Source organism: Aplidium turbinatum, chromosome 12 (assembly GCF_918807975.1).
Source record: "Aplidium turbinatum chromosome 12, kaAplTurb1.1, whole genome shotgun sequence".
Classification (NCBI taxonomy): domain Eukaryota; kingdom Metazoa; phylum Chordata; class Ascidiacea; order Aplousobranchia; family Polyclinidae; genus Aplidium; species Aplidium turbinatum.
The window spans coordinates 19,524,623-19,596,711 of NC_137483.1; the positions used below are offsets into that span (position 1 = coordinate 19,524,623).

The window sequence follows — 72,089 nt, forward strand, 5'->3', positions numbered from 1 at the left end:
ATCTAAACCCAAAAAGTAAAGTGACATAGGTCACGGGAGAATTTTTTGTCCAGTAAGTAGGCCTAATGAAAAAAAACAAGCGTTTTCTCTTTTATCATTAAGAACGTGTTATTCACATATGTTTGTTGATCGCCCCCTTCAAAATATTGCACATTTGCAAAACTTATAAGCCAAGTTTTACCTTAAACTTTTATCACAATTTAGAGCTAAAATATGCTCAGAATGCACCAAATCAAATGTAAGTTTCTGAAGGAGACCCCCTCCCTGTTGCAGTATTCGCCTTCGGCGGACACGCGGACTGGCAAAACCCGACCGCAGCACCCCATTTCTAGGACTCACCAGCCGCCACTGATCGCTAACGACGGGAGCTATGAAAATCACAGAACCAAAATATTTCACAAGATAATAGCCATGTGTATTGTGCGTATAGAAATTAAATTTTTACACAACAAATTTATTGAAATAAACTTAGTGTTTGAGATGAAAAAACGTCAGAAACTCGTTTTTTATTCTAATTTCCTAAAAATAGCTTCGAAATTGGAATTTTTGAATTATAACTAAACTAAACAAAACATTACTTGTGCTCATTAAGATAAGCCATTTTTGAACATTTCTACATTTCAAAGTAATTGCACTACCATTTGTGATCGCCCATAGAGGAAGTGCCTTAGTGCCTGATCCTTTCTATGACTTTAGCATCTTTTCACTATTCACTACCATTTATATTGCACTAACATTAACATATAATAATTACCATTGCACGAAAATGTCTAGTCACCTGAGACGAAATGCTTATTGTGAAGGGCAGGAAGGTAGAAAAATGACCAGTTTAGGTGTACAAAATTCGTAATAAATAAAAACTAAAAGTCAAGAAATTTCACATTTCTAGCATATTTCTTTCTGAGAAATATTTTACTAATAGAGTAGGGCGTCCTCATAAAACCCCGTGTCGCTACAGATAGGGTTAAAATGAAAAATGCATTTTTTATTTGCAAAGTTAAGGCTGGTAAATCGATGTTGTTGGCAAAGTATCGACCATCGCAACAATGTATCAACTGGTTATATGAATCAATGATTGAATGCGTCATTGAATGAAATTGTTGAATGATTTCAAAAATATGCAACAACTCTAAAAGCATTGAAATAGCGTAATACATCAAACAGCAATGTAGCAACTCACCATGCATAGGCCAATAATAATTAAACAGAACATTACAGTCAACCAATCAAGCAATTGTCTGGAGATCGCCACTGTATTTAAAATAACTTACACATCCACAAAGTTGTATAGACCAAAATGTTCATCTGAGTAATCAGAATCAATTCAGCAGCTTTTTTGCTTTGGATTGATCCAAGACATTGCCAACTTGCTAGCTTTGCGGCAATACATGTTTTTAGGACTTTGTTCTCAGTTTGCATAATTGCATTTCTTGCACAAGCTATCATGGTTTTAAAGTCAGCATTTTTTACGCTTTGTTTTCATTCACTTTCACAACACAAACTTTGTAGGCCTACTGTGTCTGAATTCGTAGAACACAAGCCTATAATCACTAAAATAAGCAATCGAAACTTCCTTGCTATGAATTTTCGAAACAAATTGCAAAACTCAAAACAATTGAGATTTTTCACCCAGCATCATAACCGAAGTTCTTCTTAGTTTGAGTCTCTCGTCAAAAGTCCCTCTTTTTGTGGCACCAGGTAGACATTAGACGATGGTTGCAGAAACTTAGCCTACCTCTATTCAGCATTATCGATTATATCTCTAACTTTAGTTGATTGGTTTTGAATCTTTACCGTCGGCAGTGGCGTAGCTAGGGGGGGGGGCGGGGGGGGCGGACCGCCCCGGGCGGCACGTCTGGGGGGCGGCACTTTCAGACAGGACGTTTTTTTTTTTGTTGATAATGCAAAAGTACAAGGAAAATAAAAGCAAACAGAATGGCAACGTTCAAAATAGTGGCGTAGCCAAGGGGGAGGAGGGGTTTGGGGGGTTACAACCCCCCCCTTTGGCACGCATGTGACGTCACGATATTGAGAATGATGCTTTCAGTCTCTATGTCTTTAAAACAAAGTTTGTCTAATTTGTCTAATTTTAAACGAAACTCCATTAAAAGAGCGAGTTTTGCCAATACCAAACATTCAAATATCTCAGCCAGGAATTAGCAACAAGAAAACATAGAGACTTAGCTTTATTAAGTTACCGAAAAATTCCCAAGAAAACATGATCTTATCCTTTTGCTATGCCACCGGACAGCACCATTTTACAGGAATATTTATACTAGGGGATTTATACCCACATTTTTGTTGAAAATGCTCTCAGAATGCACCAAATCCAAAGTAATTTTTCAAAATTTTTTGGGGGAGGCCCCCCAGACCCCCCGCCGCTGGGTGCACTTCGCTCGCCGGCCCTAAAAACCCTCCCTTTCAAAATTACTGGCTACGCTACTGGTTCAAAACATACACTAATTCCACTTTAAGTCAATTAAAAAAATTTCATTTTACATGCTTTTTCTTGAAGGGGCGGCAAAATCTGAATCCGCCCCGGGCGGCACATTCCCTAGCTACGCCACTGACCGTCGGACTAATAAAGACTTACGTTATATCAGTGACACCTTGATAGGGACAGTAGAATATCGGGACGAATCACTTCACTGATTTTTCTTACGAAATGGACAGCTGGAGGGTTACTAAGAAGTTCAAAAATTAATAGAACTGCACAACGCTTTCTTCGCTTTTAGGTAAATTCATTCTCATCAAATGAATTGCTATAATTGGTTAAAATTTTAGGTGCTAGAAAATCTGCATAACCTTACTGCAGCAGTGTGAGGCGAACTACCGTTACCGGTGTTGCGTGAAGTCTACCACTGCATTATCATGACTAGAATACTATTAAATAAACATGATATCACATATTTCTTACATTTATTTTGGCGATACACACTTTGTACACTCGTGGGCAGGTCATATAAACTGCACCCGAGTAGGCGACATATGGCAGTAGACCTCAAGCTTTAGTTGCATCAAATTTTGTCATAACATTGTGACCCTCCAGTTGTCCACCTTACTTTTGAGTGAGCAATCCCCTACTTCTACCATCCCTACACCTTGACACCGGTGTACTTTCTTCAGAACACGTCGAATCGTAGATTTTACTTTAAGCTTACTTCTTCAAACACGTTTAAACCTATAAAAACATCAAGCACTAGAGCCGCATAAAACGTTTCAAAAGAACAAAAAAGGAAAATAAGGAAAGATTGCATAATGCCTGTTGGGGTAGACAACACGCCTAATGCAAAATACTAAAACTTGCGGGGATGAGATAACAGTCAAAGCTTGATAACTCGAAGCTCTTTAACTCGAAACTCTCCCTCTCCCGAAGGAGATTGATTGGTCCCTGCAAAACACTTATCAATACATGCATGCATACGAACTACGGATAACTCGAATTATGGATAACTCCAAGCAATTTTCTCGGTCTCTTCAACTTCGAGTTATCGAGCTTTGACCACATGATAAAGAATTGTGAATATAATTGCATGTGTTTGCTGTATAGAAGTCATACTTCTTGTGACATTAAAACACGACATTGTGAAGTGACAATGAAATTTCAATTTACGTAGTTCAAACATGAGCACAGAGAAGATGTAGCCGCAGGCTCATAAGCGGTGTTTAACTGATGCTCTTTCGCGTACTGCACCCACGGCTCTCACCACCCGACTATGTAACCAACACGAACAGCCTATCTCCGATATTGATGGCTGGTGTTAAGCTTCATGAACAATGGATATAGAATAGTTGATCTTGTTTTGGCAGCAGAAGAAGATGTATACGATGATGAAAACAATGCACAACATTCAACGCAAAAGCACAAAGTCATGTTTCTCATGCGGAGGCAACCGAACATCTGACCATCGCCCAACATGGCTGCATTTTCAGCAGGAGGCAATAGTTTCAAACACTTCCTCATTGTTACGACTACACACGGTAGTTGAGGAAATACTCAAATCTTAAGCAAACCATTTAAAATTGATTAATTTTTTGGTATATCAACTTACTGTTGCAAACGATATTCAAGTGGGCAAGTTCTTGCTACCATACATATATTACTTTTTCGTTGTCTTGACATAATACAGCAATTCAATTATCCGTTTTTTTGTTTATCTGGTAAAATTTCAGAAACCATTGTTCCAACTAGACCGGACATTTGAGGAAGCTCATTTGCAGTTATAGTGCATAGTCAAATTTATCTTATAATTTTCATTTTATGTATATTGCCTGGTTAAAGTAATTCCTGATGAGGACACAAGTACATGTAGGAAACGTTTGCGTTTTTTTATTCTGTTTTATTTCTTTGTGTGGGTTGCTTAAGGCCAAAGTAGAAATAAAATTTTATATGTGCTTATTAAATTCATGGTTTTGTTTGAAGAAATTTCATAAAGCAAAAATTACGTTTGTGCGAGAGATTTCTTGTACAACGTGACAAAACTACTGTATATGCGCGTTTGTAAGTTGCTTGTACAAACGCCCATCTTTGCTACTTCAAGATTTTCAAACTCAAAGATTATAGCACTGGTTACAATGCATGACATGAAATGATGCATACTGATATTGTACATCAACATCGTTTGTCTATTTTTGATCTAATTTTCTCAGAAAATCGCGCATTAAGTTCCACTGCATTGAGAAATCAGCGTCATCATTTGTAACTTGTAGAACTTGGTGTGGATTTTTTTTCATCTTTTTTCTTATTAATCCTCCAGCCTGAACATCATTCTCAAAAGTTATCAACATATTTCGATCAATTCCTGATTCATATTCCAGATGTTCCAACACAGAAATCACATACTTCCCTTCAGAGCTATTGGAGTAATCTCCGGTAAGAATCAAAATAACTTTCCTACTGGCTTCAATTCTTTGAACAAGTTGCTTCAAAGGAGACGATCCACATTGAACTTCCCTTCCAACTACTCCAAGATTAAAGTATGGAGGTTGATCACAGATGTTTGGTATCAAGATGTTGTCAACCCAATCAGCAACATTTTGATTTGTTTGATCATAAACTACAAATCCATGATGGGCAAATTCACATTGCTTCCCGTAAAATTTTGATGTCTGCTTCTTTACTTCACGAGGACGCACAGATTGTGTAGCATATGATGCCAACCACTTTTTCCATTTTTTGCTTGAAATGATGAGCGATAAGAAAAAAAAACTAGAAGTAAATGTTGTGCAACATAGGCACAAACCCAGGGAAAAGTTATTTTGACAAGAAATATTCAATGAATAAGTAAGCAAGGATTGACCTTGTAAAGAATGAGGCGATTGGCATTGAACACATCCTCCATAATATTGATCAATTATTTGAGAACACTGAGGCATGATCCCTGGGTAAGTTCCATCATCGAACTGATATTTATAAAAAAGTGACCCAAAGTTATAATTCAATTGACAATCACAATTGATTGCATTCGATCGTAAGTCTAAAACAAGAAGTAAAAAGGAAAAATGTCAATCCAATGTTTGTTAAGTGGTTATTTTGCAACAAAAGATTGTTTAATTTACTAGAATTTGCAGAAAAAATTCCTGGTAGAATGTAATTTATTTTGTTGAATGAAAGATCCAAAAATTGTAAATTGGGTGAAAAGGTGTGTTAAGAGATGATATTTTATTGTTTGAAAGCGACAGTCTTTCCAAACGTTTCATATGCTTCAAGGTATTTATTGGCATTGTCGTCAAGAGATTGTGGCTAACATCAAGATGCAAAACATTTGGATTGTTTAAAGTCATGAAAGAATCTTTCATCAGACAGGATTGAAGAACAATGCTTCTTACAAAACCAAACTGACTTAATTTCTCCGCTACTAATTCGTATTCGTAAACAAAATTTTCAGAAAAATTAATTTCCACGATTTGTTTTGATTGGATTGGTTGAGGGTATGCGTAAGTAAGCATATCAAAAAAAAAGTTTTCCGTAAAGGCGTATTGAAAACTAAGAGGATTTTTAAAGCTTTGAGTAAATGCCATAGGGTAGTATCTCAATGACAAACTTATGCTGTTTAGTAAGAGAAATTGAAGCTTCGTTAAGCCTTGAAACGCACTTCTTTCAATTATTTCAATTGGATTAGAACGTAAATCAATTGAGCAAAGCTTTGGCATTGCTATAAAAAATCGATTTGTAAGCATTTGTATTGAGTTTGATGACAGACTCAAGTTTTGCACAAAAAAAGTGAAAGTAAAATGTATGTTTTCAAGAGAAGTAATCTTGTTATGGGATAAGTCTAAAGTTGCTCCTTGATCACATTCGTTTGAAAAGTTTTTGTCGTTTACAGTTGAATATGATGAGTTGGTTTTTAACAAAAAATCTTGTTTATTGAAAGTATCTTGATTTATCTTTTAATCTTTTAGTTGTTATAGATTGACATTTTTCATCTATTCTGTTGTGGGAAAGCGTAAGGATTGAAAGTGTTTGCAACCCTTGAAGTGAAGCCATATTAAAACTAGTGATGTTGCAGTAATCTAAGTTCAATGTTGTCAAGTCAGGAAAATCCTGTAAAGTAGATAAGCTATCGCTCGTGACGTCACCAAAATTTAACGACAAGAACTCTATTTTTTCTAAAATTTGACCATGGGTTGGTAACCCAAATGATAAATGCTTTAACTTAGTCATATGTTTGTAAACATCACCAAGCTTTAAGGAACGTTCGCTATATTTGACTACTGGAAACTGCACGTTGTGTATAGCAAAGCATGCAACATTCCAACCCAAAAAAAAGATTCGATTGAGCGAATTGGAACAAATATTGGATTGGTCACGTATTTCCACAAGCAGTTACCAAATAAGTTTAACTTTCGGAGTTTTGTATTAAACTTAAAAATATCTTTGGAAAGATAATAAATAGAGTTCATAGAAAGATGTAAGACTTCTAAATCTTTCAAAGCATTAAACGATTTTTTTTCAACGTGTAACTCATTAATTGCAATATGTCTCAAACGAAGAACTCGAAGAAGAGGGGCTTTTGTAAAGTCCAAACACCTGATTCCTGACATATTATTAGGCTATCGCTTAAGTCTAAATACAGCAGGTTAGGAGTCAATATATTTCTTGGGACTTGAGAAAAAGAAGCAAAGATCAAATCTAGGAATTGTAGTGTCTTTTTAACTAGATAAAATGGCTCCGTATTTGGAAGGATAAATGATGAACTGCATGGTTTATCTTCGGACAATAAACATACGTATTGGGCCACCAACGTGTTTAAGTTTGATAAGTTTGAAAAGTCTGACTGTTTTAAAACTTTTATAGATGTGTAAGAAGATTTCGATATGTTCAATAGAGTTTGGAAGATTAGATGGAAAACTATACAAATAATTGCCAGATAAAACCAACATCTTTAACTGGTTTAATTTCTTGAATGTCCCAGGCTCGATGTTGAGATATCCGAGAGGTCCAGGCAATCGAATATCTGTGAAATTATTTTTGTTATAACCAAGGTCTAGAAAAGTCAAATTTGTCAGCATGTCAAAATCTCGTGGTTTGAGATTTGAAATAATGTTCAAACTCAAATCTAAAAACTGAATATTTGATTGAAAAACCTTTGGAACTTCTGTAAGTCCTCTGCTCGCACAGTTGGTGTAATTTAGAGGAGCAATCATTCAAGATGGATATCCAATTTTCTCAAATAATTCTCTCTGATCATCGTTTAAAAAATAACCATAAAATCCATCTGATATTGATATTTGATCCATGACGTCACATGGGTCCTTTTCAGTGATGAAACAAGCTGGTTGCACGTACATCAAAAACATACATGTGATCAATAGTTTGTTAGCCATTTCTGAAATGTAGTAGCAATATATAAAGGTAGCCTAATGTACAATATAGCGTTGATGTTGGCTAATAAATGATAAACTGTCGGCCCCGATAGCTCAGTTGGTTAACGCGTGACTTCGTGAATAAAGAAGCTTCAAAATCAAGCGGCGCTGATTCGACTCTCGGGGTGTGCGCTTAAGCAACGGATTCTAAGGACTGTTCTCCATTCAGCGGCATCTAATGGATGGAATAATTCCCCGACAACAAGACTTCAACAATCGGAAACTTCACTCTGTCATTCTCAGTAATTGGCCCTGCGTCAAAAGCCTCTACAAGTATTCGAAACTACCAGGAATAATCTATCAAGACTTTGTTAGTCCGAGGATAAAGATTCAAAACCAACTAACCCACCAAGCTAGACAGTCTGCCATGATGCATCGCAACAACGGATCTTTAATATTTAAAATTTTATTTTAGTATTATTGGAAGATGTTGTTTACAAAATGAAAGAAAGAGAAGTAAAGTTTGAACGCAAAGAAGCGATATTTCTGAAAGCAAGGAAGGGCAGTCTCCATAAAAAGGCAATGCGCTAGCAAGCTGCATATAGCCTACTTAGAAGTAATGAATGGGCGATGTTTGCATACGCTGCGTAATTTGAGACTTCACTGTTTTGCAACAATATTGAGTTGACACGGTTAGGATAAATTTATTACACGCCGTATGCACTCACATGTTTTAAAATTTATTTTGTGCAAAGTGGACGTTGCGCAAAAAGAAAAAAAAAGTGGACATGCAAATGAACACTTTCAGGACAAATTTTCACAACGTGAAGTTATATGATATCGAACATATAAAGGAAATGTTCAAAATAAATGTATAACAAACTATTTTGAACATTGAATTTCCAGGCAATGCATCTTTTGATCTTTAATTGGGCTTCTCTCTTGCACCAGCTTGATTGGTCGTGTAGTTGATCACTAATACATTAAATTGCCTACCCCGTTTTTTGCATATAAATGAAACCAAGTACAAATCTACGTTAACCATACTGGGACATTTTTTTATGAATGTAACAGGCCTGAAAATTAATTTCCTTGATTTGATGTTACTTAAATTTTGTAAGAATAATGATTTTGTCGAAATGAGGTGACTTAAAGTTTTTCATACACTGTAGAAAAATTATATGCGACATTCGGTTAGCTTGGGACCCAATAACATTTTTTGGGGGGTTGAACGATAGTTTATACACTTATTTTTTCAACAAGCTCTTTTTTGTAAATACTTTTTTCATAAAACAGAAATCAAATTATGAATTAAGCCAATTTAGGTGAATAAAACAACAAGCAAATTTCATAATGTGTGAATGTACAGTGCCTATCATGAACTTATTCCAACAGCTTTGGCTACAAAACACAATATGGCTACAAAACAGTGAAGGCTCATATTGCGTTGCGTTAACATACGTCATCAGCAATCCATCACCTTCGAGCATACACTGCCTTTCTTGTTTACAAATTTTGGTTCTCTTAGTACCATTATGTAAATAAAGATTTCCTACTGTTTACGTTCTAATTTAGAACAAACTTTTTGAAGAATGTTTTGTTTCATTCCAGAAGAAAATTTTACAATTATGTGATTGATCTCCGTTATTATTATTATTAGCAAATCGCATTCACAATAATAATTTTCTTCTCTTTCAAAGTAAAAGTAGTGTAGTGTCTAGCATATTGTAGAGTCTAGCAAATTTGTAGTGTCTAGCATATTGACAAAAAATTAAACAATGATATTATGATACTAAGTTAATCTTTCTGGTAGTCCAGTTTAGCGTAGATTTAACAGTTTAAAGCAGCAGTTGTCAACCTGGGGGTCACGACCCACGTGGGGATCACAAGACGCGTGAAAATTCGATCTATTTTTTTAAATTCTTTTTGGGAGTTTAGAGTAAGAACTGTGTTGTTTCGCAATCAACCATTCCTCGACCTATGATCAGGCCCGGATTTAGGGGGGGCAGAGGGGGCAGGTGCCCCGGGCCCCCCGACTTTTGAAGGGCCCCCCTACGTGGAAAAAATGTGATTTTGTGTTATTTTTTCTTCCTTTCAGCCTTTGAAGTTTCTGCAAAATGCTGTGCAGTGCTGGATTGATGCTACTGTAGACGCAGAGGTGGTTTTTCGCGCCTACGGCTCGAAAAATTTTTTTGCAAGAGGGCCCCCCGATCTAAAAGTGCCCCGGGCCCTCCATCAGCTAAATCCGGCCCTGCCTATGATTACCCTATTGATCGGTTGTTTAAGCTTTCAAACGTTAGAATGACTTTAAGAATAGAAAAGCATTCGATATTTTCAACTTGTTCTTGGACGTTGCTTCGTGCAAACTAAAGTTAACCAAGCAATCACACCATGGCAAAAGAGCGAAGTTATTTTGAATACTATGCCAATTATGGATTTGTCAGTATCGTTTCCAATGGCATTGAAACACTTCAGCCTGGAAGTTTTTTCACTAAAAGTTTCACACATTAACAGTTTAAAAGATGCAGCACCGACCATCTCACTGAAACTGAGATTTCCATAAAGCCATAAAAGATTGCTACAGTTTCAACTGTTGAAAATGCGAAACTGTAGCTTTCAAATTATTCAATTTTTTCTTCTATAATGATGTAGCCTAACCAAGTTTTACAGGAAATGGAGATAATCAGAAGAAATGTACTAAATGCAGTAGTGACATTGCAAAGAAACGTTTTTGATTTCAAAAGTTTACATTTGAACAGCAAAACATGACATAAGTCGGATGTCAGCATGAATTAAGTTTGGCTAAATTGTGCAATGAACATGTGACGTATAAATCTCTTGATGTCTTTAATAAACTTCATGTCATATGTAGCAATTTCAATCCCATCAAGTTAAAGTTTACTGTCGGTAGCCTATGTTGGGTTCCCAACCATCGGGTCGGGTCCCAGCACCGGGTCGCGCGCGAGAACACTCAATCAAAATGGTAGAAAGTATGTCTTCAGCCATACAATCATTGATATAGTGACAGCAATTGCAATCATGCGCTTGGTACGTATGAATCTTATCTAACCTATTGTATGTCTATCGAAGCAGTGACTGATCCATGGTGAGGGCACTTAGTCACGTGCTTTCCAGAAACAATTAAAGAACACGTACATTTTCTACACTTTTGCAAAAATTTCTGGCTTTGCTCGCTCCACCCCGATTTTCACCTCACTACTAATGATATTGGTAACGCATGGTTTCGGAAATGGATTCAAGGATAATAGCCAACCGGTAAAGTTTTTAAGGACCCCTCAAAAACCAAGATACTGATAACTAAAAGCGTGTTTAAACCTCTGTAATAAGACTTACAAGCAGTGGCGGCTCGTCAGAAGGTGCTGCGATGCTGCAGCACCCCCTAGCGTAATTTCACTGGTTACACATATAACTTAAAACCTAACCTTTATTGAAGAACTTAATATATGTGTATTTCTTGAAAATCTTCTCAAACCTATCGTCATATCTAAAAAACAATAGCACAAATCACCGCATTAAACAAATTCTGGTACGGAAACTCTGGTACTGCAGTCCCAGTTTCGGCTAGTTTGTGCGGTATTGCGCATGCGCGAATTTCTCACAAGCGATGATTTTGGCTGGGAGAGGGACAAGGTTGCCATCTGGTATATTTATATACCAAATTTCACAAATCTGGTATATTTTTTTTATGTTTGGTAGTTGAAATTTTCGTTTGGTATATTGGTATATATTTGGTATATTTTGTAGCATTTGGTAGGTGATTTTACGAGTTTGGTACATTTTATAATATTGTGTCAATTGACTAGTATTTTTTTCAATGTACAAATTTGGAGTGTGTTAAGTTAACCAATAAAAACTTGTTTCTTCTTTAAAAAAGTTAAGTTGAAACACTAAAATGGATGTACCATTTGAGATTTAGCCTAACGACCATAAAAACCTAAAGGTTTTCTAAAGCACGAGTGTCATTGGAGTTGCTTAACTGTAATGTTTTACAACGTATTGTTATCTCAAGATGTTAAAGAATGTTAAAGCGTCTCAGTGAGCAACATTGCAAGTGCTGTTGACTTATGATTTTTACTGTGCTGTTGATGGAATGTAAATTTTGGTTTCAAAATGTTGAACAGTGTTGTTGATGTGTGACTAAAACTTTTTTATGCTTACTAATACCCTTATTGTGTTATATCGTATGTAATTATTGAATCATAATTACTTAATTCTTTATTACCCTGACGTTGATACTTTGGCAAAGTGAAAAATTTCCTAAATTTTCGGAGCACGTCTATTAGGCGCAGACAGTGGCGTAGCCAAGGGGGGGGGGGGGGGGGGTTACAACCCACCCCCCCCCCCCCTTTGGCACGCGTGTGACACCACGATATTGAGAATGATGCTTTCAATCTCTATGCCTCTAAAACAAAGTTTGCCTAATTTTAAACGAAACTGCATTAAAAGAGCAAGTTTTGCCAATACCAAACATTTAAATATCTCAGCCAGGAATTAGCAACAAGAAAACATAGAGACTTAGCTTTATACCTTCTGTCGGTCCATACCTCCTGTCGCTGGGTCGCCCGCCGGCCATCAAAACCCCTCCTTTCAAAATTCCTGGCTACGCCACTGGGCGCAGACAATTAGATGCCTGCCAGATAGGTGCGCACACTGTGGCGTCGGGACATTTAGGTGTGGCACGCGGTCATTTTGGTGCTATTCGGAGTAAAGTCTATTTTGTTGGGTTCTTGATGGTTGCATGGTGGGTTTAATGCATTAGCTAAGTGGGCGTAATCTCGTCTGCATCACAGGAACCAACGCTCCAGCAACGTTTAGTTTTTTTGTTTTCTGAAACTTGATTAAATATCATGCGAAATCGCTGTGGTAATCAATTCATCTTTGGGTCATATATATTAAAATTAGCCCAAACTAAACGTTCTTTGCCCAAGTTAAAAATTAAACATTATTCAGCTAGTTGAGGTGTGCAAAACGTAATTTTTGTGTAAACTTTTGTTTTTTAGATCTTTTTGGTATAAACTTGGTATAATTTTTTAAGTTTGGTATATATTTGGTAGATTTTTTTTACTATTTGGTATATATTGCTCTGCAGAATCTGGCAACCCTGGAGAGGGACTGCGTTTTTTTGCAGTACCAGTGTTGCCATGTTGTAGTCTTGAAATTTCTCTTACGACAGAAACTGCTGGACTGTGAGCCAGTGGTATTACTATTGGCAACCCGGTCAGTCGAAGCTAGTCAGGCAGCTAAATGCAGGGTTGCCATATTGGCGTTTTTCCTGCCAAATTCCACAAATTTGGCGTTTTTTGAAAGCGTTTGGCAGGAGAAAATTACATTTGGCAGTTTGGCATTTTTTTGGCATTTTTTATTTTTGTGTCTGGTATTTTTTTGTAATTATTACGGTACCGGTACAACTCACCACTACAGTTTTTTCAAAAACTTTTATTAATGAAAGTCCATCAAAAAACTTTAATTTATAGACTGGAAACTCCGAATTCCTAATTTATTGAAATGGAAGCTCCAGACCAGAGGCCACTGGCCAGTCACACCAGTCACCATTCACCAACCAAAGTTGGAGTTGGACTGGGCAGCTGGAGGGATGCGGTTTTGACATTTATTTTCTTGCCAATAGTAAGTATTAACAGGGTATGGTTAATGATGCGCAGTCGCACCGTTTGAGTTGAAAGCATAGCTTAGGCCAGAGATCTTATAGAAATTTGAACCGGAATGTATTTGGCCTACCGGTATGCTGTACTGTGTATGAATGGCTGGCTGGGCTGAACACGTTGACATACAGGTAGGCTATAAACCTATACGGGAGGCTACTGTCTCGAAGAGCACACGGTCACTGTGCACTGTGCAGCCTACCAGGAATTTCGTTGACTTGAGCTGCTGAATTGGTACCGGAAGTTCCTCACCAGTACCGTACATGCAGTCTATTATATATGGCATGTGAAAAAGCATGTGAAAATGAAATGCGTTTTTTTATCAGATTATAATCAAAATCTAAAATTGTAGTCTGCAAGTGCCGCCCCCAGACGTGCCGCCCGGGGCGGTCCCCCCCTAGATACGCCACTGTAGATCACGTTCAGTTAAGCTTATTCAAACAGAATATTTGCGATGCAAAAGTTTCAGACAGCTGTTTGATATTATGAATGCATGTGAAAACCCATCGGATGCCAGAATAGCTCTACATCCACTTGCAAAACATGCACTACAAGCATCCACAAAAACAAAAACAAAGCATCCACAAAAACATGCACTACAAGGCCAATTGGTCTTATCACCTTCCTCTGATTGCGCTTGGTTGATGCTTGATAGCTCCAACTAGCCTATGTGGCTGCGTACAACCTTTGAAAGTTTGTTTTAATTTAGCTTGATACATGCAGTTTGTGTTTCATTATTCATACTAAGTAGTCTATCAAGTTAAATTAAGACAATATACCATCAGACACAGCTATATGTAGCACCAAATAGTATGGTGTATGACCTTTCTGATTAACAGGACAAGTAACTACTAACACTAACAGTTTGGCATTTTTTTGGCAGTTTTTTTTGAAACCCTGAAAAATTTGGCAGTTTTTTTTGAAACCCTGAAAAATTTGGCAGTTTTTTGGCGGTTTTTATGAAACATTTGGCAGGCAAAGCTATTTTGGATCTGGCAACCCTGGCTAAATGTGTGTTCTCCCTCACTAGCTTGCAGTTGCTTTTTGAGCTGTTTAGAGTTAGACTAATGTAAATTAAGTATTTTTGTAGAGTTAGACCTAGACGTCAGTGTTTTAGACAATTATGATGTTGGACCAAGAACAGATGCTTACAGCATAGGCTACATTTATTTTCTTTAACATTTCTCAGTATAGATAGACCTATGCATAGCATTAACTGGTTACCTTTTCCTGTTTATTGGCATGTTCGTATACCGTATTGATGTTAGGTCTATATTGTAGCTTTCACAACCATTTTCATTCCAGACACGTTAATGATGAAAAATAAACTGAACTACCGGTATATGCCAACAGTGAATAGGCTATAAATCTTTAAATTGCATAGCCTACTGTATGAAACATCAAATCCATAATGCCAGATCAAACCTTAATGGTATATATAAATTGCAGATTTGCGTTATTGAATTAGGTTGTAAATAAGTTAATTTGAAACTTTCCAATCTATAAAATGTGTTGTCCAACATTGATTTGTCAAACCACATATAAGTATTTTGGCAGAGACAAGTAATTTTGGATATGAAAGTGAAAGTCAAGTGGAATATGAGGTGAGAAAAAATAAATGATCACCCAATTTAAATGTTAATTTTAACAACCTTGCTTTCTGTTGCTTAACATTAAGATTACGATGTTTTACATGGTACCGTACCTGATAATAGCATAGCCTACTGTACTGTAAAGAAAACTGCTCGTATTTATGCAAACAAGTACCGCAACTTTTGTGAAAAATTTTACCTAAAAATGAAATAAGACAATAGTATATTTTAAACTCATGTAGATGCGGGAATAAAAGAAGAGAGCTGAAGAAGATATCACGGTATTTGACATAAATAGTCAGAGGAAAAGCTGTTGGGAAAGATGTCTTGATCAGAGGAAAAATGTCTTGATCAGGAGGAAGAAAAGTTGTCTCATAGTACAAGTGGCATTGCAGCGGACGCGTCAGTACGCGCGCTCATATGCAGCCGTCCGTGCTGACGGCGACATTCCTGGGCAAAACCGAGATCAGCACTGGCAAGGAATGACCAGGACACGACGGTCTTCTTCACTGTCTATTTATTAACTGGCTTGACAGCTAATACTTGACTACAAGATTGAATTCTTCAAGACTCCATTGTTTATTAACTCTTTCAGTGCCACGCTTTTTTTGATAAAATTTTCAGGATTTAGTTTGAGCAAAGGCTTTGATTTTGAACAGCTGTATTTTGAGAACCGTAACTGCTAGAAAAACAATCAAAACATGAAAGTTGTTGCATTTTCAACAGTCTTTTACAGTATGTTTACAAATTTTGTGTATTTTTTTTTTAAAATGCCTTAAATGACTAAAATTTCTGACAAACTACAAAAATTCTGTGTTTTTTTGACTTTTTTTCGCTTCCGTTTAGATATCAGAAAAAAATTTTCAAACTGCGAAAAACTTCACCGGTAGATGTCAGGCAAGTACTACGCTTGCCGCACAAAGGTTGTCACGGAGATGTTGATGCGTTATGCGAGGAAAGAACTGGATAAGCTTCACTTTGCACAAAAAATGACAGTTTTTTACAAAAAATGACAGTTTTTTGTAAATAATTGATGATTGCAGAAAAAATTTAAATACAAACCTAGTAATTTCTTTCCACTTTTAGACAATACAAGTCTTCCTCTTTCTAAAACAGTTAGATTCATGCAGTTTGGAAAACAATAAGACCAGATTTATCTATTTATCAAATGACATCAAAATTTTTGTTTTTACTACGTGATTTCACGTAGTAGGCACTGGCAGTGTTAACTCGACTTTCAAAGAATAGAAATCCAAACTTAGAGAAATAAGAACACCGAACTAAAAGAACTTCAACTTGCAGAAATCAAGTAACCAGCTTGGTTGCAAACGGAAATAATAACGAACCTTCTTGAATCGTCTCGAATAGTATAGTAAAGTAAAGGTAAAGTCTAGTACAGTCTAGTGAAAGATCATGGTTGCCGTTACTTAAGAAGCACTCTAGCTTAATTGGAAAGACGCAATCTACAGGCATTGCCATTTCTACATGCGATCAACCAACGTAACATAAAGGTGGATCCACTTATCGATGAAATACAGTGGTACTATGATTCAGGCACGGTACAAAGATTGATTACAGGATTGCACTCTGAACGTATGCGGTATTTGCTGATTGGAAACGACGGTGCTAAAATTCCATATGACGTCAGTATGTGATGTGCGTTACGTCAGAGCTCTCGGGCGCCACAGCATTTAGACACATATGTCCAATATGCGTCCAGCTAGTAAACTTTCTTTTTGCGTTGAGTAACAATAAGGCTTATAGCTCTCAATGTTTTATGACTACGCAGACAGCAAAATCCACCATTTTTACATTGATTCAACGTCTGCAGATGTTGAATCTATGTAAAAATGGCAGATTTTGCTGTCAGGGTAGTTGCTTACTGCAAATCACAACAAAATCAATGTTCAAAGGCAATTTTTACTGCTAGTCCTACATTTTTATGGTAATAATATGTTCATTTTTTAAATAAGTTATTTGATAATTTTATGCATTGCATTCACTCCGTTGCATTCACTCCTCAAATTGCTTTATACCAGGCCTGATGTCATCTGATTGTGTTTATCGTTCTGAATACTTTCAATTCTTCCAACGCTCATTGTATGTAAATTTGTAACAGTAGATAGCCTGTTTAGTGAGCTTTTAAACTGACTGCATCCAAAGTGGCTCTCTGTGACCTTTGTGCATTTGCATTTTGTGTATTATTTTGTTATTTTGCATATGGACAGCTTTGTCTGAAGCAAATAAATAATAATAAAAATATGATATTTGAAATATATCTCATCCACTGTTTGCTTTTGAGTGCCTTCAGCCTGTAAGTTAGTAGTTTGAACAGACTCTTCAAAATAATTGCTTTATATCAAAACAACCTTTTTCACAAAAAGATGCTGTAACTCAAAACAGTCAAAGAATTTTTGATGTCAACAAAACTTTTGAATGTATGTCATATAGAGGCAAACCAAACATGGTAGCCTCTAGGTGCAACAGGCCAGGTGCAACGTCGGCACGGTATCCTGGCACTTGGCCTGCAAATTTTTTCATTTTTGTTTCATTTCACATCGCCAGACGTTGAAATCATGTACAAAAGGGAACTTTGCTGACTAGGTACAGGTTTTAATTGAGAAACATTTACTAAAGCCATTGGATTTGTTCAAAGAACCCAATTAGCCTAACAGTTCGTATTTACATTGATTCAACGTCTGAATACGTTGAATCAACCAATTGGCCTATCGTTTTTCTTTGCATAGACTTCACGTCTGAACAAGTTGATTCAATGTAAAAAAAACTGATTTGCTGACTGGCGCGGCGCTTGTAAATGCAATTGTCATTTCGCCGATCAATTGCAACACCGATTTGCTCCGAAATTTCAAAGTGCGTTTCAATAGTTTGGCAACCTATTTTTTCATTACCATGGCAACAAGAGGAAGAGGAGAACTCCTCTCACTTTTTCAAAACGCTGGCAGCTAAAGTATTAATTGAATCTTGCTTGAACATTTTTAATTATTCCAGACATGTTGGATCAATGTGCTTGGCCTACGCAGTTTTTGAAGTCAAGATTCAGTTGGTCAAGCAAAAATAGTAGGTACACATTTAGCCAAACGCAGCAGCACCACTTTTCAAGATTAAACAATAGAAACCCTTTAATGATGCAGAAATCAGTAGTCTTAACAGCATCAAATTTTACGTCTTGAAGCAGTTTAACATCGCCTATCTTAATACGAGAAGTAGAATGGGGTGACTTTGGTCCAGTTATGAGACACCGCTTACTTTAATTTTACAATGGTTCTGGGAGAAAACTTTAATTAACCCATATTGATGGCTATCAAGAGCCCTTACATGTTATCAAGTTTGAAGTCATTTGGTCCATGCGTAGAGTTAAAAAAAACTATAAGTGGTTTTCACTCCAGTGTTTTAAAAAAACTATAAGCAGTAATCTTTTTTCAAGACATGCTCATTGCCAACCCCAAAAAGGGGTGTCACTGGCCCCTTTCAGAGTTTTTAAAATACTTTCAACAATCAGCACTCGTGATTACGTATCAAATATCAAATTAATCGAACGAAAATGTACCATTAATAGATGGCCTGGCACCTGGTTTCCGTTTGTATTTCCTATAGGTATGTCAATTTTTGAAATATTAATCTGCACTCCATCAAGCCAAAATTGAAGAAAATGGATCACTAACACAACTAAAATCCTGTAATAAACGACAAAAAGTGGATTAACATCATACAAAAGTGGCCAAAGTCACACCATATTTTCTACATGTCAAGGGGTGACTATAGCCACCTAGGTGAAAGAAGCAAATGCCCAGCAGCCAAATTACATAATTAATACTGAACCTAGAGCTAAGACCTACTTTCTGTCAATGCTTGGCATACCCAGTATGGTCAGACACTGGCGTGCCAGGTAAAAGTTTGCAAAGTTATTTTTTGGTGTTATTTGGCGGCCATATTGGATCCTCCAGAGTGAACAACTGAATTCACATTTTTCTTAAAAAATTCTGAAAACACACAAAAGAGGATATTTACAAACCTATGCAAATGACCAAAATATTGCAGAAATATTTTAAGTTGCTCAAGTTAACCAGTAACCTTTTTTTTGTTTGGTACAAAGTCACCCCTGATGGCCAATGTCAACCCATTTTACGGAATGATTTGTTCTTGATGAGAAACATCTGAAGTAGCATCTATCCATGATCGAAAAATGTTTGGAACTGCCTATTTCATCCAAAAATTTGTTAATTTTTTAAGTTGGTACACTATTGTTTTTGTGGCAAAAATGGGACCCCCTCAAACTTAAATAAACGAAAAACTACTCGTTTTTCCTTTACAGTGCTTTGCTAGGGGAGAAAGTTACCCGACTTCCCTCCCCCTCTCGGAGCACCTGCTCGGTACCCATGAGATTCGCTGGCCCCTAATCAAGGCACTTCTAACAAAAACGCGCTTTGTATAAATATACGACTTAGTTTCTTCAATTTCCAGGACCTCTCGGAAGGGTTGCGGGACCCTCAAATCATCTCGAGTCCGAGTCCAAAAAAATACCTTCTTGTCAATGTACTGATTATATGTCTCGGCTTTTGTTGTATTGCATCTGTGATGTGTCATTGTCTGTACAGTGGGCTATGTTGTCGCAACGCGTTCAAGACAAAAGTGTTACAGAATAAATGTCATAATGGGACAAACTGATGTTTCTCACAGCTAGAGCAAGACGCTAGCCGTTTGGTAAACTTCTTCACTTCAAAGTACACGCAACACAATTCAAGTTTAAACTCTCTCTCCTCAGAATTGTTTAGAGAGTAGCCTATAGCATACCTACCCAAACATACGAAACAATTTCTCTGTTATGGCTGTGAAAGCTTTTTCGTTTTTAAATGTAAAATTCGCACAACACGGACTACTCTTTGTATTGTTGAGTAGCCCTAAAAAGGGCTGTTTTGGTAGCCCTAAAAAGAGCTTTTGAATGGGCGCTGGGGATACTACAGCAGCGGATATGATTCGGCAATGGCTCGAACAGCTTCTGGAAAGTACTGTTCCCGTGCGAATTGGTGCCTCCACATAAATTCATCCAAATAGCCAGGAATCATATCTCTGCTGGTAACCCCCATTCTTTTCAGCTTCCTTTTGCCAGGGCCGTTGACAGGATTTCTCGGGCCCGGTACCAGTTTACTTTCGGGCCCCTTTTATCGATAATGTTATGAATATAAAGGTTGCTATTAAAATGAGGATGACACATGCCGTTCAAAGTAGAGAATTAAGAGGAATAGATCAAACCCGATAGCCTATATGCCAAAAGCATGATTGTTTAACAAATCTAGCGCAATCTTAAAATTTCTTTAACCGCAAAACTTACTATCTCTATCTAGCAGTTGCTTTTTTGAACTTTTATTTGTCACATGGCGCTAAAGTATTACTTCCCGATTCCATTGATGTTTCACTCGTCATTCTAGGCTCACCAAAAGAGAATTCACAGCAAAGTTAGTGCAGACGGTCAGAAAGCTTTCAATTTGATTTGGAAAAGGTTTTTGTGGCCTAGGTCAAACATTTGATGATTGCTGCAATATGAAAAGGGTTCTGGTCTAATTTTTAGTCCAGAAATAGGGATAGCAATCTTCTTATCTGCGCCATTTCAGTTTTTGAGTTTGAACAAGCATTAGCTTGTTTATTTTGAAATTTGTGTTTCGGTTATCTTTCCTTAAATATTCGTGGTTGGGGAAATTACTGTAGGCCTACTAGACTAAACTAAATTTTTATTTTACTGTTTGGTGGCTGAAGTAGCTATTTTACAACCAAAGAGCTGAAGTGGGCCCGGTACTTTACCATCTGACGGCTGAAGTGGCTGCATTAACTTCTGATGGCAATTCCTTTAGATCTGATTATATTAAGATCTTGATAATGTTTGAAGTCGCAGGGTATCTATTAAATTCGGGCCCCTTAAATATTCCGGGCCCGGGTCCAAAAGTACCACCTAGACCCCCCTGTCAACGGCCCTGCCTTTTGCTGTTGAACCACATGTTTTCTACGTGATTGGTATGAGCTCCTGTGGCAGACACGTATCGATAACTGTGATTAACTGTTTGGTGTACATATCCAAGATCTAAAAAATGCAATATGAAGTGCTGTATAATTAAGCTATAATGTTTTGTTTTATGAATGAAATATTAAAAATGATGTATTCAAAATGATCTATAATCCCTTTTTAAATTAAAAGATTTGCTACAAAACGTTCCATTCATCTGGCAAGTAGCATGCTAAATAATTGTTTTGACATAAATTCGTTTAGACGATTATTACCCACAATCCCGTATCACTAGGCTACGGTCATTAAAGCTTCTTGAAATTCTTTCTATCAGATACATTAAGAAACTTGTGGTTAGTCTACGTGTCGAGAACTGCAGATGATTAGACGCAGCCCCTTGTTATTTATTTACCGGGGACACTAGGCTAACACAGGCCTATTGACTTTATTGCATCTTTGCAATGAAAGTGAAAGAGAAACAAACACTCACTAGATAAATTGGAGTCAGTGGCGTAACTACCCATTGGATCTTGTGGATAAATCCAGGGGCGGCACGTTGCTAGAGGGCGGCAAAATGTGATAACGTTTTATAGTTTAAAGTAAACGAACAAAGACATTAACAGTAATTTATTCTCTGAGAAACTCAGACTCAAACGACCTAAGTTAACACTGATGTAAGTGAAGCCAAAAAATTAAACAAGTTATGCCTATAAACTAATTTGCAACTTTTTTAGATTGTGCCTCACCATGTGGTATTTGTGACGGTTTAATGATACTCATGCTGTTGAAGTAATGATAGAATGTCGGTTGTAACTTGTAAGCTATAGCATTGTTCAGTCAATTTAGCTTTGATAGTTAAGTTCAGATTAAGTTAGTTAAGTTTATTTCACTTTCGGGAGGAGACAGCAATGGACTGTGAGGTCATCGAGTCAACTGCCACCTTTACCATCTGTCTGTGGTAGACAGACGGATTCCTCCATCTTCATGTGTGAAGATGGGTTAGGGTTAGGTTTGTGAAAGGTTTAAAGTTTCAGGTCTGAAATAGATCACTTATAGCTTAACTCAGCAAATTAAAACTAAAAAGAATGAAGGAGTCATTTTGAAGTTCGTAAAAATTGCCTCTGCTAAAAAACAGAAGAGATTAGCACAGTAAATCTCTACCTCAAGTTGAGACGGAAGAAGAAGTGTAGGCTACCTCGAGCAAAACAATAACAAAGTGATCATTGAAAGAAGTCAGCCTGTGAATGAAACACTGTCAGATAAAGATAAAACAGATGCTATCTATTATTCTCATAACGATGTGGCTACTTTGCCAGAAATATTTACTCATAACATGAGAGTTGTGATGATCGAACTAGGGCCCGAAAGGTTTCAGAATAAAAAAGGGCCATTCAAGCCAGCGATTAGAGTAATTAAAGGCGACAAAGAATCCTTCAGCTGTCTGAGTAAGAAGTGGTTTTATTTTGAACTTTCAATAAAATTAAACAAAACTGCTTTAATTCTTCTGTTGTGTGGAATTTTAATCAGCTTTTACGACGGTGTCAAGGGTAGGGGCGGCGTTTCGTGCAAAAATCCAAGGGCGGCATATAGCGTTGCTACGCCACTGATTGGAGTATGCGCCCCATTCGTCGGAATGGATTTCAGTGCCAGGAGCAATGTAGCGTACAATTTCCGCCTCGAGAGTGGCTCGGTCTCGGCGTGGCACCAGTTTGATGAAACATTCCCTAACAAAAATTGGAATTACAACCACTTTAAAGATGGTGTTTATTGACGTATCATAGTTTATTGTCTACAAATAACAAGTAGCCTATATCGATTACAAGATATTGGCCAATTGTTGTATCAACTGTGTTCGCTGGACTTAACCACTAGGCTAAGCAATTATTACCATGCAGAATTTTCACCACAAAGATGTTGACTGAAAACTGTTATCATAAGTTAACGTTTAACAAGGCTGAGTAACCTTCTTCTTTCCGATCGAAACAGGCAATGTAAAATCTTGTTGGGCTAAGCATGTTTCAGAGATTAAAGGCGCCAAAATAACAGGTTGTTGACCGTAAAAGCTCAATTGCTTTGCTTTTTATTTCGAAATTGTTTAGTTAGAATATAATTCTTGCCCCATACCAGAATGTTGGCAATATTTTGGAGTTAGATAAATCAAACATATCAAGAAAGTACGTGACATGTTAGTATTGTCACCTACTTTGTTGTGGTATCTATTCCACCGAACATCCACTGTTGGGGCACTGGACGCCCTTGTGCGTTCCCAGGTTTCCGTCGTGCGACGAGAGATTCGTCAATGGCCACGACGTGCCCCGGTCCACCGATCTGATGGATATTTCGCAACAGATCTTCAGAACAGACCTGCAACGTTACCAAAATATATCACTATTGAAACTACCTCAAAGGCGTAATCGAGAGCTAGGCTAGAATCCCCTTGAAACCTTAGCAACGTAACGATTGGGCACTGGCGTAGATCAGTGCTACTCAAACTTTTTTATACAGCGTACCAGCAGAGGTCTTATTGTCATTCGGCGTACCTTCACACATTTCAAAAAAAAAATAGCAATAACAAGGCCAATCTTAGTTTTGCAAGTGTACATTGAGCAAATTCACTAACAGTTTAATCAAAAATCAGTGAATCAAATCCAAAATAATCAAACAGTCAGTCTAAAATCTCTAAAACGATTTATTATTCTCTACTTTAAATTGGAGGGTTACAACCCCCCCTTTGGCACGCGTGTGACTTCACGAAATTGAGAATAATGCTTTCAGTTTCTATGTCTCTAAAACAAAGTTTGCCTTATTTTAAACGAAACTGCATTAAAAGAGCGAGTTTTGCCAATACCAAGCATTCAAATATCTCAGCCAGGAATTGCCTTGGAAAAAAGCTTCGTCGAGCGGTTACGTTTGAACAACGATTGCTCGTTTTCTAGATAACATATAAACTTGAAAGTTGATAGGTTAATAAAGCAAGACATATTCTTTTAATTTGTGTTGGTTTGGTATTTTTATTGTAAAAATTGAATTGCTGAGAATTGGTACAAAATAGTAAAGTTTAAGTTAGCGCTACATAAATATAATGCCTACTTTAGATTGGCAATTAATCCATTCGAGTAGATGAAGCGTAATGCCATCCAACGATAGTAAAATTGTTAGAATCCGAGCAGAAATGAGAAAGCTACAGCATATTTGGTGGAGGCAGTATTCATCGATCACAGCAAACTGTGGGCGGCTTATACTGAACCACGATCGAATCGCCTTGAAAAATGCATTGGAAAAAAGCTTCGTCGAGCGGTTACGTTTGAACAACGATTTCTCGTTTTGTAGATAACATATAAACGTGAAAGTTGGTAGGTTAATAAAGCAAGACATACTCTTTTAATTTGTGTTGGTTTGGTAATTTTATTGTAAAAATTGAATTGCTGAAAATTGGTACAAAATAGTAAAGTTTAAGTTAGCGCTACATACATATAATGCCTACTTTAGATTGGCAATTAATCCATTCGGGTAGATGAAGCATAATACCATCCAACGATAGAAAAATTGTTAAAATCCGAGCAGAAATGAGAAAGCTACAGCATATTTGGTGGAGGCACTATTCACCGATCACATCAAACTGTGGGCGGCTTGTAATGCAACACTCGAAACTGATCGCTTTGTGTTTGCATTGTTTTGGTAAAAAGCTTCGTCGAGCGGTTACGTTTGAACAACGATTGCTCGTTTTGTGGATTAGATATAAATGTAAAAGTTAACATATGAATAAAGCAAGACATACTCTTTTAATTTGTGTTGGTTTGGTATTTTTATTGTAAAAGTTGAATTGCTGAGAATTGGTGCAAAATAGTAAAGTTTAAGTTAGCGCTACATAAATATAATGCCTACTTTAGATTAGCAGTTAATCCATTCTAGTAGATGAAGCATAATGCCATCCAACGATAGTAAAATTGTTAGAATCCGAGCAGAAATGAGAAAGCTACAGCATATTTGGTGGAGGCAGTATTCATCGATCACAGCAAACTGTGGGCGGCTTATACTGAACCACGATCGAATCGCCTTGAAAAATGCATTGGAAAAAAGCTTCGTCGAGCGGTTACGTTTGAACAACGATTTCTCGTTTTGTAGATAACATATAAACGTGAAAGTTGTTAGCGCTAGATCAATATAATGCCTACAAATATTTAAAAATCAATAGGCATTCCGCTTTTACTTCTATTCCGCGTTTTTGCACCCTTCCTAAAAGTAGTTGCGTTTTTTTGCATGACGTCACACATTTTCATGACGTCACTGACCAAGGCGGCCGATGCTTAACCAGCACCGATATTTCTTGCTGCTATCAAACATTGCCTTCCACTTTCGTTTTGACATTATCAACAGCTACAATACTTTTGAACAGATAATAATTAATACGGTACTTTAAATAATAGCCTGTCAAAATGGTCACTTTATAAAAATTAACAAGCATCGCCAAAAGAGCAAGACTTCATCCTTGCACACGCTGTCAGTCTGCCCCTGCAGTCTCCGCAGTCTGCACAATGCACACTGCACATGCGCATTAACAAATAGCAATTCCACAATCCACAGTGAAAGAATAAAGGACAAGTGTTGCCATTGTTGTTTCAATCTTACAAAATACAGTAAATGTAAAAAAAGCCAAACAAATAATTTGCGGCCAAACCAATATGAAAAAAAAGCCAAAATAAAGCCAAAAAGCCAAACCCAAATTTTGTGGCCAAACGACTTCAAAAAAAGCCAATCTGGCAAGCCTGCTTTAACCGTATCTGTTACTGGCGTAGACCCTATAGTCTCGCCCTCTGCTAATTCAGCAATTTCACATAGAAGTAGTGACGCTAGAAACCTGAGATTTCTTGACTTTTACTTTTTTTTCTTGCCCCAAGGGTTTTTTTCTTGCCCCAACCCTAACCCTAACGCCAGTAACTCTTGCCGCCAAAAGGAAGCAGTGACAGATACGATACGGTTAATAAGGCCAGCTTTCTAAACTCAATTTTTTGAACCATAAATTGCGGAAAAATACAATAACACAACATCAAAACAATACACAACATCAAAACAGTGAAAAATCCCAAAAACAATTTAGTTACCATAGTTATTCGTGATTGTGTATTTTAGGTAGAAAAGGTAATAAAGACTCGGTTTTTGACCTATTTTCGCCATTTCTTGGTCAAATTTCTCAGTTCACATTTTATTTTGAAAGTCTTTTTGCATTGAACACAGAATTTCATCAATTTTGTTTTTCCGTTTCTGTGCAAACAGTATTCCATGCACTTTTTGCACTACAAAGCAATTTTCTCAAATAACAAATTTCCTTCCTAATTATTGTCTGCCAGCAAAGAATGACTCATATTGCTTCAGATCGCGACTCCCTACCCAGACAGCAAAATTGACGTTGAATCAATGTAAAAATGACGGATTTTGCTGCCTGGGTATAGAATGGAATTTTAACGCTGTCGCGTAATGAATAACAAGCACAAAATGAAACCACACGCTAATAGTAAACTGTCAATCAAGCTTTTGATTATCAGCAAATTTCTTGCATTTCATAACTGGCTGTGACAAAAGGTTTATTGTGAACTTCACAATCATCCGATACCAACATAATCGGGATTAAAAGTTGGGGCAAGAAAAAAAAGTAAAAATCAAGAAATCTCAGGTTGTTTCTCGGCAGCCGATTTGTAGCAAGAATTGACAGCGATAGACACGTGTTTCGCCCATAAGGCTGGGCTCATCAGTATCGCACCGTATTCTGCCACAAATTTATTCAATGTCCTCTGCCCTGGCGCCTGCTGGTTTTGTTGGCTCTTTCTTTGTTTCCACAAAGATAAGAGTTAAACTGACTGGTAAAGCGGTGGTCGAATAAATTTGTGGCAGAATACGGTGCGATACTGATGAGCCCAGCCTCATGGGCGAAACACGTGTCTATCGCTGTCAATTCTTGCTACAAATCGGCTGCCGAGAAACATATTGTTGATTGGAAAGTCTGAATGGCTAGCGTGGAAGCTACACCGTTATGGTTGGCGAATCGCAGTTGCTCGCTGTACTAGTGAGTGCTCAGCCTTGTGCTGATAGCCGGGAAGAACGCCCCTTTCTTCACAAATCTCAGGTTTATAGCGTCACTGCTTCTATGTGAAATTGCTGAATTAGCAGAGGGCGAGACCATAGGGTCTACGCCAGTAACAGATACGGTTAAAATCGCAGATACGTTAGGTTTTAGTGTTGCAGTTGAGAATTTGTTGAGAGAGAAGGCGATGCGTTATATAAACGTAAGACGACGTGACTTAACAGAAGGGCTTGGTTTGATTTGAAAACAGAAGAGACAAAGGTCTGGATGTCACTCTATTGCGAAAAGCAAAAATTTGCAATGAGTGGTAAACTGACAACCACAAACACTGGCGATTCACGTAAAACTACGGTAGTTTGACGTTGGATATAGCAATTGTGGTAGGCGAATTGACTTTTTGCTTGTGACCCTTATAAAACTTATGGATTGATTTCTGGGCAAAAGATTTTAGCACCACTTATTAAATACAACACAATCAACAGAGTCCAAAAAGATAATCTTGTTTTCGTTTCAAAATCGTATTTAATTTTGTTAGTCTTTTACTAGATAAATGTTACGAAGAATGTTGAAAATTTGCAATGTAAGCTATTTTAACAATCACACCAGCTGTAGAGTTTTGGTGGGTAACGTTGAGTATGACTAATGAATGTTGCAAATTTTCAACAATTAGTTTGGGTATTAAACACGAAAAACTTAAGTAAGCTAAACCGACGGTAAAATGAATTGTGCTACATGTAGTAGCAGTTATGAAACCATATGCACCCGTTATACTAAATTCAGATTTACGAATCAAGTTCAGAGATTTAGCAACGTACACACATGCATCAAAGTCCCTAGAAATGTACTTACTTTAGCTCCGACAGCTTACTTTTGTTGTTGGTTTCTTTTGTAGATTAATATACTCCAATCCGAGTTTGAAACGTGCTGGCTCGAAGTTGAGTTCTCATAGACTTTCCATGACTGCGTCTTTCGATGTTAAAGTACAATATATCTTTCTTTTAGCACTACTGTATGTATATATATCTTAACATTCAGCTAAAGAAACTCCAATCTGTCGACTTCAAATTCAATTCAATCAATGAAAATCTTTACTATCGGCCTTTCACTGCAGGCACTGGCGACAGCGAAAAAACGTCGCAACTCGCAATGTACAGTTTTGCCTTCGTCAAACTGTAGCCTACTGTGCCAATATCGGATTGCCCTTACACAGATTGTACAGTTTTGCCTTTACCAAACTGTACTGTGCCAATACCGGATTGCCCTTACACAAACTGTAGCTACAGTGTAGGCTAAAGTGTTGCCTTTACTAAACTGTACTGTGCCAATATCGGCTGTACTGTGCCAACACCTTACCAAACTGTACTGTGCCAACACCGGATTGCCATTATAAACTGTACAGGTTTGCCTTTATCACACAGTACTGTGCCAATACCGGATTACCCTTACACAAACTGTACACTTTTGCCGTTACACAAACTGTGCTGTGCCAATGACGGATTGCCATTACACAAACTGTACACTTTTGCTGTTACACAAACTGTACTGTGCCAGTACCGTATAGCCCTTACACAAACTGTACAGTTTTGCCATTACCAAACTGTACTGTGCCAATACCGGATTGCCCTTACACAAACTGTACAGTTTTGCCTTTACCACTCAGTACTGTGCCAATACCGGATTGCCTTACACAAACTGTAGGCCTACTGTGCCAATACCGGATTGCCATTACACAAACTGTACAGTTTTGCCTTTACCAAACTGTAGTGTGACAATACCGGATTGCCCTTACACAAACTGTACAGTTTTACCTTTATCACACAGTACTGTGCCAATACCGGATTTCCCTTACACAAACTGTATAGTTTTGCCATTACCAAACTGTACTGTGCCAATACCGGATTGCCCTTACACAAACTGTACAGTTTTGCCATTACTAAACTGTACTGTGCCAATACCGGATTGCCCAAACACAAACTATACAGTTTTGCCATTACCAAACTGTACTGTGCCAATACCGGATTGTCCTTACACAAACTGTACAGTTTTGCCTTTATCACTCAGTACTGTGCCAATACCGGATTGCCCTTACACAAACTGTACAGTTTTGCCATTACCAAACTGTACTGTGCCAATACCGGATTGCCCTTACACAAACTGTACAGTTTTGCCATTACCAAACTGTACTGTGCCAATACCGGATTGCCCTTACACAAACTGTACAGTTCTGCCATTACCAAACTGTACTGTGCCAATACCGGATTGCCCTTACATAAACTGTACAGTTTTGCCATTACCAAACTGTACTGTGCCAGTACCGGAATGCCCTTACACAAACTGTACAGTTTTGCCATTACCAAACTATACTGTGCCAGTACCGGATTACCTTTACACAAACTGTACAGTTTTGCCATTACCAAACTATACTGTGCCAATACCGGATTGCCCTTACAGAAACTGTACAGTTTTGCCATTACCAAACTGTACTGTGCCAATACCGGATTGCCTTAAACAAACTGTATAGTTTTGCCATTACCAAACTGTACTGTGCCAATACCGGATTGCCCTTACACAAACTGTACAGTTTTGCCCTTACAACATTATATCGGCCCGATACAGGCTTTGTATCGGACAAACTGTACCATTTTGCCGATACAATACTGTACGTTGCCGGTATTGGCCGGATACAGTGCAAACGTTACCGATACACCCGATACACGCCGATACTAATACAGTATTGGCCCAATACTGTGATGTTTGCTGGGTTGTCGATCATTATCAGTGGTTGACTGTTTGTTAGGCATTATAGAACATTTTCAGGCATTGTCGAACATTTTCAGGGGTCGTCGAGCATTTTCAGGGGTTGTCAGGCATTGTAGAGTAGCTACTTTCAGGCATTGTCGATAATTTTCAGGCATTGTCTAGGATTTCCAGGCATTGTCGATCATTATCAGTGGTTGGCAGGCTTATCAGGCATTATAGAACATTTTCAGGCATTGACGAACATTTTCAGGGGATGTCGAGCATTTTCAGGGGTTGTCAGGCATTGTAGAGTAGCTACTTTCAAGCATTGTCGGTAGGCTAATTTCAAGGCATTGTCTAGAATTTCCAGGCATTGTCAATCATTATGAATGGTTGACAGGCTTGTTGTTAGGCATTGTCGGAAATTTTCAAGCATTGTCGAACATTTTTAGGTGTCAGGGGTTTTCAAACATTGTAAAGTACCTTAGATTCTTTCTGGCAGGCATTGTCGGCAGTGGCGTAGCTAGGGAATGTGCCGCCCGGGGCGGATTCAGGTTTTGCCGCCCCTTCAAGAAAAAGCATTTAAAAACAGGCCCGGATTTAGGGGGGCAGAGGGTGCAGGTGCCCCGGACCCCCCGACTTTTAAAAGGCCCCCATACGTGAAAAAAGTGTGATTTTGTGTTGTTTTTTTTTTCTTTTACATTTGTAGTTTCTGAAAAATGCTGTGCAGTGGTGGATTAATGCTACTGTAGACGTCGAGGGGGTGTTTCGCACCGTTGGCACAAAAAAAAATTTTGCACGGGGGCTCCCCGATTTAAAAGTGCCCCGGGCCCCCCATCAGCTAAATCCGGCCCTGTGTGAAAATGAAATGCGTTTTTTTATCAGATTATAATCAAAATCAAAAATTGTAGTCTGAAAGTGCCGCCGGGGCGGTCCGCCTCTCCCGCCCCCCCCCCCTGAAAATGCTCGACCATCCCTGAAAATGTTCGACAATGCCTAAAATGTTCTATAATGACTAAAAAATCTGTCAACCACTGATAATGATCGACAATGCCTGGAAATTCCCAACAATGCCTGAAAGTAGCTACTCTACAATGCCTGACAACCCCTGAAAATGCTCGACAACCCCTGAAAATGTTCGACAATGCCTTAAAATGTTCTATTATGCCTAACAAACCCGTCAACCACTGATAATGATCGACAATGCCAGGAAATCCTAGACAATGCCTGAAAGTAGCTACTCTACAATGCCTGACAACCCCTAAAAATGCTCGACAACCCCTGAAAATGTTCGACAATGCCTGAAATGTTCTATAATGCCTAATAAGCCTGTCAACCACTGATAATGATCGACAGTGCCTGGAAATCCTAGACAATGCCTGGAAATTCCTAACAATGTCTGAAAGTAGCTACTCTACAATGCCTGACAACCCCTGAAAATGCTCGACGATCCCTGAAAATGTTCGACAATGCCTGAAAATGTTCCATAATGACTACCAAACCTGCCAACCACTGATATTGAGCGACAATGCCTGGAAATCCTAGACAATGCCTGGAAACTCCCAACCATGCCTGAAAGTAGCTACTCTACAATGCCTGACAACCCCTCAAAATGCTCGACAACCCCTGAATATGTTTGATAATGCCTGAAAATGTTCGACAATGCCTCACAAGCCTGTCAACCATTGATAATGATCGACAATGCCTGGAAATCCTAGACAATGCCTGGAAATTCCCAACAATTCCTGAAAGTAGTTAGACTATAGCCTACCATGGCCACCTAAAGATACGGCCTGATTTGTCACATTTTGCAGAAATTTCCCGGTTTTTCTAACTTTGGGCGAACGTTTAAATAAATTTTTCTAAAAATTAAATTTTTACTCTTTCTTTTCTCTTTTCCCCAAATGACACAATAGGTTTTAACATCCTCACATGTTGAAAAACAAAGAAAACTTGATTTCGAAGATTTTAGTCAGACTGTTAATTTTTCAATAACAGTCTGATTTAGCGTTTTTCAACTTACTTTTTTTCATTTGCTGCTGCTTCCCCAAGGCAACAAAAAAGTTTTATGTCATTAGGAAACCGCAAAAAGAAAAAACATCTCAAAAAATATCAGTCAAGCACTAGCAGTAGCCGTAATCAAAATCTGCAAAATGTGACAAATCAGGCCGGATCTCCAGGTGGCCATGAGCCTACTCTACAATACCTGACAACCCCTGAAAATGCTCGACAACCCCTGAAAATGTTCTACAGTCCCCCAAAAAGCTGACAATGCCCGACAATGCCCGACAATGGGTATTCAGAGGTACCGGTTGAATAGGCTTTCACAATTGGTTGTGCTAACAAAAATGGCGGCGGGCGCACTCGAGTGGTGCCATCGCGGTGTGTGGAGCGTGAATGGGAATGACGCTTCTACTCTCTTAGGATTTCTGTGGGCTGTACAGTCGCACGCTTCGCTGCTCACGCAAATTCCCGTTTTGACAGCTCTGACAAAAGCACGCGCGGAATGCTGATCAGACCGCAATGGGGCTAAATTTTATTGAAAATCGTTTTATGGTAGCATGTTAAACACAAAGAACATGGAAAACCGCCAAGTCAGGTTTTTCCTTTAGTATCCCTTTAACCCTTACGAGGTTGGGCTCCCTGGAGTCTTGCTCAGTTTGGGGGGGGGCTGTCGATTCTTCTTATGCTTTAGGAGTGATATCTCTGTTATTTTTTAAGGTACGGTTTCAAACTTTGGGATTCACTTTGTAAAATTATTTACGCTGAGCATATCCGAAAATTAAAACTATGTGAATTTTAGAACTGCTCATAGACGTTGAAATGTTGAGGTGACTTATGACTTTTGGATTATTTTGCGATTAAAGCGATTGTAGCGTGAGTTTACACATTATTTTTTGATAGAGTAATGAAGAACATGCATTGCAATGTTGTGATTAAATTTTTTTTACATAATCTCAATTTGAATCTATATTTTTCATGCAAAATAATAACTTTTCCCACGCTCAAAATAAACCTCGCTACTTGACTAAAAGAACAATGCTTCATCTATTACATGCAGTAATGAGATTTCTGAACGCGTGTCACACCAATTTGGATTATGATCTTGTGACCTCGGTTCCAAGAACAGCAACTCCTACGCTTTATTAACAAAAATGTAGACCAGCTGAAGAAGCAGGGTCGCGTTTATCAAATACTATTATGTAATCCACGAAACGAATGGAAGATCATGCAACAAAAAACGCGGTTTAAATGCAATGTATTGTAGTTGCAACAGCGTCTCTCAATGTAAGTTCAATGTGAACTCGGCTACATACAAGGCTAGTACTAGGAGTAAGATTACCCGATAAAGTCGATGATGCTCTACGTAAACAGAAGTCAGAAAGAAATTCAAAATAAAACAGTTACGGTTCATTAATAAACAGAACGTCACAACGCTTTTCACCAAAAGGAAAATCTGTAATGCCTCGGGTCATTTTCTTGTGGATTCAATAAGCTCTCTAAGATTCATATGCCACACACTAAAATCCAAACAATATTTAGATTTATTCAAAGTAGTATTTATTATGCGTCAAATCATTGTGAACCTGGAGAAATACTTTACAAAGAATTAGCTGCCTAATGGGCGTTTATGCGATAAAAATGTCAGTTTGGCAGCAAAATATTGATAAGTATTTTGATTTGGTTACAGCAATACCGGACTGCAGCAATTGGCACAAGGCTCTTGCAGCAACGTTTTTCAACTTGATTCAATGGTAAAGCAACCTGTGTTCTGTCAGGTTATGTACACACAAGTTCAGAAATATTTAGGAATATGCAATGAGGCACATTGAAATTACAAGTGGCTGCACATTTACAGTTCGATAATACGAGGAATTGAATACAAGCTAATACAATCATTTCGACGTGGATTCAACATTGCAAGACAATGTGAACATGCGCGGGTTTGCAATTAGATTACTTCTCTTTTATCCTTGTTTGTATAAAAGTCATAAAATCAGTCGTTGTATCCGTGCTAAAATTCAGCTATGTTCAAACCGCATTATATTGATATTTTCTAAATAGAAAATGGATTTATAAAATATGAATACAATACTGTTTCAGCATATAAAAGTGCTGAATTTTACATCCAGTATTACGATTAGTTTTATGACCCACTTTTTATACAAAGAAGGATAGATGATTTTGATAAGCAATCAAATTGCAAAACCGCGCATGTTTACAAATATTCAACGTCTTGATATGTTGAATCAACCTAAAAATAGCTAGCTGTCTAATGAAAGGAAAAACTTTCATTGAGCTCCGCGTTTTATTTAGGCTGTGGTTGAAGCCAATGTTTATAAAACCGCTATCATTCAAATAGTTTATTCTGCCCAAAAGCAAGCTTGACATACTCGTGTGGAATGTGCAGGGCATAAAGGCTTTTCACAGCACTGACATTGGCCACGGTTTTTTGGTAGTTTATTTTTTCTGGCTTTGGCACCTTCTCCCATAATAGCGTGTTTGCATACGTCGCATCTACGTCGTGTCGACGATAGTTGGGCAGAGTGGCCCTTCTGCCGCTTGGAGTTGTTGTTGAAGGTTGTTTCCCTATTACTGCTTCAATCTTATGTATGGTGTGATAGTTCAGGCCCTGGAGAAATCGCGACTTTATGAATGGCTTCACGAGTTCCATGGCCAGTTCCCAACCGAAGTCGAAGGATTTTCGCTTGCGTGGATCAGTCCCTTCATTTAGTGCTAAAACTGTAGATGCGTTGACGCGGCAAGTATCCAAAAAATAAGCAAACGCAGTAGTTGTCCACCGTGGGGACTTCGCTTTGCACGTGAATGAACCCATCCTTTGGTCGATGATATCGGTGCCACCCTTTGTGAAGTCGTAAAGCTTATACAAGCCTGGCTTCTTTTTGCCGTCATCCTTGGTAATCCCCAATAGAGGTTGCATGGTCGTCAACATCAAAACATTCCGCATGCCAGAACTCTTCGTTTTTACTACATAAGAATGTAGACTAAGATCAGCCTCACTCGTCTGCCAATAAATTTCGTACGAAAATTTCTCCCTACCACTCACTTGCTTCACTTCCAGGGGTATTCCTCTACGTATAGCGTTGAGGGTTCCCACTGACGTTATACCCCTGTCAAGCAACCACTGCGCGAGTGGTATGGAGGTGTACAAGCGGTCATACGAAATATTCCGACCTTGAAGGTCACCGTGTTGTTCCAGGCTCATCACCATTCCTTTTACCACTTCTTCTGTTCCACGAACGTAAAAATGAAATGGCTCTTCCTTCGGTTTACCTGAATAGACCGATGCCGTAAATGTGTATGGGAATCTGCTGGCGTTTACCGACTTGAACAGAAGGCCATATTTCGCAGGCTTGTTTGGATTATATTGCTTGAAGGCAATTTGTGTCCTCATGGGGTATAGCGTTTCGTCCAACGACAAGTAGTCACCTGGAATGACATGTTTGCCGCAGTTTTCGTTAAACATTTCGAAAATGAATCGAAATGCGGCAAACCGGTCATTCTTCCAACGTTGCGGCCTAGTATTTTGGTCGTCAAACGAAATGTTCGAAAATAAAAATTTAAAGCGGTTCTTGCTCATTGTTGCACTAAACACGGGATGCCCTTGCAGTTGATTGAACAATACATCCGTGGAATGACCAGCCTGTCCTAAAAGCCCCCGAAAATACCCCAATCCAACAAAGGCCAGCATCTCCTCGTTGTTGGTTGGGCCAAAATAGCAGTACCTGCTGTCATGTAAAATTCTCTCTGGCAATTGAGAAATGAGTGTGGCAATTTTTCTATTTGTTTCTTGAACAATAATGTTCAAAATGTTTAAAGAAAAAAATAGTTCCCATGCTTGCCGAGGAGTCTTGGCTTCTTTGGCTTCTCCTCTAACACCAGTCGGGCCAGATATAATGTTAGCCCGGCCCCTTCTCCCATTGTGCACCGGTCTCGCATTAGACCAAGTAATGCTGACGCCGCCCTCTTGTCTGTTCTTTGGCTTTTCTACAAAAGTTGTATAAGACTTCAGTGTGTCGGGAAACTCAACAGCATCGTAGTTGTTCATGTCGAGAGAGGAATCTATGCTGTTCATCAGTCTTTTCGATGTTATAATCCGTCGTGGTGGCGCAAACTCCGGTTGAACATCGCCCATGGAAGGTAACTGGTCGTCAATCTCGATCGGAATCGCTGTTGCGGAAGTTGACGGAGAAGAATCCGCTTCTTCATCTGAATCGGAGTGCCATAAATCCTCCAAATCATCCGCCTGGCTTTCGTCGTCAGAATCCAGTAAAACATGTTGCAATATTTCTTCAGCACTGAATCCTTGCCTTGCCATGTTTTATTTAAAAGTGAAAAGGACGTAATTTTTTTAATAATGGCGTTGAAATACTAAAGAAAATGTATAATGAAACAAATTGTTAGTCACGTAGAAACTAGTTAGAAAAAAACTTTTACACAGAATTATAAAAGTCAAGAATAAACCAAAACTTTGCAATATAATAAATTGTCAGACCGTTGTCAAAAATTGTGAAGTGCACTTTACATATTTACTGATGATGAAACTATATGAATGCTATGGTTATCTATGGTGATTCAGATTAGCTTCTTGAGCAATGCTTCACGTTTATGATAAACTACACGTAGAAGGGAAATCCAACAGGCGTTTGCACAATTTCGTCGTTTAGCGACGTAGATTCGACGAAAGCGGCGTAATAATTATTAGGCCTACCTGGTATCAATATTGGCTGTTTCTGCAATGTTGCGTTATGACCATGAACGCCACGTGGCTTGAAAAACAACATTATAACGCTGAATGAAACCATTTGCATGAAGCTGATAATTTATCTAATAAAATAATCTCTGATGTAAATTCAACGATTGGGCAATGGTATGTCTCAACAAAATTACCAAATATTCCATCATTTTGACGGCTAGAATGCATTGTTGAACCTAAACCGAAAAATATAGATGCGCTGTTCATCCATAATTTTTGATATTTGTTTATATGTTTAGTGAAAATAAGCTGTCATTCTTGTTATTATATTGAAAATTGAAAAAAAGTTTGCAAAACGTCTATATTACCATGAATGCGGTTTCATCTATTTTGATTGTCCCTTGCTGTAGGCGTACTTAGGCAAGTTGTAATTATCACAATCTAACTTTTCCCAACTATGAGCACTATATCTCGATGCGCATTTGTGTATTGTGTAAAATTTTGATGGTGTCCAAAAATCAAATATTATTTACAAAATAACTCGATCTCTTAGAATATCCTCATATGTCACATCAACAAATACTTTCCTGACTTACAAATAGGCCTAACTAAGGTAATAAAGAAACATTCTACTAACGGACAATTCAGTGATAAAAAAAATCCAAAAGTTTGATATTTCTTGCAAATGCAAACAATATAAGTTTTTCATAACAAGATGAAGTTCAATAGCATTACAAGAATTCCATCACCGTAATTCAAAAAGAACCTTTCCATTACTTGGGTTGACCCTTGCAATTAATCCGCATATGGGGCATGTTATGTACCACTATGGTTCACCGTACTGCCGATTGCCTAAAGCATGAAAAAAGTTGCATCTGTCTGCGGTTATAAGTTATATTTTTTTCTAAATTGAACTAAAACAGCTATTCGCATTATGAAACAGTTGGATAAGTGCCATAATTCAAACTATGGAATAAGTTTGTTTCCCTATAAAAACGCCTGCCTGCAAGATGATACCATGTTCATAAAAATTACTCGATGTAGCCTGCATAACGCAATATACTTTATGATATTATATTTTCTGATTATACATTTCCAGTCCTTGTCACAGACTGCATAATGCTCACTCATTCACTTTCAATGTAACTGAAAATAGTTGTTAGATAAAACCTATATATCACACGCGCTATCAAGTAAAAGCGTTCTATTTTACATTGATTCGATTGGCTCAATATGAGATGGCTACTTCTAAACTACACTTATGAAGGCAGAGTCTGCAATTACTTGAATTTTTGCAGGTGTGACCTACAATAAATAATGCGATTAATCGAATACAATTCTCACACAACTCGTGAATATGTCTAGTCAATCAGCGCTGACATAATGCTGGATGATGCATTATTGTTTATTGAATAATTTAGTAAATATGAGTAACTTCATCTGTTTGTTATTGTGAGACGAAACTAGGAAGAATGGAAATAGAAATGGATAAAATAAAGGTATTTTTATTCAATGTAAACGCGCTGCCGCGTGTCATTATCTAACTAAAATATCTCTCGCCGCTAGCCTATCTCGATTCACCGTTTTCTGACGTCACGTCCATTCGACAACAAACGATTTCTTTCATGCATTCTCAGTTCAGGTTGGCAGTTACCCGCCTTTCCGTCGATTCAACATTGCAAGACGTCGCATAAGTTCATACCTTTAGTTTGGTAAACAGAGATAATATTTCATTGTGACATTGCTATGTAAACTTATATTTCACATGAGACAACTTGACAAGTAAATATACAAGTTTTCACAATTTACGACGAGTTATAGCACATGGAAATGTTACGCTACAATTGCTTTGGGAGGTACTGCATTGTGGTTTAGTTTATCAGTGACAGTGAACCTGGTACAAGAAGCCTCGAATATATTGATTCAACTAAGCTGCATCACGTATAAACGTGGTGGAACGATCGTCCTTTTCACAAAAGCGTGATGTTCTGGTTTATCCTACACAAATGAGAAGCGTATTGCATTTCAAATCTTTACATGTCGACTTGGAAATAAATGTTTACAAGTATATGTGAGAAGCTTTGGGAACATCGACGCCTTTTCTGCTTTTGATAGTGTGTCGGACAAAAGGAAAGATTTGAAACCAAAATCATGATATGTTACAGCGCAGCTTCTACAGTAGCTAAATTTCTAATTATTTAAAAAAGCGTTGTGGCCCAAACAGTACAATCTAAAACCAGTCCACAACGTTGAATATGTCACGAGAAAGGAAAATGCAATCAAAAGAAACCAGCCAATCACTTTCAATACTTATCTCACATTTTATATCAAATTTACTCCAAATGACGCTGAGTCATTGCAATAACGTTGTAGCCTATGCTTTGTTTGATTGAAAGGACATCATTTTCTGCGAAAAACAATTGTCGCGCTAGATGTATTGTCACCAAGTCTTATGTTTAATTTTACGCAATTTCAACCGCAAGCGACGGTAAATCATCGTATCAAAGTTGAAGCTTTTCCTGTATCGACGTCGCTTATAAGCCGTGGTGAGAACAAAAGATCCACGCATACTGTCAATTTCCTTCACGCTGTGAAGCAGTTAGGATTAACGAGACATGGACCAAATTAATTACTTTCATCCAACTGGTGGGAAAGTTTTGAACAATAGAATATGAAATATTTCAGAGGATGTGCTGAGAAATGCCTTATATCTCTCAATTTATAACCTTTATTCGCTCAAAATTTCAGCTCAATAGAGGTGAATGAAAGTTAGGAAAAGTCAAGAAATCTCGTAGTCGCAGCCTCAGTGGTTTTAGAGATACAACTGTTGATGCAAAAAAGTTGAATTGACAGCCCCCCCCCAACCTTCAAACAGTTAAAAGAACCGGTTTTTGAAATTCCGATCTCCGCCTCCGCAGAATTTCTCCCACAATTTTCACCCTCCAGGCAACACATTTCTCTATCACCAATCCCTCGTCCTTCGCTGGTGGACCGAACTATTCCACGCTCAAGTTGCCGGTGTCATGATATCCCCTGCCTATGTAGGGTGTTATAGGGCGATAATTTGAGGTGTTTAACCCTATCTTAATACGAGCTGTTTTCGTACGCGGAAAGCACGTCACGGCTATCTTAGCCCCGTGCTAATTAATCGCTATTAACGGGAGCTATGAAAATCACAGAGCCAAAATGTTTTACAAGATAATAACCATGTGATTGAAATAAAATGTTTGAGATAAAAAGACGTCAGAAAGTAGGTTTTATTCTACTTTTCCCGAAAATAGCTTCAAAATTGAAATTTCTCAATTATAGCATAAAGTAATGCTAAACTAAACCAAAGATTACTTTTTCCCTTAAATATAAAGCAATTTTGGGCGTTTTTACATTTCAAAGTAGCCTAATTGCACTAACATTTATATTGCACTTACATTAAATTGTATACTTCTAGCATTGCACAAAAATGTCTAACCACATGAGACAAAATGCTTTTTGTGAAGGAGAGAAAGGTAGAAAAATTACCAGTGTAGGTTTAAAAAATTCGCAAAGAACAAAAACTAAAAGTCAAGAAATTTTACATTTCTAGCATATTTCCTTCTGTGAAATATTTCAGTACTAGTGTGGGGCGTCGTCATAAAACCCCGTGTCGCTACAGATATGGTTAAAATCTTAATTATTTAGTTTAGTGTGATTGGTTACTCATACGATGGCGCTACAGATGCGACTAAAACTTCAAGCATACAGTAGACTGAGTTCAAAATTTCATCAGGTTTATCCGCTTGTAATAATCATGTTCTTTTGTTACATTAAAATTCCTTGTAGTCTTTTTTTGGAATGCCTATAAAAAGTATTTCATATTTATGTCTTAGTAGGCTAATGCATATGAATCAGACAAAATAGTTTGCAAAAATGCTGTTTGAAGCTGAAATATTTTGTTTTCACGAATTTTGTTTCGATGTGTTGAACAGTCCTACTACTTTGGTTAATTTGTTGTGGACACTGGACAGGTAAATATAGGCTAGTCAACGCCTTGATAAAGGATTGCACAAAATCTTTTATGGATTCTCTCATAGGTCAACATTGGGACTTCTTTTCTTCCTAATGTATATTAACGATCTTCCTTTAATGTCTAAATTTTCAACCGTGCTTTTTGCGGACGACACATATCTAGCTTTACATGGTGAAGAATTGGATTCTTTACAAACAGAAACCAAGTCTGAACTACATGAAATTGATGATTGGCTACGAAGAAATAAACTTTCCTTAAATGACTCTAAAACAAGCTACATTTCAATGAATAAAGTGCCAAAGCGTACTGTTGAAACTAGTTTCAAGTTGTGTATAAACCAAACAGTGATAGAAAGAGTGAAAACAGTTAAGTATCTGGGAATCCATGTGGATGAAAATCTAACCTGGTCGTCACACATTAAACATTTGTCGCTGCAGATGGCTCGATATTCTGGATTTTTTTATCGCCTTTGTAACTATGCATTGGAGGAAACATTGCTCATGTTATATTATAGTTTAGTAGGCTATATAGTCGTGTTAAATACGATATTACTATAATGTGGGGTACTGCAAATAAAACGCTAATCAAGGAAGTAGACATCAGACACAATAATATTATTCGCGCAATCACAAGAAGTACAAAATTCAGTCAAGTCACTAACTTATACAAATCTTTAAATGTATTACGAGAAGATATTTGCAAACTCGAAATTGCCAAATTTATGCATAAAGTTTCCAATAATAATCTACCACCTGTATTCCAAGAACGTTTTATAAAACTTGATAATATTCACTCGTACAACACTCGACAACTAAGGAAAATGAAGTATTTTCTTCCACTAATAAACAAATCCGTGCCACACAATCTTTTGGCACATCGGGGTACTATATTGTGGAGTGAATTGGATGAATGTATAAAAAGCAAACACCTTGCTTTGTTTAAAAAACTTTATAAAATTACCTTGTTAAATTCTTATCAAATATACTTTGTCAGTTTAATAATTTTATCTACATGTATCCTTGTGTTTGTGTAATTTCTGTTCTTACCCGATATGATTCATTGTATGCTCATGTTTTCCGAGCTGGTCTTGATTCAATTTCCTACAAAACCTTATATGTGTCACGATTTCTTTCTATCTCTTACCAGGAAAAAGACTTGGAAAGGTTCAATGACGTAGTTTAATGGGTCAAACCGAAAAGCAGTCAATTAAATGTCGAATAATTCTACTAGTGAAATGATAATCTGACTTCTTGAAGGACTTTAACGAACGGCTTCTCAAATAACTCTAATTTCGAACACAATTTATATCAGCACCAATTCTCATCTACTTGTATTCAATTACTTCAAGTCTCAATCACCAATAATTTCTGCATCAACTACCAATCCACCACTCATAGCACAATTCCCATAATAATAATAATCTCATAATAAATCATTACGCAAATTACACCACTATTTATAGTTGGTTGTTCAGTCCAGTAACTTCGAGAAGGTTACGTAAGGTTACATCATAAAGAACCATTGTTCTATCAAGCAGCATTTAAATGTAAACAACAGAAGTCTCTAGAATGTCACGTAGGGAAAATGATTCCAGAAAAATTCACGTTACATAATACAGATTTCGCAATCAGAGGTTACTTCAGGTCATAACCGATAATAACACATCGCACCAGAATTCTACAATCAAAACAACAACGCTCGTTGAAGACACAAAGCAAGCCATCGCGAGGCATTGGACCTTGATTGTGACATACGCCCCCCCTTAGAATATTGTTGCAAACAATATAACAACACAATCAATACAATACACATTACAAAAAAAAACACCAAAAAAAAACGTTATTCACCACAGCTGTATACAGCTGAGCAACCGTCAAGTTAATCAATGTTTATTCGACTCATATAATCGGCTACAATGTTGTCCTTGCCCGGAATGTCTTCAATATGATAGTCGTATACTTGCAATGCTAAAGCCCAACGCATTATCCGATCGTTTTGAAATTTGGCGTGGGAAAGGAAAGTTAATGGCTTATGATCCGTTTGCAAAATAAACTGTTTTCCCATCAGAAACAGACGGAATTTGTTAATGCCCCAAATTATTGCAAGGCATTCCCTTTCTATAGTTGAGTATCTCTGTTCGGCATCGGTTAGCTTCTTACTAGCATATGTAACTGGATATAGTTTGTCATTGTATCTCTGCATCATCACTGCTCCAATACCAACGTTTGATGCATCGGTCCGCACGATGAATTCTTTGTCATGGTCGGGCAATTTCAGAATTGGTCTTTGCAGAAGACTTTCCTGTAGTGTTCGAAACGCTTTCTCTTGTTCTTCTTTCCACATTACGTTGTTTGGCATCCCCATCTTAGTTAGATCACTTAGGGGTGCAGCAATCGTAGCAAAAGATGGAATATGATCCCTGTAATAACTTAGCAAGCCAAAGAAAGAACGCACCTCCTTTTTAGTCTTGGGACGTTTTGCGTTACGAATTTTCCTTAGGTTATCTTCATTTGGCGTAATCCAATCATATCCCACTATATGACCCAAAAATTCCACATCCTTGGTCGCAACAACGCATTTTGACGGGCGGGCTGTTAAATTAGCAACACAAAGGCGCCCAAACAGTTCGTCAAGTGTCCGTAGATGTGTGTCCCAATCTTTAGTGTGTAGCCTATAATCAAGTCGTCAATGTAACTTTCTACATTATCCAATCCGGATAGAATTTTTCTGATTGCGCGCACTAAAGTCGCGCCAGAGTTTTTCATACCAAACGGCATTCGAATGAACTCATACATTGCATCTGGCGTCACAAAAGCAGTCTTGGGAATATCCTTTTCTTCCACTGGAATTTGCCAATAACCCTTACTTAAATCAATCTTCGTAAAATATTTGCTCTTACCCAGGCGTTGAAATAAACCTTCGGCCGTGGTCATCGGTTCTGGATCTCCGAGTGTAATCTTATTGAGCTTCCGATAGTCGACGCAAATTCGATTGAATCCATCTTTCTTTTTCACGATAACAATCGGTGAAGCATATGGAGATGTCGATTTACGAATGATTCCTTGCTGTTCCATTTCTTCCATTTCCTTCTTCAAATTTTCTCGAACAGCGTATGGCAAAGGATAAGGTTTAGAACGAATTGGTATATCAGTGGTCACGTCGATTTGATGGCTAGTGACTTTTGTTTTTCCAGGTAGATCTGAAAACAATTCCTTATGTTTCCTCAGTAAATCATTGATTTCTTTCCTTTGTACGTCCGGCAGTTTGGAGTCAATAACCACATCGTTGATATTCTCTCTTCTATGGCAATTTCCTAACTCTAGTAACTCATCATCATCGACACTATAATCTTCGTTATCTTCTTCTTCTTCTTTCGTTTGAGACTAGATCAAATTTCAGGGCAGGTGGTGGAGAGCCAGGTGAGTGTAGCTTCGTCCAGCGTTGCTATACCATGCGTTCCATTTGGTGCCTTGTAGATGGGACATTCGAGAACGACATGGTCAGCAGTTTGTTCCTCCGCGCCGCATTCGCAGGCCGATGAGGGAGCCAGACCCCACTTGTGCATGTTGGAATGGAAGCGACCGACTCCGGTTCGGATTCTGTTTGTAATTCAACAGCAGCTGGCACAAAGGGGTGTCTTGACTTTAGTTGCCGGGGAGATTCCTGAGGTGGGATGTTGAGTTTTGCATGGAGCAAGTGGTCAGGATCCCCCGCCCGGCGAGCCAGGTGTATAATGGCTCCCTTTCGGCGAAGCTCAGCAGGTTGGATGCCTGCAAGGATTGGTAAATACTCTGTTGGAGTTGGGCGCAGGCATCCAGTCACAATTCGCAATGCGTCGTTGATTGGGCTGTCGATGAGGCGGGTGTGGGCACTGCGGCACCAGGCAGGGGTGCAGTATTCAGCAGTGGAGTGAACCAAAGCCAGGGTTGCAGTGCGCAAGGTGTCAGCACCTGCGCCCCAAGTTGTGCCTGCCAAACGTCTCAGCAGGGCGACGCGAGATGTCAGCTTTTTGCGTAGTGACTGTAAATGGTGACGGTATGTGAGTGACCTGTCAAGTGTAACCCCAAGGTATGTTGGTTCTGGGCAGGGCGGCAGAATTTTGCCGCTAACGGTCACTTTCAGATCACGTTTTGCCTCCCTGTTGTTGAGATGGAAGGCTGCCGTCACAGTTTTACTTTCGCTGAGCTTCAGTTTCCATTGATGGAGGTATCCAGATATGGTCGTCATGTCTTGGCTCAACGTCGTTTGTAATGACCGCCAGTCTTTCGCAGCGTGCAAGATGGCCAAGTCATCAGCATATGCATATTTGTGAGATGTTGTTGATGGTAGGTCATGCGTATAGACGTTGAAAAGGAGGGGAGCCAAGACTGATCCCTGTGGGACACCGTTTTTGAGTCGCCGCAGTCTACTTGGTTTTCCGCTTCCGGTGGTAAGGGTAAAACTCCTGTTGTGGATGAGTTCCATGATCATTTTGACCATGTGCCTGTCAGGGAGTAGGCAGAGTAGCTTGTAGACTAGGCCACGGTGCCAAACAGTGTCATAGGCTGCTGTTAGGTCGATAAAAACAGCCCCCGCTTTCTTTTTTGCCGAGAAACTCTCCTCAATATCCTGAGTTAGTAGTGTGACTTGGTCTACAGTTGACCTCCCGTGTCGGAATCCAGCTTGTTCGTTGGGAAGCAGTGGGTCAATTATTGGTTCGACACGGGCGTAGATCAGTCTCTCAAGGATCTTGAAAGGGATGCAGAGCAAAGAGATGGGGCGATAGCTCTTTGCATCGTCTAGTGGTTTGTTTGGCTTAGGGATCGCGACAACCAGAGATCTTCTCCATACTTTAGGAATCTTGAGGCGGCGCAGGCAGGACGACAGGAAATCGCATAACCAGGACTTTAGAATATAACCAGCGTGGATGATAAGCTCTGGACATATCCTATCTGGACCAGGGGCCTTACCAGGTTTTAGGTGCTTGAGGGCAGCATTGAATTCGCTCCGTGAGAAGGAGCTAGAAATGCTCTCCTGGTCAGGTGTGTTGATCTTCCAAAGCTTTGTCACTTCTTTGGTAACAAACCGATCGGAGGTACGATCACACGGCTTATATTCGTTATCTTGATGTTCCATTAATCCTGTTAATGTCACCATGGGCTCTGACACTTGTAAAGAATCTTGGAACATTTGCTTCTTGCTTTTAGCGTCTTCATCTCGATCATAGTACAACTTCAAAAGATTAGCATGATACGTTTTTAGCTTGTTACGAACAGAAACGAGAAAGTCATTTTCTCCGACCTTCTTTTTAATTTGGTAAGGGCCTTTCCATTGCATCAACAATTTGTTGTTGTCACTCGGCAGCAAAATCAGCACCTTGTCCCCTTCCTTCAAGTTTTTCTTTGTCGTTTTCCGGTCAAAATATTTTTTATGTTTTATTTGGCTTTTCTCTAGCTCTTCCTTGGCAATGTTCATAGTTTCTTCCAGGCGTTCCTTAAGTTCCAAAACATATTGATAGCTAGTTTTTACTTCTGAAGAATCGGATTCATTGGTCCAGAATTCCCTTAGAATCTTCATTGGCCCTCTAATGGTCCTCCCATACAATAGTTCAAAGGGGGAGAATCCAGTTGATTCTTGGGGTACCTCTCTGTACGCGAACAACAAGGGATTAATAAATCGGTGCCACTGTCTGGGCTGTTCGCTACAAAGCCTCCTTAACATCTTCTTTAGTGTTCCATTAAAACGTTCCACCAATCCATTACACATGGGATGGTATGGAGTAGTCCTGAGTGACTTAATGGAAAGTAAACGGGATACCTCGTTCATGCAATCAGAAACAAATTGTGTTCCTAGGTCGCTCAAGACCTCCTCAGGAATACCCAGCATACTGTAAATATCGATCAAAGCCTCAGCAACAGTTTCAGTATCTATCCTTTTCAATGGTACAGCTTCTGGATACCTTGTGGCATAGTCTACTAGGGTCAGAATGTAACGATGACCGTCATCACTAACGGGAGCAATCGGTCCTATCAAATCGATTGCAACTCGTTTAAAGGGTAGGTCAATTACCGGCATCTTCCCTAAAGGAGCTCTTCCAACTCTCCCCTTCGAAACTGTTTTCTGGCATATATTACAAGATCTACAGAATCTAACAACGTCACTATGCATCCCTGGCCAAAAGAAATTGGTGTTGATTCGATCTTCCGTTCTCTTTACACCCATATGTCCACCAAAGATGGAGTCATGAGCAATCTCCATCACTTGTTTTCTCAATTCCTTTGGCACTACAATTTGGCTCCATACTTCTCCAGTATCTAATCTTTTACGTTTTCGACGAAGGATTTTTCTACACTTTTCATATTGAACCTCAAAATTTCCTCTTTTAATTGGCTCTTTCATATTAACAAATTTCTTCAGAGTCAGGTCGTTTTCTTGAATCTCAGCCAATTTATCCCTCGTAACGGTTAATTTGGATTGTACCTCAGCTACCTTTAGAGGCTTTACATTATCTTCCCTCTTCCTTGCCTGTGCCCTCGTAACAGCGGCGGCAGATATGCCCCACTCCGGATCAGGTTCACCAGGTGCCCTTGCTTCATCCACATTACCAATCACTAGATCAAACAAACACCTTTCCAAACATAAGGCTTCCACAACTCCGGTAAGGTAAGGAGTATCGATATGCACTCTCGCTAAAGGTCCTTGAATTAAAGTGGTATCAATTGCCGTGGTATGACCCGTTTTACCAGTCAATTGATCTTCACTGACTAAGCTTCTTTTAATAATTATACCGGTACATCCAGTATCCCGTAAAACCTTCACCTCCTTATGTCCCACTTTTCCAACCACTATGGGCAAATTAGTGTTAATTTGTTTTTCTTCACATATATCTTCCATTTTCTTCCTTTCTGACCAACCACCACTCTCATCTGGCATCTCCTCTTCTGGTAATAAAGTTTGAATTTGGATAGCACATCCCACTCGGTGAGCTACAGTACCGGTCACGTTCCTCAGCGGCTGATTTGTGGTTTGAGAACGCGGCTTGTCTCTGCATTCCTTCGTTTCATGCCCATATCTACTGCAGAAATTGCACCACCTTCGTCCATCCCTGGGTTTAGTCCGACAATCAATAGCTTTATGACCTATCCCATTGCATTTAAAGCAACGAATTTCACTGGTAGAAAGGCTCTTGTGAAAACTACTGGTATGACCTTTGTCAGTATTGCGACGAAATGGTTCTTTATGCGCCAATTTCTTGCCATGAGCAACCAAGTACTGTTCCGCCACACTGGCTATGTCTTCTAGAGTCTTCGGACTTCTCTCCATTAAATAAACAGACAGATCTTTTGAACATGAATCTGTGAATTGTTCCTTAACTATAAGGTTTGCCAATCCGTCCAATGATTGATCGGCCCCCGAAAGTTCAAACGATTTTAACAAAAGGTTTCTTAAACGTTCAATAAATTGACCTGGGCTTTCGTGTCGTTCAGGCTTTGCCTCACGGAATCTTTGACGGTATCCATGCTCGGTAAAATTGTATCGCTTTAACAGAGCTAACTTCAATCTGTCGTAGTTCATGGCCTCTTCTTGCGAAAGTCTTGAATATACATCAAGAGCTTGTCCCGATAATAACATGCTTAGCTGGGTAGCCCACGTCGACTTCTCCAATTTGGCTATTGTAGCATATCTTTCAAATCTTAACAAATAACTATCCAACTCATGTTTTTCTTCAACAAATGATGTCAAATCTGGACGTCTAACTTGCGCCACAATAACATCTCGAGCATTATCATTAGTAGAATTAGATCGCTCACCAATGTCCAGGTTTTGTCTTTCTAAATCAAGTTTTAACTTTTCCAATTCATATTGCGCTCTTCTTTCTTCAGCTTCTGCTTCGTACTGCCGTTGTGCACGTTTTTCTTCAGCTTCTGCTTCGCGCTTCGCCCGCTTCTCTTCAGCTTCAAGTTGTGCTCGCTTCTCCTCAGCTTCAGCTTCACGCTGTGCTCGTTTTTCTTCAGCTTCACGCTGTGCTCGTTTTTCTTCAGCTTCAAGTTGTGCTCGTTTTTCTTCAGCTTCAAGTTCTGCTTTCCTTATTTCACGAGCAGCTCTTCTATCTTCTCTTTCGTCAGCTTCTCGCTGAGCTTTTTGGTCCATTATCTTGTGATACTCTTCCATCACAAACTGAGACTTCTCATTGCCAGTCAGCCCCATTCGTTCAGCCATGCTCCCTAAGTCTTCAATCATCTCATGTTTGACAGTATCCGCCATTTTGACAACTTGTTGTGGATTTATTATTCTTTCAATAAATCTTTCGGTTTTTTTCGTTTTTTTTCGGTTTTTCCCGGACGAGCCCCCAGAATGTCACGATTTCTTTTTATCTCTTACCAGGAAAAAGACTTGGAAAGGTTCAATGACGTAGTTTAATGGGTCAAACCGAAAAGCAGTCAATTAAATGTCGAGTAATTCTACTAGTGAAATGATAATCTGACTTCTTGAAGGACTTTAACGAACGGCTTCTCAAATAACTCTAATTTCGAACACAATTTATATCAGCACCAATTCTCATCTACTTGTATTCGATTACTTCAAGTCTCAATCACCAATAATTTCTGCATCAACTACCAATCCACCACTCATAGCACAATTCCCATAATAATAATAATCTCATAATAAATCATTACGCAAATTACACCACTATTTATAGTTGGTTGTTCAGTCCAGTAACTTCGAGAAGGTTACGTAAGGTTACATCATAAAGAACCATTGTTCTATCAAGCAGCATTTAAATGTAAACAACAGAAGTCTCTAGAATGTCACGTAGGGAAAATGATTCCAGAAAAATTCACGTTACATAATACAGATTTCGCAATCAGAGGTTACTTCAGGTCATAACCGATAATAACACATCGCACCAGAATTCTACAATCAAAACAACAACGCTCGTTGAAGACACAAAACAAGCCATCGCGAGGCATTGCACCTTGATTGTGACAATATGTTTCAATTCGATTTCGAAGCTACTGTTCAATCATGCTGTCTATTAATTCAGCTAATGTAAAATTTGCAATGACTGACGCTGCAATGTATGATGCCTGATGTCAGGCAGCACCTTGACTGGTTAACCGAAAGGTTGTTCGGTGCTGCCAGACCTTTCTATTGCTATATTTTAATTTTTATGTAATTCTGTTTCTTTTTCTCGACTCGTATTAGAAAACTGGTTGTATATGTCTGTGGTTGAAGAAAGTGACCTCTTTACCAAAATCGTATTAGAAAGGCGAATAAACAAACATCTCTCTCTCTCTAAAGTCTCAGCTGCTAGCTTGTACTATTTTACCAAACCAAACAAGAAAATCGAAAGCTGTTTGTTTGCAAAAAGATTTCAATCTAAAGAAGGTAAAAATAAAATAAAACACAAACTTTTTTTACAGATAGATAGGAAGGAGGCAAATAAAGGTTAAATTTGATTTCCTTGTAGACAGGCCCATCCCATGGTATACTTGATTTGTTAACATCACGTTAAATTGCAGACTTTCCTATTCCGATGTTTTGAAATGACATAATGCGGTTGATAACTTCTTCTTACACAGAGGTTCAAGACAAAAATGGCCTCGACCGGCCATCGAAACTATTTGACCAATTAGAGCCTGTATTTGGATATTGATTTGAACGCATTTTACCCTTCAAGACTTTTTGGTACACATCATTCTAATGAAAGTTCGGTGTGGTTTATGTTGATGGAAAGTATTGTTCAAACTTGTTGACAATTGAAACGTTTTTCACTAACGTCAAAAGTTTTATCACATTCTCAATCTCCTATACATCGATGTAACACTGGACACGAATCAAAGATACTGGTTGATCTTCAACGTTTTCATTAAGTTTACTTGTTTGTGTTAACTTGTTTTTTTTTTATTAAACCCTGTATTTCTACCAAGAAGTGACAGATTTAGTTTATTTCAAAGGTTATAGATTTGACCAAAGTAGAGGAGTTTGACTTATTATTTATCGACGTTCAACAATTGCAAATATGTTGTATCTGCTGATCTGCTTTTAATGCAATGCTCGAAACAACAACTAAAATTATCCCATATCTATGATAGTTTTTTCAACTATTTTTGTGGTTAAATTTGGTTAAAGCAAATTCGAAACAATCTGATTGTAGATTTGGATTCAGCGTCCAAAAGTTATCTTGAAACGTTCTTCGGTTTTCAGCTACAAGAGTTTTGTTGGAAAGTGTTATTCTTGAATCTTTTTTACCTCAATGTTCTCTTTTTACGAAACTCCAAGAAAAACACAAAACCTTTTCATAAATAAACTTTCAAATCAGTGATTCTTTGTTTAGTGAATAACTTTCAAGGGATTAAATTTTTTCAATCATTACTGTATCTTTTGCGTCATCAAACGTCGGAACTACGTCAATGTAATTCAAACAAGCAATAGTAACTTTGCAAGCGTTTTGCAAACTGCTTATCAAACATCGCGAAAGAAAATATTTTTGTGCGTTGATTGTTCATTTAGTGGCAAACTATTCCTAACTTGCCTACTTTGCAACATTGCATGATTCAGACAGTTGCCGGTTGTTGCATGCTTACGTTGCACAGTTTTGCATTTCCTGCATTGGGTGTCTGCAATTTGATTGTCAGCATTTTATTCCGCGAATTGAGCTAAATAATGAATATCTGCCAAGAAGTTTTTTTTTATACTTTGTAACGTTAACTTTCATACCACGAGTTTGGTGTTATCAATGAAGTGGCCTATAACGCGGATAAAATGCAAGCAAGCTTGCAAATAACACAATTAACAGATGGAAAATTCCAAACTTCTTTTGTCCTTACACTGGTCAAAGAAGATTAGGCATTTAAGAATTGTTTTTGTTGAATATCAACAACATTTGTTTCTTGCATTTATAAAACAATCTGTATGTTTGCACCGCACGACAACACAATGTTTGTAGTTTTGACAATTACAATCAATACAATACAAATTTTAAAACTTATGACGACCACCCAGGTTTGTGTTTTTTTGCCACGCAAAAGTGCAAATGCATGTAAGTATGCTTGGCAACATGAAACATAGGTGTACGGGAAGCATATTTTTTGGGGGTGCAAAAGAATTCTTGCCCAAATATAATCAACTGGCCTAAACAAAAGTACTACACATGTAAAAAAAAGCAATAATATAGCCTTAAAAAAACAGCATAAGGCATCAACTGACAAGACTTCCACAAAGCCACTGGTATGATAAGTACGGTATAGGCCTACCATTATGCAAATTTGCAAAACAACAAATTCATCAAAAGACAATTGAAGGGAGTAATTGACACTACACTAACGAACCAGTAGAATGCAGTACTACCGATATATGGCTCTAAAACTGCAAAACTAAAACTGCAAAACTGAACTAAAAAGTACTGATTAGTGGTAGAGTGGTGGTATAGGCTACACAAATTTAAAAGAAGTATTTGTTTCGCCCACTTCGTTGTCCAAATATATCTACAATGCGATTGACATCCACTTTATTTGTTGTTGGTCTTTCCAAGTGCAACAAAGCTAAGTTTGACAGTCGTGTTTGGCCCATTGTTGATCTCAGATATGTCTTCAGTCGTCGTAATCCGAAAAAAGACCTCTCAGCTGAACACAGTAGCGTAGCCAGGAATTTTGAAAGGGGGGGGGGGGCTTGACGGCCCGCGGGCGAAGCCCGACGTCGACACCCAGCGGTGGGGGTCTCCCCCAGAACATTTTGAAAAATTACTTTGAATTTGGTGCATTCTGAGAGCATTTTCAACAAAAATTTGGGTATGAATATTTGTTGGTTGGCATTATTTTGTTGGTTAGGCATTACTTATATCTTCCGAAAATTCTCCTTTTGAAGACTAAGGAGGATAGATAGGTGTGAAATCTTGCCCAAATATGAAAAATTTCCCAAATTCTCGACAGATTGGGGGTGCGATTGCACCCCCTGCACCCCCGGCTCGTACACCTATGACATGAAAGATAATATCAATACAGGTTACAATGATGACACCAACAGAAAAATGTATAAGAAGTTTGGTACATTTTTAAGTGGTCAACAAATGCAAAACTATGGAGCATTAACCTAATCATTATATACCTAACCTATCAATAAGCCAAAGAATACTATTATTAAACAACCTTTGCGTTTATACAACGTAGCCTACAAGTGCATTAACCATGATTCAATAGGGCGTGTCAATTTACTCAAAAATTTTTAATTCAAAATGACGGGTGTTAAAAACTTGTAGTTGGACTAGAAGCTTCGCTAAATATATTTTTTTTCAAAAATAAATGACGTCTTGCTTGGTAAATCGTTCTCTAAAAATTCAAATATTTGACAATTTTTCAAATTTTACCGACCTCTAGAAATTTTCATTTACAACTTGTAGGTTCTGTGACGTCATAGTTTGCTTCCTTTTGAAGCTTGCTAAGGAGGTGTGAGATGTCAAATGAAGTACTATGATATCATAAAGTGCAGAAATGCTAGCAAAAAAACTCTCATTAACCAGCAACTTTTGCCTGCGATGACTGCAATTAAAGTAGGTTAATTGGATTTAATTCAATTACTGTAAGTAAACTAAACTTAGAATCAATTAAACTTAGTACCGGTAGTTGTTGATCAACTAACTTTTGTAACTGTAAATACTATTGCTGTATGACAATTTTTATTTCAACGCATGCCAAACTATCAGTTAACAGTAGATGTTCGTCGTCGTCGTGTGAGCCTCTGGGGCCGAGAGTCTATCCTTTTACCACCCCAGATTCATGATGTTCCCGGACTACAGTGGAAGGCTACTAGAGAGCAGCCAGTCTTTGGTTTCACTTTCATCATCCATGACACGCAGACCTTCCAATCCGTTAGGTGGCTTGAAGATGGAACAGTCATTGATGATATGGTCTGCGGTCTGTTCCTCGGCACCACATTTACAGGAGGAGGAAGAGGCCATTCCCCATTGGTGCATGGTTGAACGGAAAATCCCGACGCCCGCACGGAGACGGCCGAGGCGCACCCACGCCCGTCCCGGTAGTGCCAGGCCGATGGGGCGCGTGTCGGCGTCGGGGATGAACGAATGAAGTCTGGTGGCGCTTGACTTCCATTCAGAACTCCATTTATGGTCCGCCCAAGTAGCAGCAGAGATGTCTTGTACATCAGCTTCGTTGATAAGAAGTTGAGCGGCTGGCACGAATGGGTGTCTTGATTTCAGTCGACGGGGGTGCTCGTTTGGGAGAGCAGATATCTTGTGGTGGAGAAGGTGGTCAGGCTCCAGTGCCCGTCGACCGAGGGACAGAGTGGCCTCTTCGCGACAAAGCTCAGCGGGTTGGATGCCAGCGAGAATGGGGAGATTGTCCAATGGTGTGGGACGCAGGCATCCGGTCACTGTGCGCAGGGCGCTGTTTATGGCAGTGTCGATGTTGTGGCAGTGAGCACTGCGACACCAAACAGCTGCACAGTACTCTGCTGAAGAGCAGACAAGGGCTAAGGCCGCCACACGCAAAGTGTCAGCCCTCGCCCCCCAGCCAGAACCCGCCAGGCGCTTGAGTAGCGCAGCGCGGGATGTGAGTTTCTTGCGCAGTGACACCAAATGGTGGCGGTATGTGAGCGATCCGTCCAGTGCCACTCCAAGACATCCCGGCCCGGGCAGAAGGACAGAGACCCTCCGCCGCTCTGGACGCGTAGCTCACGATCAGCCTCCCGACCGCGGAGGTGGAAAGCTGCTGCCACAGTTTTGGTTTCGCTGAGTCTCAGTCGCCAGTTCTGGAGATACGCTGAGAGAGTCTTCATGTCCTGGCTAAAGGTGTCCTCCAGACCTTCCCACGACTTTGCGGAGTGGAGAACCGCCAGGCCGTTTGCACAAGCGTATTTTGCGGAGACCGCAGCCGGCAAAACTGGTTAGTTTGTTTGGTTAGTTTGTGCACTTCACACAAACGAATTGCCACTCCGGCATTTAATAACCTGCTTGGATGGAAAAACTTTATCTAACAACAAATGGGCTGGAAACCTTGGGAAAATGCTGGAGAACGCAACTGACTTGGAAATACATCAATCCTTTTCCAAGATATCTATTGGAGAAGCACTTATTCAACTTGAAGATAGTGTTGTAGATATGGTAATCTTTCGACTGACCAAGCATATGGTTACAGGATGACACAGGCAATCAAAACTGAAAATCTTCCCTCGGATTTGGCTCTCTTACACATTAGCCCTGTCAATCATGCTAGATGGTTGACCACAGCAAACAGATTTTGTCGAATATGGGTTTCGAAGCACAATCTAAAAGGAAAAAATCTCAAAAATTTGAAATTGATTGTTGAATATATTGGGGTCCACGTCTTTTAGGCGCTGACAGTTAGGCGCTGGTCTAATAGGCGCGCACACTGTGGCGTCTGGATATTTAGGCGCGTAGCACTGTGGCGCCCGGTCATTTAGGTGCTATTACTAGTAAAGTCTGTAGATTGTATCAGCTTGGCAGGTAGGGGCTTTTCACACAAAATATTATATTAAACAGGAAAATATATTGTTCTGTTAATGCGTGTGTGTTGTTGGTCATGGCTTCAGTGAGTGAAGCTGCTTAAACCGGGAATGCTTTTTCACACAAAATGTTATATTCAACAGAAAAATATGTCATGGCTTCCGTGAGTGAAGCTGCTTAAACCGGCAATGATTTTCATATAAAATGTTATATTGAACAGAAAAATATGTTGTTTTGTTAATGCTTGTGCGTTGTTGGTCATGGCTTCAGTGAGTGAAGTTGCTTAAACCGGCAATGCTTTTTCACACAAAATGTTATATTCAACAGAAAAATATATGGGTGAAGCTGCTTGAACCGGAAATGCCTTTCACACAAAATGTTATATGCTTGAAATAGGCTACCTTTTAACCTTGGACGTAGGGATACTTCCTTGGTCATCATGGCAAAAATCCCAAGACGTGTGTATACGTCCGTGGTCGCGAAAGGGTTAACTAAAAATGAACTCAATAATGTTCGGAAGCTTGAATAATTTATTGATAAAGCTTTCACCAACGCAAACTTGGACTAACAACAAATAAAACAATAATAAATCAATAAAACAACAATATATTTTTCTGTTCAATATAACATTTTGTGTGAAAAGCATTGCCGGTTTAAGCAGCTCTTCACTCACGGAAGCCATGATATAATTTTCTGGCAAGCTGCCAAGCTGATACAATCTACAGACTTTACTAGGAATAACACCTAAATGACCGGGCGCCACAGTGCTCCGCACCTAAATATCCAGACGCCACAGTGTGCGCGCCTATTAGACCAGCGCCTAACTGTCAGCGCCTAAAAGACTTGCTCCCATATATTGTTGGTGTCTATTACCCTTGTTGGTTTCAAATTAAAGTCAAGCACAATTGGATTGAAGGACCACGGCATATTTTGTTTCAGCTTCGTCTGCTTCAGCAGCAAAACAAATCTGTCATACAAGCAGTTTTGCCGACAATCGAACGATCAGCGTGGTATGCATTTAGCGAGATGATAATTCAAACTATGTTGTGCTCAGAAGATATGGAAGAGAGGAAAAAAGGTCTGGAAAAAATAAAAGCAATAAGAGGCGGTGACAGAGTATCCAGTTTAGGTGATGACTCTGTTCGTCCTAGAAAGACTCCCACAATTAACATTAATGCAACTTCTTTGATTGAATTGATCGATTGGTCAACAGAAGTCTATGAGCCTCCTTTAACTGTTATGCTACCATTGGAAGAAATCAAAAAGTTTGTTGATACGCCAATGAAAGTCCCTGAATGGGCCTGCCACGGCCAAGCTGTAGAAAGATGTGTAAAGATGGTGACAGAAGCTGCAAGCCGAGTTTACACCCACGAAAAGAGAGATAGCTTTGTTAGAGTTCAACAAGCGAGTCGACAAATTATGAGTAAAAATGAATCGAAACAGGATTTAGCTCAAATGACAATGCCTGCAACTTTTCAAAACTATTTTTGTATTTGTGAACAGAATTTCAGACAATTTTGCAAAGTGTAAATTGTTTCCTCTTATGTGCAAAGTTTGAAAAATATACACAATTTTTGGCAAATATAGGTGGTTTAAGCATTTTTTCACTAAATTTTCAAGATTTCTTCTAAACAAACTTGTTTTTCTTACTTGAAAGAACAAAAATTGAACAAATAATTGTTGCTTATGTCAAAAAATATAATACAGAATAAAGTGACGAAGAATATTTTAAACTGGGAAAGAATCAACTTAAAATAAATTGAAAAAAAAATGTTTTTTTGAGAATAGTTTAATTTTTTGTTAATTTACCAAGCTAAACAACTAAAATTTATTGAAAAAATTGCATATTCTATCTTACTACAAGCACACACAAGTTTTTAGACCCCATCATCTAAAAAAAAAATACAATAAAAAATTTATTGCTATAATTGACACGCCCTAATGATTCAATATTAACTATGGTTTGGACAGTTGGTAAAACAAGAAATGGTTTTCAATCTTTTTGTGCTTACAGAACTTTTTCAAGTTATAATCAAAATTGCTTGCCCCAAAAGCTACTCACATTGATCCTGAGTAAAATTGTAGCCAATTTATTATTTTAGTACTTTTTCGTAAAACCAACACTTTCAAGAACAGTAAAATTTCACTGGAGTTCTCAAAAGTCTAAAGACTGTAATCTAAACCAAAATGAGAACCACTGATGTAATATATACTGTATAGTGTATATGAGATAAACGTAGACATCGTCATCGTCGTCGTGTGAGCGTCTGGGGCCGAGGGTCTATGCTTTTTCCACCCCAGATTCACGATGTTCCCGGACTACACTGGAAGGCTACTAGAGAGCAGCCAGTCTTTGGTTTCACTTTCATCATCCATGACACGCAGACCTTCCACTCCGTTAGGTGGCTTGAAGATGGAACAGTCATTGATGATGTGGTCTGCGGTCTGTTCCTCGGCACCACATTCACAGGAGGAGGAAGAGGCCATTCTCCATTGGTGCATGGTTGAGCGGAAAAGCCCGACGCCCGTACGGAGACGGTTGAGGTGCACCCATGCCTGTCTTGGTAGTGTTAGACCGATGGGGCGTGTGTCGGCGTCGGGGATGAACGATGCCCGTCGACCGAGGGACAGAGTGGCTTCTTCGCGACGAAGCTCAGCGGGTTGGATGCCAGCGAGAATGGGGAGATTGTCCAATGGTGTGGGACGCAGGCATCCGGTCACTGTGCGCAGGGCGCTATTTATGGCAGTGTCGATGTTGTGGCAGTGAGCACTGCGGCACCAAACAGGTGCACAGTACTCTGCTGAGGAGTAGACAAGGGCTAAGGCTGCTATACGCAAAGTGTCAGCCCTCGCCCCCCAGCTAGAACCTGCCAGGCGCTTGAGTAGCGCAGCGCGGGATGTGAGTTTCTTGCGCAGTGACACCAAATGGTGGCGGTATGTGAGTGATCTGTCCAGTGTTACCCCAAGATATCTTGGTTCGGGGCAGAAGGACAGAGATTTTCCGTTATTCTGGACGTGTAGCTCACGATCAGCTTCCCGATTGTGGAGGTGGAAAGCTGTTGCCACAGTTTTGGTTTCGCTGAGTTTCAGTCGCCAGTTCTGGAGATAGGCTGAGAGAGTATTCATAACGTAGACATGTACGTACACTAATATAATAATGCATATGCATTGAAAATATAGACACTGAAATATAATAAAAAACACCAAAAGTACAATAATATATCTTAAAGAACAATTATTTGTACAAATAACACAACACAAATGTTTATTTCAGTTAATGTTGTTAGCCTATTACATCAAGCAATACTATAGTGTCAAACAAATTGTATTTCAATCAGGGCGAATAAACAAGTCCAGCACATTCCTTGAAGACTAACTGTATAAGCATAAAAGACCTGAATCAGCGGTGTCCAAAGTGCGGCCCTCTGCTGCATGCGGCGCGAAAAAACACCATCTCTGGCCCCGTTTGGGCCCTAGAACATACAATCCTAAAACTTAGGCCGTATTTCAAAACGAAAATGAGTGAAAAGTTTAAAGGGGACTCCATGACACGTGTAAAGCAAAGTGCGGCATGTGGCTAAAAAAATTTGAGTACCGGTACGGTACTCATGATCTATTGTAAATTCCGGTACAAGAGATCTTTAAAAAGACATAATATCAATCTCATGTAAACTCACATGGGCGGTGGGATGGCGCAGCGGGTAAGGCGCTTGCTTTCCAATCATGCAATCCTAGTTCGATTCACGCTTAAGCTGGTTGTTGAAAAACACCACTCACCTCTACCCAGAGTGTAACAAATTGGGTGGACTTAGTTGCTGAAGGAAAGGGGGCCGAGAGAAAGGAACTGGCCACTCTCCTGTTATTAGCATGTAGGCTAAGATTTTTTTTTAAGTTAATGAGTTATGAGACTGGAAGAATTTAGGCTTGATTTTTGAGTTTGACTTATGTTTGAAAAGTACTTCTGGCCAGATTTCCACCTACTACCATGTTCTAATTCTGCTAAATTTGAGTTGACCCAACCTTAAGATTTCACAGCTTGCAATTTAGCATGGAAATTTATAAGCCAAGCAAAGTCTTGTGACCAATTTTATATTGTTTCTTTCAAAAAATTTTGTATTAAGTTCCACAACATTGGAAAATCACCATCATCATTTGGAACTTGTAAAACTTGATGTGGATTTTTTTTTATCTTTTTTCGTATTAATCCTCCAGCCTGAACATCATTCTCAAAAGTTATCAACAGATTTCGATCAATTCCTGATTCGTATTCAAGATGTTCCAATACGGAAATCATATATTCCCCTTCAGGACTGTTGGAGTAGTCGCCAGTAAGAATCAAAATAACTTTCCTACTGGCTTCAATCCTTTGAACAAGTTGCTTTAAAGGAGACGATCCACATTGAACTTCCCTTCCAACTACTCCAAGATTAAAGTATGGAGGTTGATCACAGATGTTTGGTATCAAGTTGTTGTCAACCCAATCAGCAACGTTTTGATTTGTTTGATCATAAACTACAAATCCATGATGAACAAATATATTCGGTTTTCGATTGCTTGTCTGTGCTTTTTCTTGGTTGTTCTTTGGACGAGGACGCACATATTGTGTAGCATATGATGCCAACCACTTTTTCCATTTTTTAGTGGTCATGATAAAAGAAAAAAGAAGGAAGTTAAAACAGAAGGTTGTAAAACAGGCACATAAAGCAACGGAAAAAATATTTTTGCAAGAAACGTTCGATGTATAAGTAAGCAACGAGTATCCTTGTAAAGAATGTGGCGATTGACATTGAACGCAACCTCCATAATATTCATCAATGAGCGAAGAACACTGAGGCATAAAACCTGGGTACGTGCTTGCACTAAATTTGTTTTTATCAAAGATTGCTCCAAAGTTATAGCTCAGTTGACAATCACAAGCTAATGAGTTCCACCTCAGATCAAAAACATTGAGTTGATTCAAAAAATAAATGGGGAAAACATCGATTCCAACGTTTTTTATGTAGTTATTGCGCAACAAGAATGTGCACAGTTTACTTGAATTTGCAGAAAATATTCCTGGTAAAATATGATTTATCCTGTTGATCGAAAGATCTAGAACTTGCAACTGTGGCACCAAATAGAAAAAAATTTTCATTTAGCAAAGTAATCTTGTTATCAGAAAGTAAAAGTGTTTCCAGGTGCTTCATGTGTTGTAAAGATTTCAAAGGTATTTTCGTCAAGAAGTTGTGACTCACATCAAGATACACAGCAGCTGGATTGTTAAAAGTCATAAATTGGTCTCCAAGCTGACAGAATTGAAGAGTGATGCCTTTTACAAAAGAAAACTGATTTATTGCTTCCGCTACCGCTTCAAACATGACAGCATAGTTTCCAGAAAAATTTATTTCCACAACATTGTTTGGGTGTAATAGTTTCGTGATACCATAATTACTAGTAATTATATAGAAAAAATACGTTCTTGTGTAGGCATATTGAAAACTAAGAAAATTTTCAAAACTTTCCGTAAATGCCAATGGGTTGTATGTAATATCAACCGATAAAGTTGTACTGTTCATGAAAAGAAATTGAAGATTATTTAAACTCTGAAACGCATTTCTCTCTATTATTGTAATTGGATTAGAACGTAAATCAATTGAACAAAGATTTGGCATTTCCATAAAAGGACGATTTGAAATTATTTCTATGGAGTTTGAAGATAAATCTAATTTGTGTGCAAAAGAAGTGAAACTAAAACTTATGTTTTCCAAACGAGTTATCTTATTCTTTGACAAGTCTAAGCTGCCTCCTTGAGTACATTCGCTTGGAATAATTCTAGATTTAGCCTTCACATGAGAAGGGTTGCTGTTTAGGAAAAATATTTTCTTCAAAAGTAGTTTAAATCTTTTTCCCATGTCTGTATAGGTCGTAGTTGTTTCAAACTGAGCAACATTGTTTATTCTGTTGTGGGGAAGCTCAAGCGATGAAAGGCTTTGAAATTGATTAATGGAAGCCATATCAAAGCTAGTGATATTGCAATAAGCCAAGTTTAACGTCGCTAAATAAGACAAGTTTTGTAAAGCTGTTAAACTATTATAAGTCACAGCACCAAAATTTAACGATACCAAATTTAAATCCTTTAACTGTTGGTATTTAGTTATTAACCCAAATGACAAATGCCTCAGATTTGTCATTCGTTTGTAGACATCACCCAACACCAGTGACTGACTAGCTTGTCTGTTTGTTAGAGATTGGAAATCATTTTCAGAATAACAAATTGCATTCCAACCCAAAAACAAAGACTCCATTTGGTAAGTGGGAACAAATGTTGGATTGGTGACGTATTTCCACAAGCAGTTGCCAAATAAGTTTAAACTTTTTAATTTGTTATTGTACTTGAATATATTTTTAGGAAGAAAACTAATGTAGTTTAATGAAAGGTCCAATGTTTCTAAGTCCCTCAAAGTATGGAATGCTTTTTCGTCGACATACAGAACTTTGTTATGTGCCTGAGCTAAATTAAGAAATCGAAGAAGAGGTGTCTGTATAAAGTCAAAAGATCTAATTCTTAATATCTTGTTGAATCTTAAATCTAAATAAAGCAGATTGGGTGTTAATGCTTTCCATGGAACTGCACTGAGTAAAGCAAGCGATAACTCTAAATATTGCAGTGATTTTCTAGCTGAATAAAATGGTTCGGTATTTGGAACAATGTAGGACGATTTACAAAAGTTTAATCGTGGTATTAAACATGCCAGGTTGGCTAACAACACTTTCAAACTTGATAAATTAACGAAATCCGTTTTTTTAAAGGTTTTTATGGATATAAAAGCCATGAAAACAAGTTGCAATGAATCTGGAAGGTTTGACGGAACACTATGCAAAGCATTTCCTGATAAAACCAATATTTTTAACTGGTTTAATCGTTTAAATGTTCCAGGTTCTATATTGAGATAACCTGGAGGTCCTGGTAAAGAAAATTCTGTAATATTATTACAGTTAGAGCGAATGTCGAGAACAATCAAATTTGTTAACTCATCAAAATCATGTCATGTAAATCGACGAATTATATTTCTGCCCAAATCTAGATAATGAACGTTTGGTTGGAGGATATTTGGGACTCTCGTGAGTCCTCTGTTTGCACAGTCAAGAACATTCATTGGAACTGTCATCCAAGATGGGTATCCTATTTCCAAAAACATGTCGTTCAGGTTCTTGTGGATAAGGTCCTTTGACATTATAGTTTGAGTCATGACGTCACAAGGATCATTGTAACTAATAAAACACGCATGTTGCAAACATGTCAGAAATAGTAGTACACCGAAAATCTGCTTTTCCATTTCAATTTGTGTAAATAATGATCATCTGAAATTGTAATTGCTTTGATATAGTTGTTTATTGCGGTAAATGTTTAACATAATGTGACACTGTTATATTCAAAATGACTTGGTGCTTACCGAGCCTTCCTATATTCTATTTAACGCTATTAGCTATATTAAACGGCCGGCTATATTATCCGAATTTTAAAATCACTTAGCCTAAAGACAATTAGAGGTATTATTCAGTCTAAGAAGAAGCATATAGTCAAAAGTCAAAACTGCTCTTTTAAATTTATTTCAAAGCTCTGGTTGTCCACCTGTGTTATATTTCATAACACTTAGAAATGTTTCATTCAGACGATATGCTCCTAAAAAAATTACGACAAAAATACGTAAACACAGCCGAATGGTGTGGAGAAAAAAAGGAAACAGAAAAAGCACTGCTGCGACAGTATCTAACTTACATTACATTTTTTGTTAGTTATTTCAGCATATCATACTTGTAGTACGTGTTCTCTGTATAGAAAACGAAAAGTCGTTATCAAAATAATTCATACACATTCAGCTTGCAAGCAACTGGCTTAACTCGAAAGACTTTTTCTTTATATACAGTACTATAGTTTCCTTCTTTATTTGCATCGACTTGATGCCTTAGCTTTTCCAATTTTATTTCTTCAATTTTATGCTCACATCAGCCAAATGCGGAATTTGAACAGCGCCATTGAGCGGTCATGTTGACTAACAGCATATGGTGGTGAGAGCCCTGTTACGACACTCGAAAGGGCGCTGGTTCGACACCATATGCTGTTAACCCTAACCCTAACCGCACAAAAGCATTTGGCTACTGACAAGACTCTTAAAGGCATGTCTGAAAGTGGACAAAAAGATTGGCTTCCTTGCCTTCCCGTCTATTTAATCTAAATCTTCGATCACCGAGGGTAACCTTGGGTATGACAATTAACTGAGCCACCGCGGACTGACGCATGTATCAGTTAGCAGTATCCATTTGATCATTGGTGCAAGCATTAGTATTGCAGCAATCCAGTAGTTCAATAATATGGCTATGAAACCTTTTCTTGAGATTTGGTAATGCAGACTACATTTTCCCCAGCATAGCTTATCAACCCCTGTTTATTATTTCAGCCTTATTATATGTCTTTATCATTAAGAATACTTTCCATATCTTTTTGTGTAGGCAGGGGCGTAGTTAGGAGGGAAAAAGTGCCAATAGCCCCGGCTCTTCCCGAAATATTTTGATCAAAGTTTCACACTCTGTTACAACATCATTGGACAAAGATTTACTATTAATTGCGCAATTTTAAAGTACTTTTTTCAAATTTTCTGGAGGGGCCCCGGACCCCCATTGAGTGCTTTGTATTTTGTGACTCGTTGCCGGACTCATTCATATTTGCAAAAATAACTATTTTTCTCCTTGAAATTTTATGCTGGTTAAGCCTCTGCCTGTACGCGCAGTCGCGCACACAATCCGACAACACACTAGGCGATGTGTGTGCAACATTAGGTTGATTTACATTCTGATTATCCCATATTAACCAAATTTGTGCAAATTTTCGTTTTGTTGTATTATAGACTTTAGATTAAATCGCAAATATAAAATAATATTTTAGGGCAGCCTTTAGCGTTCCTGTAAGCAGACCTAGACAGTCTGGTGCTCCCTAACTGTTTTTTGTATACAACTACTCCAGTGCATGATTGAAGAAATGTTTACTCATGGCAGACATTTGGCTATATCCGTTGCGTGGCCGAGTGGTGTACGTATAGCCTATGCCAGCTCTCCGATTTTGCACTTCATTACGCTTTCTGTAATGTGCAGTAGCATTCTTCAGCATTATATTTTTATTTTTTCAAGCGCATATCAAAACCAAATAGCTACGATTTCGAAATAATAATAAAACGAAATTTTTTGTCAACGGCTATCCAACATAAAACCAATAACCGACTCGCCAAAATTAGATTGTATTGAAAGGCTAAGTTCATTATGTTGAAATTATAACGAGTGATTCCAATAATACAACAATGAAAGTTCGGTTTCGTTTATATTGATAAAAAGTATTGTTCAAACTTGTTGACAATTAAAGTGTTTTTCACCAACGTCAAAAGTTTTATCACATTCTCAGTCTCCTATATATCGATGAGACACTGGACACGAATCAAAGATACTGGTTGATCTTCAACGTTTTCATTAGTTTACTTGTTTGTGTTAACTTGGTTTTTTATTAAACCCTGTATTTCTACCAGAAAGTGACAAATTTAGTTTATTTCAAAGGTTAATGGGAGGCGGGGCAAAACGGATATTTTCTTTTTAAAAATAAAATACAGATAGAAATAACATATTTTTCCTCTATCTTCAAAAAGTAGTACTTAAATGAATATACCACAAAAAAATTGGATTTCCTAGGTTATTTTTGAAATAGTTAGGTGATTTTTGAAAGTTTTGGGCACTCGTTTAGCTTAAAACATTGGTAGGCAATGCATCGCTAATCTGCAAAAAATTAGCTTCTGCATATTTTATCTTGCTTATAATTAGGCTATAGACTTTCTGGGGTAGCTTTTATGGGGTAAAACGGACAATAGATGATTGGGGCAAAACAGACATACACAGCCTAAGCTAAAGAAAACAATAATTTTTTAGCGTGGAAATTGTTTTCAAACAGATAGCTAGTCTGTTTTAAAGAACTGTACAAAGATGCATTTGTCAAACACTGTTTAACAAAGCGTTAGTTTGATTTAATTTGGATAAGATGAATGAAGAAGGTGCCTTTACGATGGCGAAAGCTTCATTTATAATAAATTTACTGATTACAAAACCTAATTGTTTTTATTTGTGGATGTTCATTCTAACAAGTTTACAAAATTCGCTTAACCCTTTGTCCTGTGGGGGGGGGGGTCGGGTGGGACTTGGCGCTTTTCAAAGCAATATCACTAAAGAACTACGCAATCCACATCTTTGAAATTTTTTGACTTTTCCTAAAAATTATTCAAGTATTTATTCCGCTTGAAATGGCATTGCTATTGTCTATAGTTTTAGAGATATGACATGATTTTCATAACATACTCGGATATTTTAGCCTGCTACTAGCTAGTCCTTTTGTTTTCTAATTATACGGATTAATAGGATTACTGAGCGCCGTCGTGCGTGGAACTGCGACGCAGATATCTTGTGAGTTGGCTTTGTTGTAAAGCATTCGACCGTAATGATTCCGCCTTTTGTTTGCAAACTCGAGTTTTGAGTTGCTTTGATTAATCTTTTAATTACATCTGGGTTTCTTTGAAATTATATCAGAGAGTAAGTATACGATAAGCCATGCTGAAAAAGATGTAATTTTACATAGTTTTCTATGGCCAATACATTTTGTTTCTAACTTATAACAAGAAGCCGTACGAAAATTTCTTGACAAAACTCAGTCTATCTCACAAAACAAACAAACTGATGTGGGAAGTTTTTTGTTGATTTCTTGTCGGAAAGCAACAAGGAGTGAGTTTTTGACCCGCCAATAAACTTCTGCATGTACCTGTACACTTATATTCACATAAATATTTATGGATGTTGTTAAAACGTTTTTATAAAAACGAAAGATTGAAGGATACTGAAAAGAACTTGACATCGTCTATCTAAACTGCTCTGCTTTTGTGGAAAAACACGCGCAGCGAAATTGTTGTGCTTTGACAAACATTGCACATACTGTATTGTCAGCAATGAATCTTTACCTAAATGGTAATTTTGCAGTTGCGTGAGAGATTACAAAATTATTTTTTCTCTACGAGGATTGAAAAGTTTTGATATATCTCAGCAGAAACACTATTAGGACCAACTCAATAATTTCAAACTTTGTTTTCAAATGTTGATCTTCAAAAGCTTATTTTCACAAAAGCTTACCTCAAAAAGGTGTAGGCATATATCATTTTCCCAGTAAATTTGGATGTTTATGTCATTTGGAGCAAAGTTGTTTGCTTGGTTGAAAGAATCTGAAATCAATGCCTTGTTTTTGTAACGTATCGCAACGTAACCTATCAGTCAGCCGCTTTTGAGCCTTTTTGTTTTCGAATACATTTCCGTGACAAAAGATTGGCTTTTGTAATAACGCCATCAACCGCGAAGTTGCATTCTCTGACTGCATCTAAAACGCGATACCATACTCAGCAATTTTTCTAAAAAATTGTTGCACGAAATACATATCTGACAAAATAAGGGAAATATGTTGAATTGAATTATTTTTTATACGGATTGTTTTCCTTGTCTCCTAAAAGTAACTAAAAAAAAATAAAAACGATTTTTATCGTTTGGCATAAAAATATGATATTGAGGTTCACCTTGGTTTGCATGATGAAAAATGAAAATCATAACAAACAACTGCTCGAAGTGATTTTCACAGCTATTTGATCCTTCGCGATGATATCAATTGTAGTTTCTATTACATGAAACCTGTTCAAACTATTTTTTTTTAAAACTGTGGTTGATTCAAGAATATAATACTTTGTAAATATAACTTACTTCATTTTTGTGTTTTTACTTCGACTTTTTCACAAGCAAGACTTTACACAAAACAACTTCAGTGTGAGCCTACCCAATAATGTCGATAAGTTATTTGCAACGTGAGTCGATTGACCAGAGTAGCCTCAGTGGACCAGAAAGCTGTGGCCAAAACTTGATTACTTTTATCAAAAGGTTTGCACATAGGGAACAGCAATCACTTTGTTTCAAATCAGCAAATCACTTTTTGTCACTGGTTCAACGTCTGAACTAATATACAACAAAATTGGTTTTCTGGGTCTTTGGTTCGGAAAAACATCATTATGATGTATTGTTACGTGGTCTATCAGCCAGCAGTAGTTGATGCGCCTTTTGTTTTTGGTTATGTATCAATTACAAAAGATGGCTTTTGCAGTAATGCCGTCAACCGTAAACTGCATCTAAAAAGTTATTTCAAAATTTGAAGAGAAAGAAATCTTCTAATGCGTAAGAAATAGCTTGACACAAAATGCATGTCCAACAAATTAGAAAAACATGTAGAAAACCTTATCTTGCAAATCTAGTTGACAACATAAAAAAGCCGTTTCAATCGCTTAGACATAAACGTGCATTTTCAAAATATCAAAAACCTTCAATTTTGCCGAAGAAAAAAGTCAAAACTTTAGTGATTTTTTTGTATGATAATAACAATCAGCCTAAAAAAGATTTTTTTTGCAAGATTTGATATCTTGCTAAATGTATTTATTTTTCCTATCGTTATGCCACGACTTTGAGTTTGTCACGCAGAACGGGAGTTCCCTTTGGCAATGTACAAACGACCTTTTCTATAGCCTACCAATACGATTTGACTAAACGATTATTATCACTTCACTTTATCAAAATTGTTGCAAAATTATTTCATTCAAAGTGATCATTGTTGGTAGGTATGGAAACAAATCAGTTTTGTAATGCATCGTGACATAGTTTATCAGTCAGGAGTTCTAGACACTTTTTGTTTTTGAAGTGCATGAACGTCCAAGTTGGAACGAGCTCCTATCGAAACAAGTAACTGCCTTTGGATAGGTTGTGGTTCAAACACCATGTGACACCAATAGGCTACCTTACTTTTCTGTATCAACCGCTAGCTAGAAAGCAAATCAGATACTTTTACATCAATTCAACGTCTCTAGACGTTGAAACAATGTTAAAAACAAATAAATAGCTCCCTGGGATGTGCTGTAAACTGCAAAGTGTTTCTTGATCATGTATAACCAAATTGGACAGTATGAGTGTGAAAAGAAAACTGAACTGAACACAATTGTTACAAATAAAATGTTTACTAAAGCTCATTGCTTGATTTAGTTTTAATATCAAGCGATGACAGTACATTTGAAAATGTGTAGACTATAACATATGGCTCAAAAATGACTTGAAACAGTTTATTTTGCCGTGATTTTGTCTCATTCTCTGCAAATGTTGAGACAAAGCGAAAGATTTTTGCAATGCCTCGGGCAAAACAACAAGCAAACGCAAGTCAGACGCCAATTACGATTTCATTGAAGCGTGGACGACGTCCACGCGTAAGAGATTAAAATCCAACACAATGGAATTATCCCGTCACACTCAATTATAAAGTAATTAAGAAACGATTTCTCAAGTCAAATAAAAAAATATGACCAACCATCAAATTATTTGATTTTTCAAGTTACGCTGTTGAACAAATTGCAAAAGATTTTCGATGCTATGTTGTCAGATAAATTATCTGCATCATGTGAAAATTTGATTGATCTATTTTGCGTAGTTTTTGAGTTACACGAGCTGAAAGTGATAGTGTCGCACCGACCCCCCCCTCCGCAAGTCAACTGGCCAAAATACGTCACAGGAAATAGGGTTAATCTTGACAACAAATTAATCAAATGAACTACGAGACAAAGCGGTTGTACTATTGTATGTCTGTTTTGCCCAATGGTCGGGACAAAACGGACACCTGGAATAGAATTCTTTTTTGTAAAAAAAAAAACAACACACATTCAGTTTCATACTTTGGACAATGGTTGTTACGTGACATGTTAATTCGAAAATTGCAATAGGTCCATGATATCTGATTTGTTTCCTCTAATATAGAAATTTAAAGTTAGCATGTCGTTTTGCCCAGCCTTCCCCTACGACGATCAGGACATCCTAAATGTGACAAAAATCAAGGACCTGATCATAATCACCCACCAAGGTTCTCAAACACCACGACCCGACGAGTCTCCTACAACTCAGCAGTTGTAAATTGAGCAAGCGACAACTGAGCAAGTAACAACTGAGCTCGCAACATTTGAGCAAGTAGCTGAAATGGATGAAACTGAGAAAGCAATAACTGAGCAAACCGAAACTTGCTGGCATGTCACAAGTCAGCAAATTCAGTTTAGAAACCGATGACCAAGCAAGTCCGACGTGAGCACGAAAATCCCATTTGCTGACTAGGCAGTAGCTGAAGTGTAATTGCTGAGTTGAAGCACTTACTTCTACTCAATCTGTCTCACCCGCAACGAAATGCAGTAGCCTACAGAAGATCTCTGGCGAAAGGTCAATGACAACCAGGCCGCATCTCCAAGTATAGACGATCGTGATTAGCTCAATGGAAATTTTATCTATTACTGTAAGTCGCGACACCAATTTGGGTTTTCAAGCGACATGTCTATTTCTCTCCATTTCTACAATTAGGCTAAGTCAACAAAAGTCATAACCGACCGATCTTACAACTGCTTGCTTTTACACATTAAAAGAAAGTTGGTTGATTGAAGTTGAACATCAACCACTAGTCACAGTGCGAATGACTGAATGGTTATAAAGTTGCTTACCAACAATAGAGATTCCATCAAAATTAGCTCTGTGTTCTATATATTGGGACCTTTCACATGAAACTATAGTGTAGAAATAAATATTTTAGTCATAGCTTGCTGTAGTGATTGTTTTATATGCTAATTGATTGAACTAAAATTATCTGACAAACCATAATTCTATATAATTTAGTCGTCTGACTTCGAACTGCTTCCACATATTGTTGTTCTATTTATATTTCGAAGTTTATCAGAAGGTATTTAGAAATTTGTGGATTTAACCAAATGAATATAAACATTGCAGTAGGCCAATAGTGAAATAGCCCAATATTATGAATCAACACATTTTAGAAATCGTTCAATTGTTGCGTACAAAGTATACGGGGTCTGTTTGATGCTTTGTCCAAAGGCCAATTGCGAACCAATTCCTGCCTGCTTCCTTCTATTTATATTGAGAATAGGTTTGATATAAGTCGATTTGGTTGGTTAGTTGATGGGAAACTTATGTTACTTTATAAAGATATGTTACACCTACTTCATACCTCTATAATTAATAAGCCTATAGCTATTTGCTATACCTATCGGTCTATAGTACACAAATAAGCTGTAGCCTAATAGTCTGGACCTGTCTATATTAAGGAACCTTGGGCTTCAAAATAAATCAGAATGTTTTCTTATTGATCCAACTTTTGTAGATCTCAAATCAATGCATAAGAAGGATTTTGTTTAAACCGGAATTTTTTGTGACTTAAGAAGGGAAATTATTTCAATAAATTTGCAACAAGTTACAAAAGCAGTCATTCGACAATTCAAAAAAATGTAATAGATTGTTTGTTTTAAGTACTGTAGGCTATATCTATTTTAATTTTACTCAAACTATAAAACGTCAGAGTTCACTGAAAATGGTTGTCCGAATTTTGGAACACGCTTTCCATAATTTCTGCTACCAATTTCCTCCTTCCAGACATCACATCTTAGGTCATAGGTAGACCAACCGCTCTTGTCACCCAGCATTTTCTTCAGGTCATAGGTATGTGATATAATAAGTGTGATTCCCAGACAGCAAATCAACCATTTTTACACTGATTCAACATCTACACACGTTGAATCAATGTAAAAACCACTGATTTGCTGTCTGAATTTCTTGTGGGTATTCGAGATCTTAATGCCATGGTCTATTTTGTTTTATTGCCGTTGGTTGCTCACGCTTTAACATCATTGATACAAATGCTGATTGGTTTTCTAAAGCCGTAGGGTTGGTATGGGTATGAATATCATGTTGTAGTAAACAGCGAGGAAATGCGATTGTTTGTTATATGTATATTTTATATGTAGCTTTGTCACCTAGAATGGCATTGAAAGTTCCTTCGTCTTCAAGCTGTAGTAAGGCTCATAAAAAACAGATGATGTTATTTGCGGTAATGTGAAAGTTTTTATTTCCAACAGCCCCGCCCCGTAGGTTTTAGTTATCCTACTAAGATTCAGAAAGACTTTACTAAACTAGTAAAGGAATTAACTTTGCGTTGACTGAATAGCCAATTCCAAAATGAGTTTCAAAACGCATCAAGCAAATACGGAGTTTATTGCGAATAAAATGTCACTCGATGTTAGTTGATGTGTCGAAAAGCATTTTAAAAAAGGATCGAACTCCAAAAACATCTTTTCATAAAAAATTCAAAAACATTGTCTCAAAAATACAATGACAGGAATTACATTAGACAATTAAATAAATTAGAAAAGAACTTTTAAAGAGGACAAAACAGTTACATAAAGTTACAAAATTCAGAAATCGTTAACGTCAAAGTCTGAAATAAAATGTCCATTAGTGCAACTTTTGTTTGATTTTACAACTGAGTTTTTGTGACACTTTCGACAAACAATGATATGAAGCATTATGGAATCGATGATGCGACAAAATATTACAAGCAAATGCATACATAAAAAATTGAAGATTCTAATCAAGCACAACAAACAAAACTGGTTTATTTACAAGCATGCACAATAATCTACCCATCCTTCTTAGCAAAACAATGCACAAGGTTATAGTCTATCAATCATATGACGCAATTGACAAGAAGTAAACATTTTCTGGCAAAGCATATGTCTATCAACGGAAGCAACGAAGCGAAAGCATATCAGACAAAATCTAGACCTCTTATCCAGTCAAGAAGTTTTGAATCAAGTTCCATAAAACTGGCAAGTTATCATTTTCTCTTGGCACTTGAAGCATTTGGTGTGGATGATTTTTTAACTTTTTTCGTATTAATCCTCCAGCCTGAACATCATTCTCAAAAGTTATCAATAGAGTTTGATCAAATCCTGATTCGTATTCAAGATGTTCCAATACAGAAATCACATATTTTCCTTCAGGACTGTTGGAGTAGTCGCCGGTAAGAATCA

The 72,089-nt window shown here is 38.0% G+C and overlaps 3 protein-coding genes and 1 pseudogene across 3 annotated transcripts in view; all 4 read right to left on the reverse strand.

Annotated features, from left to right (window-relative positions):
- Positions 1-22,614: 22,614 nt before the first annotated feature.
- LOC145780657 (uncharacterized) lies at positions 22,615-34,588 on the reverse strand. The gene is made up of 3 exons (XM_082592280.1): positions 34,397-34,588; positions 23,299-23,459; positions 22,615-22,819 (listed from the first exon to the last, which is right to left on the reverse strand). The coding sequence occupies exons 1-3, from the start codon at positions 34,586-34,588 to the stop codon at positions 22,615-22,617; spliced, it is 558 nt and encodes a 185-aa protein (XP_082448406.1).
- A 7,924-nt stretch (positions 34,589-42,512) lies between these two features.
- Positions 42,513-47,546, reverse strand: LOC145780658 (uncharacterized; annotated as a pseudogene).
- An 11,636-nt stretch (positions 47,547-59,182) lies between these two features.
- On the reverse strand, positions 59,183-59,743 carry LOC145780659 (uncharacterized). The gene has a single exon (XM_082592281.1). The coding sequence runs from the start codon at positions 59,741-59,743 to the stop codon at positions 59,183-59,185; it is 561 nt and encodes a 186-aa protein (XP_082448407.1).
- Positions 59,744-71,844: 12,101 nt separating this feature from the next.
- LOC145780660 (toll-like receptor 7) overlaps positions 71,845-72,089 on the reverse strand; it is a 3,123-nt gene continuing 2,878 nt past the window's right edge. The window contains exon 1 of the mRNA XM_082592282.1: positions 71,845-72,089. This exon is cut by the window's right edge and continues 2,878 nt beyond it. Within this exon, the coding sequence (XP_082448408.1) occupies positions 71,845-72,089 (245 nt within the window).

What these genes read in the sequence shown, in the direction of transcription:
- LOC145780657 (XM_082592280.1), bottom strand. Translation starts at nt 34,588, where the DNA reads ATGGAACTCGTGAAGCCATTCATAAAGTCGCGATTTCTCCAGGGCCTG. An exon ending in ACACGCTATTATGGGAGAAG is followed by an intron (nt 23,460 to 34,396) that starts GTGCCAAAGCCA and finishes GTAACGTTGCAG; the next exon opens with GTCTGTTCTGAAGATCTGTT. An exon ending in GGAATAGATACCACAACAAA is followed by an intron (nt 22,820 to 23,298) that starts GTAGGTGACAAT and finishes AATTTTTGTTAG; the next exon opens with GGAATGTTTCATCAAACTGG.
- LOC145780659 (XM_082592281.1), bottom strand. Translation starts at nt 59,743, where the DNA reads ATGACCACTAAAAAATGGAAAAAGTGGTTGGCATCATATGCTACACAA.